Below are 72,089 nucleotides of genomic sequence, written 5' to 3'. Positions count from 1 at the left end.
AGGTCGTCAATCTGAATGAGACACAGGGAAACGAGGGGATTTGCACCGCACTGCGGTCATGTACCGATGAATTAATCCAGCGAGAAGAAACAATGACCCACCTTCGAAGGGATCAACAGAAACTCAAGACGTCGATTCAGAAAAGATTGAAAGACTTACAAGGTGGGGAAGATCAAGGAAGTGTTCTGACTAAGGTCAACAGAAAACTGAAAGCCCAGGGAGGGGAGTTTGACTACACTCCCAAGGAGGTGAAGAAATGGAGGACAGATCTTGGAAAAGGGAGGCGGATGCTTGAAAGGAACCTGAAGATGACAATCGCGAGTTTAAATGAAGTGGAAAAACTGCAAGTTGACCTGGAAGACGTCATCAGGAAGAAACAACCGGAGGCTGAACATTCTTTAACTGTTGCTTTTCAGGTCAGGATGGAAGAAGCTGGTGGGGTAACTGCGTCCCAGATTGAGATGGCCAGGAACCCTGAGTCAGAACTGTGGAGGCTGTGGCGAGAGTTGAAGGAGTCCCCGAAGAAGCTGACGTCTCGACTGCAGGAGGCTGAAGGGGTAGTCCCAGCTAAATGTTTCAGTTTGGAGAAACTTAACCAGGAGCTATCGATCGAGGGAATGAGGAAGGATATGGATTCGAAGGATGATGTGCTGCACATGTGGAACATGCTGCCTTTCGCTAACTTCCCCGTGATTGAGGAAGAGACCTTTGGCCCTTCTCCCACTGGGCCAGGTGTAGTGGGGAGGGCTAGCTGTGGGCAGTCTGAGTTACGGCAGGATCAGGAAGGAGGAGAGGCGGGGCCCCGGATACGGGACAGGGGGCTCCGAGCTGTAGTGGTGGCCTGAGTAAGTCAGGAGTTGGCAAGCAGGCCCGAGGTATCCCTAGTAGTGTCTGAGCCTTTTGGGTTTAGGTGAGGGGGTACGGAGGTCTCAGAGGGTTAAGAAGCTCCCAGATTAGTTGGCCTATGTAGCGCCCGTGGGATGGGAGTAGGGTCCACTGTTTGGGGAGCACTGTCACTGTGTGTGTCTGTGTATGTGTGTGTTGTGTGTCTGCAGGACTGGTTGGCGAGTTATTTAGAAGTCATGAGGACATGACTTTATTTGGTGGGGGGAGAGTGTAAGGGGGTTTCGACTTTTATATTACTGCGGAGGCTAATTAAAATGGCGTCTTTGTTATGTTAATCTGGGGAATGCGGCTTTGTTGTGTTAAACGCTGAGAAAGTTTGCGCGAGCAGCTTGTTTTGATTTAGAGTGTGATAAGAGAGTACTATTAGCCAATTGGGATAGTTGTTATGGTTTTGGTGTATTTGAAGATACTGTATGCCTGGGGTTTTGGGGCAGAAGGCGGGAGAGCGAGACAGAGGATGGACGATGTGCTGTAATGTCCGCTAACGGGGTCAGACCCTGAGGAGGGCGTTCGGCAAGGAGAGGGAGACGGACTCGTGTGGAGCGTCTGGTCGACCACCGTTGTTGGTCCCAGGCGGCCGGTCGAGGTGGTCCGAGGGGGTCGCAGGGTGATGACGAAGGTCCTTGAGCTCCAATGGGTTTTGTGCACTAAGAGATTGAACTTTGATAAGTGTGGCGTCTTTTATTTTCTTTTTATATTTTATTCTCTCTTAATTATATAGTTCCAGTAATATCTATAAACTGTAAATCATTTAATCGTATCTGGTGTATTGTCTGTTATTTGGGCAGGGTGGGGTACATCACACAGCATCCACACAAACGAATTACCCAGTTTGGCGGGGCCGAGTCTGTTTCCCTAGACGACAACGAGCCGAGCGACCCTGAGGGTGGCCGGGGGGGTGGGGCTACAGTAACCCGTGGTATGTGTAAAGAACACAACACCCACCACCCACCATGCAAGCAATTGAAAAGCCCCAGAGATCAGCCCATCAAAAACTACTGTACATCCCAATACTTCGACATGTCAGACAGATTCACTCCCTCACTAGCAAGGGAGAGAGTGAGTTTGCTCCTGCCACAATGAAAGGGCAGAGCAGCAGCTCGTTGTTTCAATGTTACAATCTGCCACTTCACTTATCTGATTTGCTTCTTGAGGACCAGCAGACTCTCACCATCGAGAGAGAGAGAGAGAGATTGATTGATTGATTGATTGATTGTTTGTTTGTTTGTTTGTTCGTTCGTTCCAGTGCAGGGGCCTTCTTTTGGCAGCAGTGTACCCCGCCTGCCTTGTGCCTCAATGTTTCAATCTCCTGAGATGCCTCAGTGGTGACATCGGCGAGGGATCAGTCATCCACAGGGCTGCATCCTGAAGGCGCAAATATTCCAGGCTGCACCTGGAGATATTGAGACGCCAAGCCTCTTGGCGAGTTCCGGGCGAGGATCCACTGCCTGTGAAGAACCGTAGTTTGAGCTGCAGCTGTAGATCACGGACTCCAACAGGACTCCAGCCACCTTGAAAAAGAAAAAAAAGAGACGTGAGAAGAGAAAGATTGTGCTGTTTGCAGACGAACTGGAAGAGGTCGCCCAGATCCGCAAAACGCTCTGGTGCCATCTGGAGAGGAATTTCTACAAAAAGAACAAACCGAGCCTTCGATTTCTGCATCACCTTCAACAAGTGCATCTGTCCCTCAGGAACGGAGTGGAGCATCAGGCTAGGCTTTTATAATCAACCTACTGACTTGGAATTCAAACCCATAACTTTGCAACTCAGAGGCAGGGCTGCTACCTCAATAAACACCAGGATATTTACAATCAAGTTTTTCTATTATAGCTATATACCTTTGTTGCTCTGGAGGAAGTAAGTAACAGTAAGTAAAGTGGAATCTGCAGCTATTTTGATTTTCCTTTTCCCCTTTGATTGATGTTTATTGAATAACAACAGTGGATTTCCTGGATAGTGGTTTGATTTCAGCCTATACTTTGTCAATTTACAGAACATTTTGAAAAACAATGTTATAAAAATACTGTTACATATGGAGGACGAGCAGTAGCATAAATAATCTGAGGCTCTTTGACACAACATGGCGAATGATCCCACTTCCAACCCTGCCAGGAGCACAAATGAGTTCCAGTCCGAGGTAAAATGCAATGAGGTATTACACTTACAAACCATTAAAGGCTAAACCTTATTTTCTGTTTTACTGAAAATGGGAGAAGGGAGAAGACTGTGGCTGAGAGGAAAATTGGATCAGCCATGATGAAATAGTGGAGCAGATTTGATGGGCTAAATGGCCTGATTCTGCTCCTTTATCTTGTGGTCTAACATACTGTACATTTTTCGTCACTAACTGTGGGTATTTGTGAGAAATTCCCAATATTTTAGATAATGCAGCAGTATCCTGATGATAGATAATAATTGACTACGTTCACATGGCCGTTACAGAGACTTGGATGTCTCAGGGGCAGGAATGGCTGCTGGGTGTGCCGGGCTTTAGATGTCTCAAAAAGGACAGCAAGGGAGGGAAAAGAGGTGGGAGAGTGGCACTGCTAATGAGGGATAATATCATGGCTGCAGAAAAGGAGGAAGTCATGGAGGGATTGTCTACTGACTCGGTGTGGGTGGAAGTCAGAAACAGGAAGGGGGCAATAACTCTACTGGGTGTTTTTTATAGACCCCCCCCCATTAGAAACAGAGACATCAAGAAGCAGGTAGGGAGGCAGATTCTGGAGCGGTGCAATAATAATAGGGTTGTTATTGGGTAATTTTAACTTTCCTAATATTCCTTAGAGTCAGGAGTTTAGATGGGATGGAGTTTGTTAGGTGTGTTCAGGAAGGTTTCCTGATGCAATATGTAGATAAGCCAACTAGAGGAGAGATCTGGTATTGGGAAATGAACCTGGTCAGGTGTCAGATCTCTCAGTAGGGGAGCATTTTGGAGGTAGTATTCACAACTCTATCTCCTTTCCCTGGATGCTGGAAAGGGATAGGAGCAGAAAATTTGGGAAAACATTTAGTTGGGGTAGGGGGAAATATGATGCCATTAGGCGGGAACTTGGGAACGTAAATTGGGAGCAGATGTTCTCAGGGAAATACACTGCAGAAATGTGGCAAATATTCAGGTAATATTTGCATGGTGATCTGGATAGGTATGTTCCATTGAGGCAGGGAAAAGATGGTAAATTAAAAGAACCATGGTGTACAAAGCATGTAGAAAATCTAGTTAAGAAGAAAAGATAAGCTTATGAAAGGTTCACGAAACTAGGTACTGTCAGAGTTTTAGAAAATTACAAGGATGCCAGGAAAGAACTCAAGAATGAAAGTAGGAGAGCTAGAAGGGGCCATGATAAGGCCTTAGTGAGGAGGATTAAGGAAAACTCCAAGGCATTCTGCAAGTTTGTGAAAAGCAAGAGGATGAGCCGTGTGAGAATAGGGTCCATCAGGAGCGAAAGTCAAAACATGTACATGGAGCCAGAGGAGGTACTTAATGGATACTTTGCTTCAGTACTCACCAGTGAAAAGGATCTTGGCAATTATGGGGATGACCTACAGTGGACTGAAACTCTTGAGTGTAAAGACATTAAGAAAGAGGATGTGCATAAGCTTTTGAAAGTTAGATAAGTCACCAGGACCAGACGAGATACACTCCAGGCTACTGTGGGAAGCGAGGGAGGAGATTGCTGGCGATGATCTTTGCAACATCTATAGTGTTAAGGATAAGCACCAGAGGACTGGAAGGTTGCAAACATTGTTCCCCTGTTCAACAAAGGGAGTGGCGATAACCTAGGAAATTATACACCAGTGAGTCTTACTTTAGTGGTGGGCAAGTTGTTGGAGAAGATCCTGAGAGATAGGATATAAGAGCATTTGCAGGGATGTAATTTGATTAAGGAAAGTCAGCATTGCTTTGTCAAGGGCTGGTCATATCTTATGAACCTGATTGAATTTTTGAGGATGTAACAAAACAGACTGATGAAGGTCAAGCAGTGGATCTAGTGCAGAAGGATTTCAGTGAGGCATTTGATAAGGTTCCCCATGCAAGGCTCATTCAGAAAGTAAGGAAGCATGGGATCCAAGGAGACTTTGCTTTGTGGATCCAGAACAGGCTTGCCCACAGAAAGTAAAGGGTGGTTGTAGATGTTTCCTATTCTGCATGGAGGACGGTGACCAATGGTATTTCGCAAAAATCAATTCTGGGACACCTCCTCTTTGTGATTTTTATATATGACTTGGATGAAGAAATAGAAGGGTGGGTTAGTAAGTTTGCTGATGACACAAAGGTTGGGGGTGTTGTAGATAGCTTGATGGATTGTCAGAGGTTGCAGTAGGACATTGATAGGATACAGAACTGGGCTGAGTAGTGGCAGATGGAGTTCAAGCCAGATAAGTGTGAAGTGGTTCATTTTGGTAGGTCAAATTTGAAGACAGAATATAACATTAATGGTAAGACTCTAGGCAGTGTGGAAGATCAGTGATATCTTGGGTCCATGTCCATAGGACACTCAAAGCTGTTGCACAGGTTGACAGTGTTGTTCAGAAGGCGTGTAGTGTGTTGGTATTCATCAACCATGGGACTGAGTTCAAGAGTCATGAGGTAATGTTACAGCTTTATAAGACCTTAGTTAGATCCCACTTGGAATACTGTGTTCAGTTCTGGTCACCTCACTACAGGAAGGATGTGGATACTATAGGGAGACTGCGGAGGAGGTTTACAAAGATGTAGTCTGGATTGAAGAGCACGTCTTATGGAATAGGTTGAGTGAACTTGGCCTTTTCTCCTTGAAGCGATGGAGGATGAGAGGTGACCTGATGCGGGTGTATAAGATGTTGAGAGGCATTGAACGTGTGGATAGCCAGAGGCTTTTTCCCAGGGCTGGAATGGCTAACATAAGGGGGCACAGTTTTAAGGTGCTTGGAAGTAGGTACAAGGTGGATGCCAGACGCAATTTGTTCACACACAGAGTGGTAGGTGTGTGGAATGCACTGCCAGTGATGGTGGTAGAGGCGGGTACAGTAGGGTCTTTTAAGTACATGGAGTTTAGAAAAATAGAAGGCTATGTGGTAGGGCAATTCTAGGAAGTTTCTAGAGTAGGTTACACGGTCGGCTCAACATTGTGGGCTGAAGGGCCTGTAATGTGCTGTAGATCTCTATGTTTCTATTTCAAACTTCAGGATTTCCCCATTTCTTTTACTGAAGATATAGTAGTCCAACTGCAGTCGACAAATTAAGAGGTGCTTACAACAGTTGTAATGCCTTCTCAAGACATCATAGCTGTCCACTTATTGACGAGACTGATTGAAGTGAATCGTACTGCAGAGGTTAAAGTGAAGGTGATGAGCAGGGCAGAAACCCTCCATCAGCACTAAAATAGCTTTCTCCCTTGGAAGGGTCTGCAGTAACTGTTCACTGTTTCAGTGTTGAAGTTTAGCAAAGAATTATAAAAATACCTAACATCGAGGCCAGTGAAATATTCAGCTGATGTGCTGTTACAGTTGCAAGTCATGTCTTGAAATTCTAATAGCATATTATCTGAAAAATAATCTGAGAGATAATTAAGACTTGGTTTATCATGAATGCTTTATCACATCCTTTCGATGGTTCTAACACTACAGGGTAATGTGTTATAACATCTCTGAAATTTAATACACTAAAGCCTTTGTAATGAAGTTCAGAGGCAGAATGCAAAGCACATATATTGCATTGTACTGCTGCAGCTAAGTTACCGAATTTCATAACATACGCCAATGGTATTAAACCTGATTCTGATAAAATAACTCACCATTAAGATAAACTCATATTCATGCTATATCATAAACATAATATGTCTCTTCAAAGGAGCGACTGTCTTGCAGAACATCTGCGTTCCATCTTTATTGTGATGTTGAGCATTCAGTCACTTGTTAGTTCCATTCTACACCCCACTCCCAGCCTGGCCCCAATATTTCTGGTTCGTACACTGTTCTAATAAAGTACAACGTAAGCTCATTGTTCAATACTATCTGCACATCATACCCTTCACCATTCAACATTAAATCCAACATATTCTGACAGCCAGCTTTCAGCTTTGTGTCAGAATTGACCTCTTCAGCTGGAAGGTAGTCAGCTTGCAACCTTAACTCAGTTTTATTCTCTCTCTCTACAGGTACTACCTGACTAGCTGGGCACCTCTGGGCATTTTCTTTTATTTTAGGTTTCTGGCCTTTGTATCCCACAGTCCCAGTCCCATTTCTTTTCTCTCTCCTTAGTTCTCATTCATCTCCTTCTACCTGCACCTCCAGACAGATCAGCTGTGAGTCACAAATCTCTATCACCCTTTCTCAGCTGACACCTCCACCACTTGTATCAGCTGTATTGCTGGTCTGCACCACATCCCAGTCATTGCCTGTATTCTCTTAACCTTTCCCGTTAGCACTTTAAACGTGTTTGATTTCTAACTTTTACCAGCTCTACTGAAAGGCCATCACCAGAAGCAAATGCTCCAGTATGTAAATGGATTCTCTCTTTACAGACACTGCCTGACCTACTGAGTATTTCCAATGGTTTCAGTTTTCCTTTTACTTTGCAGGAACATAATCCCATAACAATACGTGCAGCACAACAGGTATGCTGTTGATATCAGTTTCAAAGGCCCGGGTTCAGTCCTGGACTTGGGTGCTGTCTGTGTGGGGTTTGTATATTTTCCTTGTGACCTTGTGAGTTTCCTCCAGGTCAGGAATTCCCAACCGTTTGTTTTTAGCTGAGGACTGATGCCATTAAACAAGGGATCCATGGACCCCAGTTGGAAACCCCTGATCTTGGTACTCCAGTTTCTTCCCTCATCCCAAAGATACAGTATGTGGGTTTGTGATTTAATTGGCCACTGTGAATTCCTGCTGGAGTAGCTGGCTGGAAACTGATGAGCCTATAAGAGATAACAATTAAGGGGAAATAAGTGGGTGAATGGGAAAGATAGGATTAGTCTGAGAACCAGCTTATATTGATGGGCCAAATTTCCTCTTTCTATGTTAGAAGAAAAGAAAACAGGATAATTTGATAATGAGATCCCTGAGACATGAAACATGACAAGAGCAACACAAGTGAGGTCGACTTTCTGTCTTCAACTCTTAACTTAACACAACAGTGATCAAAGAGACAGTTTCTATGGAATGTCGTAACAGCAGCCACAGAGATAGAGTGGCACAGAAAACAGATTATAGATCATTTCAGTACAGTACAGGATTCTTGGCCCACAATGTTGTGCAGATAATACTCCACAATCAATCTACCTCTTCCCTTCTACATAACCCATAACTCTCCATTTTCTTTGCATCCATTTCTTAATTGAAGAGCCTCTTAAATGTCCCTATTGTATCAGCCTCTACCACCACCTTTGGCAGTGCATTTGACTCACCCATGCACTTTCTGTGTTAAAAAAACTACCTCTCACATTTCCCCTAAACTTTCCTCCACTATAAATGGATGCTCTCTGACATTGGCCATTGGCACAGTGGGAGAGTGGTGCTGGATGTCCATTCTATCTATCCCTCTTATAATCTTATACTCCTCTATCAAATCACCTCTCATCCTCCTTCGATGGCAAAGAAAAATTCCTTAGCTTAATCAATCTTTCTTCATAAGAAATGTTCTCTAATCCTGGCGTAGGGAGTAATTCTTTAGAAAGTTTTGGGGAGTAATTCTGGGGCTTAGTCCAGCAGAGGGAGGGTGGTATCCAGGAGACCAATGTGCTTATTAAAAGGACCCACTGAAGATGTTGTTGATTATTCTGGGTTGGGGTGGGTGGGAAAATAGGGTCACTTTCTTCTTAGTATTGTGCGTTATGTCACTTTACTTGATAATTCGATCATTCCTGTCTCCTGGGAAAGAATGAACGACTAAGCACTTCCTCAAGTAATGACATCGTAAAAATCCAAAATACAGCCTAGCCAACAAAACAGGAGGTTCAGGTCTGCCCCCTGCTGGTGTGCACTCAAAATGAAAGCTGGCATCACTCTGTATAATTAAGTTTAAAGAATGTGTACTTCTGCTCAAACTCTGCAACACAGAGACTCAGGAAGATTACTTGTGTTGACATTACTTTTTCGTTGGCTGAATGTTTTCACACAGTTCCTCCTTGTATCGGTGAGACTCAGGAGCTGAGAAAGAGGATGTAGATCTGTGCACTTTATTCCTCTTCTTGCCCAAGAAAGAATTTCTCAAACACAATGGCCTCAGATCATTGTTGTAGTAAGTTAAGAGTTCAAGACAGAAGGCTGATTTTGCTTGGGTTCTTTTGCTACCCATAATTTGGGACTTTGTGTGAAAGTCTGGATCCTCTTATTCAATGTTAATCCCTGGTTAATAGTTTCAGTGAGAAAGCTGGAATGTTAACCTTATTGAAATGTCTCATTTCCTAATGTTGGACAGACTTGGTATGATAGAGAGGATTACAAACCCCAAAGGACAGATTACTGATACTGGCCACCTCCCCTTCATCTTTCGGTCAGATCCTTTCATCTCAACCCAAAACATCAACTGTCCATTTCCCCCCACAGATACTGTTTGACCTACTGAGATTGTCCAGCAGTTTGTTTTATCACTCCAGCAGGACAGACTCTTCAATAATGGTAAACATTATTCAAGATCTTCTTGTATAAATTCACTAAAATAATGGTAGTTCTTTGAAGCCCAGCAAGTACAGTGTCTCCCCACCAACCCCCAGGGTTTGAACCTTCTTGTTCAGAATTTGGTTCTTGGCCAGTAATGTAATCATAACTTTAATTTACACTGATCAATATGTAAAGCCACATAAATTACTAGACTTTAATGGTTACAAATACAAATATGAGAGAAAGTGAGGAAAAAGCTTCAAGGTAATTTCTATTATTAATCAATCATGCTGATGTAATATGGGCAAAATTGATGTAGCCTGAAATAAATGTAATATCAGAGAAGCTAAAAAAGTTTCTGCAGAGTTTGTAGATCTGAAATTAAAGTAACTAATTTTCCCACCCTGTGGATTATGTGTGCTTTACCACTTCTCAACAGGACACACAACATCAGCGGGGAGAAAGTAGGCTAAATATTTTACTCATTCAGCAAACCCAGCATTCATTACCTGTCCTTCATTGCCCTTGCAACGGTGGTGGTGACCAGCCATGTTGGACCACTGCACTGTTTCTAGTGAAGAAACACCAGCAGTGCTCTGAGATGACTGAGCACCAACTGTATGTTTCCAAGTCAGTTTGGTGGAATTTTCAGATGGTGGTGTTTCCATTTGCCCAGCTCTTTTGGTGTTAGAGGTCTCAAGTTTGTGAGGTACTCTTGAAATAACAGAGTTGAATAATTGCAGCACAGTTTGTAAATGGAAAGTACTGCAACTATAGGACACTGGTAGTGGAGAGAATTAATGTTAGGATTAATTAGGATCCAGTGAATCAGAATCTAATTCAACAAAAGTAGTGAGGTAATGTCCATGGGTTCATTGTCCATACAGAAAAAGGATAGCAAAGGGGAAGAGGCTGTTCTTGAATAACCGAGTGTGTGCCTTCAGGCTGCTGTACTTCCTCCCTGATGGTAGCAACGAGAACAGAGCATGTCCTGGGTGATGGGGGTCCTTAATGATGGATGCCACCTTTTTGTGGCATTGTTCCTCAAAGATGTCCTGGATACTCTGGAGGCTAGTGCCCATGATGGAGTTGACTAAGTTTACAACTCTGTAGCTCATTTCAATCCTGTGCATTGCCCGTTCCCCCCATACCAGACGATGATGCAGCCAATTAGAATGCTTTCCATGATATAGTTGTAGAAATTTGCGGCTGTCTTTGATAACACACCAGATCTCCTCAAACTGCTGATGAAGTATAGCCACTGTCGTGGCTTCTTTGTAGCTGCATCGATATGTTGGGTCCAGGATAGATCCTCCGAGACGTTGACACCCAGGAACTTGGAACTGCTCACACTGTCCACTTCTGATCCCTCTGTGAGGACTGCACATGTTCCCTTGTTGTACCCTTTCTGAAGTCCACAATCAGTTCTTTGGTCTTACGGGTGTTGAGTGCAAGGTTGTTGCTGTAATACCATTCAACTAGCTGATATTTCTCGCTCCTGTGTCTTGCCTTGTCCTGAGTGGAGTCAAGCTTCTTCAGTGTTGTAGATGCTGCATCCACTCAGGCAAGTCAAGAAAATTCCATTACACTCCTAACTTTGCCTTGAGCTGATGGAAAGACTGGAGTGCCATTCACCACAGTCTCTATACTATGCAGCTGGATCAGTTGTGTTTTTGGTTAATGTGATGGCAGTACTAATGACTGTCAATGGTGGGGATTAGACTCCTTATTGGGGTTGGTCATTAGTTCTGATATACATGCATAGATGTTGCTTGTCACCTGTCAGTTTTTTTTTCTGAACATTGTCTAGGTATTGCAGACATGGGCTCCTTCAGTTTGTGAGGAGACGTGAATGGAATTATGTAATCATCACTGAGTGATCTTGCTGTGGAAGGATGGTTAATGAGGCAGCTAAAGAGATCTGGGTCTAGGACACAGGACACTGCTCTGTGGAGCTTCTACAGTGAGATTCTGGAGCTGGAACCCACTTTCTCTGGCAGCTCATTCTGGGTACTTACTGCCCTCTGTGCAAAGAAGTTACCGCACAGATTTCTTTTAAATCACTCCCATCTTTTCCAGTTTTGGGCTCACCAACCCTGGGAAAAGACTTATGACCATCCATCTTGTCCACACCTGTTATGATTTTCTAAAATGCTATGAGGTTGCCTCTCATTTTGTTGTGCCTCAGGAATAAAGATGCAGTGTAGCCAACCTCTCCCTATCCAGGCAGCTTCCTGTGAATCTCTTCTGAACCCTCTCCATCTTGACAATATCTCTCCTATACTGGTGAGACTGTACTTAGCACGCTGGCCTTCATCAACCAGGGCATCGAATTTAGGGCATTACGTTGCAGTTATCTGTGGCATTGGTGAGACCGCACTTGGAGGATTGTGTACACTTTACATGCATCAGTGTTTACACAACATCAAGAGTTTGATCACAAACATCACAGCTTTTGGCTTGCGCTGGTAAAGGCTGAGGAGTCGTCAGGGGAAGGTCAGTTCTTAAAATCAGGAAGAGTGATAACATTGATATTGTGTCCTGCCTTGACTCCTTTGCTTAACACATTGGTATGACTTTCAAGTGTCAGCTACAATCCTCACTTCTGCTTTAAAGTTTGAAGGTCTGAGGCCTACTCATGCCCATATATTGTAGCCTGGTATTTCAGTGCATTATGGAGGACTAACTGAACGATTAACAGACTTACCTGTTAGATGAAATACAAAATGCCTTCTCTCTCAGGGAGATAAATTCTATCCCATGACACCATTTCAAAGAGATTGGCAGAGTTCCCTAATGTCCTGACCAATATTACCCAATCATAAGAAGTTAAATCATGCTATTAGATTGTTCTACCAGTAATGGGATATGTTGAGGACTAACTGGCTAATTGTTCTTTCATGTTGCTGAGTGCATTCTGAGTGTAACTAGCTTTTAAAAGATTTTTAGCAAACCTGAGAATTCTCTAGGTTAACGTGAAGTTGTCTTTGATTTATAAATATGAACCAAGAATTGCGTAAGATTTAAATCACTCAAACACGTGGAAATCTGCAGATGCTGGAATTTCATGCAACACACATAAAAATGCTGGTGAACGCAGCAGGCCAGGCAGCATCTCTAGGAAGAGGTACAGTCGATGTTTTGGGTCTAGACTCTTCTTCAGGACTGATTTAAATCACTGGAGTTTTAGGCCTATGTGTAACCCGAGGTGTGACGTTCAGAGTATAAGGTTTATTGCTGTGAATGCACTTGGCCACAAAATGCTCCACTGGTGTCAATTGCCTTGTCTGGTGTAAAAACTCCGGGCTGTGCAGTTTTAAAAAAGATTTGTTGGAATAATCGGAAGTCACGTTCCACAGTAAATTACTGAAAGTCTATTTTTTTCAGTTTTTTAGTACTGATTAAATAGCAAAGAATCTGAAGATCTTAATCCTTAAGTAGAGTAATGAAATCTGTAAAGGTGGATACCAAACACAACAATTCTAAAAGCTAGGGGAAAGTAAAATGCTGGAAATCTGAAACAAAAACAGAAAATGCTGGAAACACCCAACCTTTCAGTCGGTAACTTCGAAAGGAGAATCAGTGTTAAATGTTTCAGGCCAGTGTGAAATTTTAGTTTTGCTTATCTCTCCACAGAAGCTGACTGACCTGCTGTGTGTTTCCAGTATTTCCTGTATCAGTTTCCCAAAGCAGGATGGTACTTTATCACCGGCACAAAGTCAAGGCTTCACCATGTTGGAGAGAAATATTGAACAAAACATAATGGTAGCTGTGAGCTGATGCAGTTTCAACATAAGATATACACTGACCAGTGAAGTGAATCACAGTTTTTGTTACTGAAATCTGGACCTCTAATAATAAGATGGTCACACAAGAGAGATCACAGATGCTGAAGTCTGATGAAGAGTCTCAGCCTGAAACATCAATTGTTCAGTTCCCTCCATAGATGCTGCCTAACTTGCTGAACTTCTCCAGCATTTTGTGTGTGCTTTTAATAAGATAGTTTGCATCTTTGGAGTGATATTTTCCTTCTGGGTTTTGTGCTTTGAACTAAGCCAGCAGTGATCCAGAGTGACAGTGAAAATCGGGTTCATAATCTAAAGTGTGTAAGAAAATGGGCTTATTATTCCTCTGCAAACTCACAACCTGTAGTTGTAAGCATTATTATTGTGAGTCATGAGTAACAGGAGCTATATCTAAAGCAGAACAGATTGTAACCTGTCTTAACTTCATCTTTCAGCAGCATCATTTTAAGACATTTAAAAAATCTATCGATACACACAATCAATGAACCTTGGATGGCAGAGTTGGGTCGCAAGTGCAGTTCCCTTTAAGAAATCATAAGCTGACTACAAGTTCAATTGAAACACAGAGCTTTAGATTTCCACTCCCAACTATCCTCCTGACAAATGTACAGAGTCTGGAAAATAAACTTGAAAACCTCAGAGCAATATAGTACCAGAGGGACATCAGGGACTGCTGTGTACTTTGCTTCAAGAAACGTGGCTCACGTCCATTGTTTTTGATGCAGCACTGCAGCTCAGTGGCTTCACCATTGTCCACAAACACATGACCCCTCAGTCTTCTAAAGGCAGAGGAAGTGGGTATGCTTTATAATTAACTCATCGTGGTGCATAAACATGGTAGTTCTGTCTCAGTCCTGCTCACCTGACCTGGAACATTTTATCTACCGAAGGAGTTTACTGCCATCATCCTGGAGGAAATGTATATTCCAGGCAGGCTCTGGCGGAGCTGAACAATGTAAACAGTAGGCACAAAACTATTACCTTCTCTATCACTGCAGGAGATCTCAGCCAGGCCAGCTCGAAAAAGTCTCTGAACAACTCCACCAGCGTATCACCTGTGGAACCAGAGGAGCCAACACACTTGACCACTGTTATACCACCGTGCCGTCCCAAACCAAACTTGGGAAAGTCTGATCACCTGGCTGTACTTCTACTCCCAATGTACAGGCAGAAAGTAAAGACTGCAGCATCAGTGGTGAGGACCAAGAAGGTCTTGGAGAAGCACTTACAGGACTGCTTTGAGTTGGTGGACTGGGCAACTTTCAGGGATTCATCTTTGCACCTTTGTGGCATTCAGGACTGGTCATACAAAACTATACAAGAAGTCCAGGTACAGCTTATTCTAAGCGTTTGCATCATCGTCTGGTATGAAGGGGCCACTGCACAGAATCAGTAAAAGCCGCAGAAAGTTGTAAACTCAGCCAGCTCCATCATGGGCACTAACCTCCCTAGCATTGAAGATACCTTCAGAAGGCGATGCCTCAAGAAAGCGCCATCCATTGTTAAGGATCCCCATCACCCAGGACATGCCCCCTTCTCATTACTACCATCAGGGAGGAGGTACAGGAGCCTGAAGCCACATGCTTATCGTTTTAGGAAGAGCTTCTTTCCCTCCACCATCAAATTTTTGAATGGACAATGAACCCATGAACACTTCCTCAGTACTGTTTCCCTCTCTTTTTGTACTACTTCTTTAACATATTCTTTTGTAATTTATTGTTTTTATTATTACGTATTGCAATGTTCTGCTGCAAAACAACAAATTTCAGGACATATGACTGTAATATTAAACCTGATTCTGATTCATGTCTGATTTTTTTTTTGTTTAATTGCTTTAGTGACTGCACAACATCCAAAGGCTGGCTTTTTTTTGGCATCCAATTTACCTCCCTGTAGTGTGTGCATAGCAACAATGACAAGGTAATGTGATAAGTCATTTGCTCTGCACATTTCTGGTCCATTACCATTGGGCACAAGTGGAGCCATTTTTATTAGGAAATAAAATGCTCAGCAAATACAATTAGGCATTGTAATATAATAAACTGCCAACTCAGATTTATTGAACATTATGTTGATATGTCCACATCTAGCATTCAACACTATTCTGTTTCTCAGGCTCTGTGGATTTATCTTTGGAATTTTGTTGAAAACTAGTGAATGTTGGGGAAAAACGGAAAAGATTTTGAAATTAAGTGCCTCCTTGGATGAGCCGAAGAATGGAATTATATCATTTACTGTCTTAAGGAAATTTTTATTTTTAAGAAAAAAATACTTAGAACATTTTCAGCATCTTAAAAATATTTTTCACATAAACATATAGTAATATTGTTTTGAGAAATTAAAATATTTGCAAGAATAACCTTACTATATTGTATCGGGGACAAATTCACTGGAAGTCATTTGCAGGACCTTTAAGGAAGCCAGGAAGTACCTTAAGTGGAAGCACTAGTTTTCCCTTTAATAAATACAAAGCATTACCCTTACTATGGTTTTCCATACTTTTATGGGTATTACTTTGATCTGAGAAAATGTGAATGATGTTACGCATGAGACAAAGTGTGAAATAATAATGTGAATTTAAAAACGTCAGTTAACGAGAAATAGTAAGGTATGTTAGAGTTGGTGTGGCTAATCCTAACCCTGGGTACATGAGTGCTGTATTCAGAAAACCATCTCAACCAGATAAGGAGGTGGAAGAAGGGGAACTTACTTTGAGTTCTTGTAGAGGTCTTTTGAATGCAGCGCACACTAACTGTGTACCCAGGAGTAGAAATGCCCTTCTTCCTTTGGTGAAGAAGAAACAAGGGGGGCATTTACCCTGGAGAAAATAAAACAATAGTACTCTAAGGTGCCTGGAAATAGGTACAGAGGAGATGTCAGGGGTAAGTTTTTTATGCAGAATGTGGTGAGTGTGTGGAATGGGCTGCCAGCGGTGGTGGTGGAGGCGGAAATGATAGGGTCTTTTAAGAGACTCCTGGATGGCTACATGGAGCTTAGAAAAATAGAGGGCTATGGGTAAAGCCTAGGTAGTTCTAAGGTAAAGACATGTTCGACACAGCTTTGTGGGCCGAAGGGCCTGTATTGTGCTGCAGGTTTTCTATGCTTCTATGTTTCTAATGAAGTGCAATTGATCAGAAAACGTTTCTCATTTGTTTGAAACATAAGTTTCCAGAATATGCACCTACTGGTCATTTTGTATATCCTACCGTAGTAAGATCCTCCAAAACGCTTCTCCTTTCAAACGATATGTCTTTGGGATGTGAAGGGAAACTGAATAAAACCCATGTGGTCACAGGGAAAACGTGGAAATCCATACGGTAAGTCTGGATTGAATGTGCGTCACTGAAGTTGTGAGGCAGTAGCTCTACTAGCAGTGTTACTGTGCTGCCAGGTTTTAGCCCTTGCATTCACCTCCACAGCACAGATGTTCGGCAGGTTGTTGGGACTGCACAGTGAAACACGTCTCAATTACCTTGGAGCACATTCAACCGACCAATACCCACTGAGCTGCCTTCACTAACTGCAATAGCCATACCGTCTGGCTGGAGATAAAAGGCAAACTCTGTCTGATAGGTACATAAGGTCATATAGATTTCTAAGGTTCCCAAGCTGATTCCATTCCATGGGCTCAGCCAACAAAATGTAGCAAGCAGTAAAAATAAGGGAAACCTATTTTCTCCAGTTCTGATCTGGACCGAAATCTTTCTCTTCCCCCCTCCCCCCATCTGTTTGTGCAGTCTGGGAACCACGTCAAAGGAACTTGATGCCTCAGTCGTCTGGTATGACGAAGGACAATTGATGTGACCTTGTCAGCAAGAGGAGAATCACTCCATTTCTAGTAGATTCATACTGTCACAAATTAACCGGTTTGCTCTGTAGCCAAATCTATCAAAGATTGTGTCTGGGAATGGACATGGCAATTTTATTAAAGTGATAAATGAACTCAGTGTTTAGCTTGATGCTGGTTTTCTTTGCTTGTTTGTTTTCAGTGAGAAAGTGAATTTACGAGGAAGATAATTCATGTGGACAGATTGTAATTAAATTCATTATGTAATCAATCATTATTGAATGGCTATTCTTTCATTTCTTGATACATGGAACATAGAACATAGAACAGCACAGAAACAGGCTCTACGGCCCACAGTGTTGTACTGAAGTAAGTCAAATGGCCAACTAAACTAGTCCCCTATACTTACACAATGTCCATATCCCTCCATTTTCCTCACATTCATGTAGCTATCTAAATGTCTCTGAGAACTCCCTTTTATCTGCCTCTATCACCAGCCCAGGCACCACATTTCAGGCACCTACCACTACTCTGACCTGGCTGGTGGCGTAGTGGCATCAGCATCGGACTCCAGGACGAAGGATCCCGGGTTCGAATCCAGCCAGCCGGCTCCCCTACACGCTTCCCGTCCGTGCTGGGTTACGAGCTGGTGATCTCTTTGGAAACTCACCCGGCAGAAGGCAATGGCTGTAATTTGCCTCGTACACGACTCCCCACTACGTCAGAGAGGCGTGGAGGGAAATTGTCCGCTAACCGGAGAAACTCCGGATGTGATGTACCCTTCCTTTCCTACCACTGCTCTATGTAAACTTGCCTCTCCCATCTCCTTTAAAATTATCCCCTCTCACATGTCTTCTGGTATTAGACATTTCAACCCTGGGAAAAATATGTTACAATCCCATCAGAGTGATTGAGATCTAACCGTATGGACACAGTGGACAAACCCTCCTTTATGTTCTCTCTGAGTGCAACTGTGATGTTGTCCCTGGTTAGTAGAGCAACATCCCCCACACTCACCCTCTTTTACCTCCCTCTCTATCTTCTCTAAAACATCAGGATCCTGGGACATTAAGCACCCATTTCTGCCCCTCTCTCAACCAAGTCTCTGTAATGGCCACAACATCATAGTTCCATGTACTAATCCATCCTTCAAGTTCATCACCCTTACCCATGACAATCCGTGCACTAGAATCACACACTTCAAGCTATCCATCCTATCATATCTATTACTTTGCTAATGTTTGTTTCTACTGACCCTTGCATCTACCTTCCCTTTTTATCCCTCTACATTCTAAACTGATGCTCTGGCTCTCAATCCCTTGCCAAACTATTTTAAACCCTCCCAAGTAGAACTAGCAAGTCACCCGGCCAGGATATTGGTTGTCCCCTGGTTTAGGTGTAAACCATCCCCTTTGTACAGGTCATCCCTGTCACAGAAAAGATTCCAATGGTCAAAGAACCTGAATCTGTGACCCTTGCAGCCATCACTCATTCATCGGTACCATCATCCTAATTCCTGCCCTGACGAGTACCGATGTCTGTGAGTAATGCGAAGATTGCTACCTCGGAGGTTCTGCTCTTCAACCTCTTTCCTAACTCCCTATACTCAATGCACAGGACCTCTTCCACCTTTTTACCTACGTCACTGGTGCCAATGTGCTCCACGACCTTTAGCTGCTCACCCTCCCTCTTGGGAATTTTCTGCAGCTGCTCCGAGACAGCCTCGATCCGAGCATCTTGGAGGCAATACATCATCCTGGTGTCACTTTCTCAGCCAGGGAATCTCCAGTCCATTCCCTAACTATCAAGTCTTCTATCAGTGTCACTATCTATGCCTTTCAATATTCAATAGGTTTCAATCAGAACCCTCCTCTATCTTCTAACCTCTAGCGAGTACAGGCCCAGAGCCATTAAACATTTCTCATATGTTAATTCTTTCATTCCTGAGATCATTCTTGTGAACCTCCTCTGGACCCTCTCCAATGCCAGCACATATTTTCTTAGATAAGGGACCTAAATCTGCTCACAGTGCTCCAAATGTGGTCTAATCAATGCCTTATAAAGCCTTAGCATTTCACCCGTGCTTTTGTATTCTAGTCCTCTTGAAATAAATACTAACCATGGATAACTCCCAAGTCCTTTTGCACCCCTGATTTTTGAATTTTCCTCCCATTTAGAAAACAGTCCATGTCTTTATTCCTTCCACCAAAGTGCATGACCATGTACTTCCCATCTGTGACATATTTACCCAACCTCCCAATCTGCCTAAGCCCTTCTGCAGGCACCCTGCTTCCTCAACACTACCTGCCTCTGCACCTATCTTCGTATCATCTGCATACTTGGCCACAAAGCCATCAATTCCATCACGCAGATCATTTGTAAGAAGCGATCTCAACACTGACTCCTGTGGTACACCACTGATCACCAGCAGCCAAGCAGAAAAAACCTCTTTATTCCCGCTCTTTGCCTCCTGCCAATCCTCCATCCATGCTGGTATCGCTCCTGCAACACCATGGTCGTTTATTAATCTAAATAACAAAAATCCACTGACTCTCCTTTGTCTATCTTGCCTGTTAATTTCTCAGACAGGATTTGTCAGACAGGATTTCCCCTGAAGTAAACCATGCTGATTTTGGCCTGTTTTATCAGGTGCCTCCAAGTACCCTGAATCCTAATTTCTAATAACCTATTCCAACTATTTTCCAACCACTGACTTACAATTTCCTTTCTTCTGCTTCCCCGCCCCCCACCATAAAGAGTCTTCCAAATGTTATGTGACTAAATTAAATGAAGGATAAATAGTTTAAAGGGTCAGTTGTCATGGTGATGCAGAGCAGAATCAGAGTCCAAATTTTGATCTCAGCTGTTGGCACTAAGGTTTAAAGGGGCAGCAAGTCCGTTCCCTGTGAACCCAGAAACAACTGATGGCGTTCCCATTCCTAATGGAGATTGTGGGATCAGTGATCAGGAGCTCATTTGCATGAGGTTGAAGAATATCCTGACTGCTATCGGGGAATCCAAATTTCCCACCGACCCTTTCAGCAGTCTCTCCTCTGAGTCCCTTTAACAAGAAGAATGATCTTCATTCCCATATCAAGATTGGATTAATATCCAGTATGAAATGACAGACAGGTGCAACACTGGAGACAATGGACACTAGTCTATGGATTTCAAGTTCACTTCACTGAGGTTCTTCATTTCTGGGTATTCCTGCATGAATTTTCAGATAGTGTTCGGGAGTGGAAACTGGGCTGATGTTTTCCTGAATCAGGACATGGTGGCCAATTTCATCAATTTAGTTGTTGCCTTCCTTAAGCAAAAACAAGTAAAGGAAATGGTTCAGAATTAGTTAATCTTTAAGTTCGTAGGGATAGTTTTGGGGGCAATGCGAGGCGTTAGTGGACAGATTAGGGTTTAGATTCAGGGATGAGGGCAGTAAATGAAGAGTCAGGAACAGAAACCGGCCGTCAGATTTCAGGTCGAAGTTCTCCATGGTTGAAGGCCAGCAATCCCCATGAACGCAAGTCAGGTCACCATGCGCTGAGGACCAAAACCAGCAATCCTCATGGTTAATAACCAAAGTCCGCAGCCCTGTAGCTGAGGGCCAGTGTTCCCCCCCAGACTGGTGAGACTCAGGGTTGGAGGTTCATGTGGGAGGGAGCATGAGGGCTGCTGAACCCCAGGATGATGAATTCCAGGATCGAGACCCATGCAAGGCGAGCGGGAGGTTGAGGTCCGGAGGTCAAGTTCCTATGATTGGCAAGTCCTGGGGTCAATACCCAGAGATTAGTTAAGTCTGGAGGTCAAACCCAGAAGTCAACGTCCAGGGATCTATGAGTTTGGATTCAAAGCCTGAAGGCTAAAGAACAAAGGCAGTGAGTATGGAGGTCAGGTCCTAGGCTCGGCATGTCCAGAGATCAGAGGGCTGCAGTTCTGGGCCAGGGACTGGATGTGGAGACAAGATGTCTACAAGTCTGAGAGTCTGGGGTAAAAGACAGGTGGTCAAAGGCCTGGAAGCGACCTTTCCTGGAGTTGTAGGCCTGTCTGTCTGTGTGAGTGAATGTGTGGGTGAGAAAGGGGGCTTGTTTTGCTGTTGTTATTTCTTTTTGTTGTTGCATTCTTGTTGTTGTTTGTGTTGGTCTGCTGAATAAGGTGGGGATGCTACATTAGAAACAGAATGTGTGGCAACTCCTGAGGGCTGCTCTCATCTCATCCCTAGGTTGGATTGGTAGTTAACACAACAGAGCATTTCACTATATGCTTCGATATAGGCATCCGTTAGTCTCGTGAGACCATGGATTTGTGCCTTGGAAGATTTCCAGGGCGCAAGCCCGGGCAAGGTTGTATGGAAGACCGGCAGTTGCCCATGCTGTAAGTCTCCCCTCTCCACGCCACCAATGTTGCCCAAGGGAAGGGCATTAGGACCCTTACAGCCTGGCACCGGTGTCGTCGCAGAGCAATGTGTGGTTAAGTGCCTTGCTCAAGAACACAACACGCTGCCTCAGCCAAGGCTCGAACTAGCTACCTTCAAATCACTCGACGAACGCCTTAACCACTTGGCCACGTGCCCACACAATGCTTCGATATAATTATGATAAATAAGTGAATTAATGAAATGCAATGAGGAAGTGAGTTCAGCAAATGAATGGAAATGAAGCAAGGACCTATAGCTTTGTGTGGCCAAGTCTCGCCCTGAAAATGTTAGTCTACAAAGTTAGTGAAGATTCCCAGTTTGCACATAAGTACAACAATGAAACTCTCCTAATCTTCAAAATCAATCTAATAGACAATAAAAATATATATAAATTATTCAAACAGATGAAAAGTAATTTCAAAGGTTCAAAGATTCATTTATTATCAAAGTATGTATCCATATACAACTCTGAAATTTGTCTTCTCCAGATAGCCACGAAACAAAGAAAGAACATGAATGTCATTCAGAGAGAAACATCAAACCCCCTCTCCTGTACAAAAAAGGACAGCATCCCAATAATCAATCCCCCAAACCCTCCCCCGGACAAAACAGAACAGGAACATTGACCCCCCCAAAAACAACCCCTCCCCCACACTAACAAAATACTAACAGAACATCAACCCCCCCAAACATTCTCCCCTTGCAAAACAAAATGGAAAAGGAATGGGCGATATAAAAAGACAATATAAAAACCAGAAGTCTGAGAAAGTCCACAGTCTATAAACGCAATAGTTCAATCTATAAATGCAGAGCCACGATACCATCCTATGGTACCATCAACATTCATTAAAAGAGAGGGATGCCACACAAGGCCTACCCATTTGCCATAGTGAACTACACAGCGACAGACCGCTCATAGACTCCTTCTCCAACAGCGATTAAAAGGTAGGCGCTCAACGCTGAAACTCTCGCTCGCCTTCTGCATTCACCTCAATGTCTCAGTCTTCCTTGGCGATTAATAGATGCTTTAAATGGTGAAACAGAGTCCAACATTGGCTCACGCATGCTGTCTCGAAGTTTCTTTGCATCAAGGCCATCCCAGTATGGGCTCTCTTCCTGGAATGTTCTCAGAGCCAGCAAAGCGCTGGATCACTCAAATGATCTCCAAGTTATAAATCGCAGGCTCTAACAGTACCAGAAACACATTTAAGGTGAGAAACAGACATAAGACAAATAAAAAAGCAGTTTTCATTTGTTATCTGGAAGCTGTTGACCGAGGGAGCATCTTGACTGGATGTTCCTCCTTAAGAAGAATAATAGTTTAATAATTTAAACTATTTATCTTTAAATCAATAAAATTTCATGCCTTTGAATGCACAAAAAAATGAGACTGAATATGAAGATTGGCAACAATATCACAGCCTGACTTTAGTTCCCCCTGCTATGTTGGTGAATTGGGAAGGTGGAGAAGCCATGTCCAAGGCTGCTTTTTATTTTGTATTTTGCAATCTTCCTCGGACTGCTCTGCCTATTAATTAGTTAATGGATCACTAAGTTTGGGAAACTGTTAAAAACTGGAGTAAGCTGGAGGGGAGAGATTTAATGCATTAAAAAGGTTCCATCTCTGTTATATAACCAAGGGAGAATCTGGGCAGTGAGATCATCTTGACCTTGCATCAACTGTACATAATAAAACAAACCTGGACTAATGGGCCCTCAGGAGTGTGTACAAAGCAGCAAACTATCCAAGGCATACAACGACAGTGGAAACCTCAATAGCATAGCAAAACTAGTTTATAGTAATAATCTGAAATCAGAGCCTTGAATATTGTCTTAAAGCACTCCCTGGGGTACGTTATTCATGTTTTGTTTAAGTATTTAAATTTCATGTGTGGTTTTACTTTAGTCTTGATGATTGTAATACTGTTAGCAGCTGTCAGCGCAGATGTTGTTGGCACCATACTATTTTTCAATATGGTTTTGGCTTTCAACTTGGGATTATTATTGCGACGAACCTACCACAGGTTTGCTCAGTTATGACAGCCGATTCTATTGAAGGCATCAAAATTAGTGGTGCAGCCTCTGGCAAGAACACAGAAATAGTGGTGAGCAGTCTCTGGAGATGGAACAGAACTAGTGGTGGGCACTCTACAGCTAGGGAGTCAGAATTAGTGGCGGTGAGTCTCCAGCTAGGGAAACAGTATTAGAGGTGGGCAGTCACTGGCTAGGGAACAGAATTTGTGCTGGGGAGTCTCAGCAGAGGGAACAGAGTTAGTGATGGGCTCTCTCCACCTTGGGAATGGACCCAGTGGTGGGCACTCTCTGGCTAGAGAACAGAATTAGTGATGAGTAGTCTCTGACTAGGAACAGAAATAGTGGTGGACAGTCTCTGGGTAGGGAACAGAATTAGTAGAGGGCAATCTCTGGCTAGGGAACAGAACAAGTCGTGAGCAGTCTTGGACTAGGAAGCAGAATTAGTGGAGGGCTCTCTCTGCCCAGCATACAGAACTAGTGGTGGTCAGTAACCAGTTAGGGAACAAAACTAGGGATGAACGGTCTCCGGATAAGGAACAGAACTAGTGTTGAACTGTCTCCACATAAGGAAAAGAAGATATTGCGGACAGTCTCCAACTAGGAATCAAATTAATGGTGGGCAGTCTCCGGCAAGTGAACAGAACTATTGTGGGCTGTATCTGGATCAGAAGTAGAATCGTAGTAGCCTGTTTCAGGCTGGGAACCAGAACTTGTGGTGATCAGTCTCCTGCTAGAGAACAGAACTAGTGGTGGGCAGTCTCAGGCTGGGAAACAGAACTCGTGGTGGGTGGTCTCCTGCCAGAGAACAGAACTAGTGGCAGTAAGTCTCCAGCTAGGGAAACAGTACTAGTGGGGAGGGGGGGCGGTCCGTGTCTAGGAAACAGAGTTATTGGTAGGCTTTTGCTGGCTAGAGAACAGAAAAGTGTTGGGCAGGGTGCACCTAGGAAACAGAATTAGTGGTGGACAGATTCTGGATGGGAAACAGAATTACAGATAGGCAATCTCCAGCTGGTGAACTAAATTAATGGTGGGCAAAACCTGACTAGGAAATGATTACTGGTGAACGCTCTCCAGCTGGGGAACAGAATTGGTGGTGGTATAGGGTAACATAGTTGGGAGAAATGTACATAATTCACAACACCGATATTGAGTTGCGGTTTCACTTTAAGACTGACGTGATGATGTTTTTACATAAAATTTTTAGCGCACTTTTATGGTGTAGGTTTTGGAATTCTGTAAAATGTTATTAAACATAAAACGCCTCACTTTTATTTGCGAAAACATACATTGTGACCCCAGTGCTCTAGAACGATTCCAGAGTTGTTGAACATGTTGCTTTGACACTGCTGGAGTTTCAGGACCAAAATGCCATTGCTTGGTTCGTACAAGTCGAGGCCAAGTTCACTCTTTGAGAAAGCTCCACCGATACTACTACGTGGTAGTGTTGCTCAGCAATTCTATGGCTGTGAGAGTGGTGAGTCCGCTTGAACACGTTAAATACCGAAACGTTGACTATACCTCTTCCTAGAGTTGCTGCTTGGCCTGCTGCGTTCACCAGCAACTTTTATGCATGTTACTCATCTTTTACAGATTTTTGGACAAACGGAGTCTGAGTGCACCAAACAGCTACCCTCCTTACCCTGTCTAATGGACCACATGCTGTCTCTCCTAGGAAGTCACCATCCCTGTTTTATTTTTAAAGAACTGTTCATGCAGCAAATGCCTGATTCAGTTCATGTAGCCTTCACTAACACACCTGTGATGGACTATAGGGAGCTTCCTAAAATAGCTGATAATCTACATCAGTGTTTCCCAACCGTTTTTAGCTCAACTCCCCCCTAAAGCAGTTTCGTACTTGCCAAATGCCCCCTAAAGCACCATCACACTTCCCAATGCCCCTCTTAGGCGCAGTTTAATTTGCAGTGCCCCCAAGTCAACCATATGGTAACATGAGAAAAATGGTTCAGTTTTAAATTTTTATTGGTTTTTAAACCAAGTTTACAGAGTACCTGTGCACTGTACAACATCTTTGATGTCAATGTGATCCTTGAGCTGGATGGTTTTTAGCAAGAGTTGAAATACTTGGTTCAAGTTGTGACAGCAAAAGCCTTAAGTCCTTATGCATAGCAATGTCCAAGTGATTTCAGTTTTTAGTGAGTATATGGTTCACTGCACTGAAGCCTCTTTCAACAAGGCAGGATGATGGAAATACAATGAAGAGCATTTTGGCTCTTCTCAAAAAACCAGGAAACTTCATATAGAACATAGAACATAGAATAGAACAGGCCTTTTGGCCCACAATGTTGTACAGACCCTTAAACCCTGCCTCCCATATAACACCCCACCTTAAATTCCTCCATATACCTGCCTAGTAGTCTCTTAAATTTCACCAGTGTATCTGCCTCCACCACTGACTCGGGCAGTGCATTCCACGTACCAACCACTCTCTGAGTAAAAAACCTTCCTCTAATAGCCCCCTTGAACTTCCCTCCCCTTACATTAAAGCCATGTCCTCTTGTATTGAGCAGTGGTGTCCTGGGGAAGAGGCGCTGGCTGTCCACTCTATTCTTCTTAATATCTTGTGTACCTCTATCATGTCTCCTCTCATCTTCCTTCTCTCCAAAGAGTAAAGCCCTAGCTCCTTTAATCTCTGATCATAATGCATACTCTCTAAACTAGGCAGCATCCTGGTAAATCTCCTCTGTACCCTTTTCAATGCTTCCACATCCTTCCTATTGTAAGGCAACCAGAACTGAACACAATACTCCAAGTGTGGCCTAACCAGAGCTTTATAGAGCTGCATCATTACCTTGCGACTCTTAAACTCTTATCCCTCAACTTACGAAAGCTAATACCCCATAAGCTTTCTTAACTACCCTATCTACCTGTGAGGCAGCTTTCAGGGATCTGTGGACATGTACCCTCAGGTCCCTCTGCTCCTTCACACTACCAAGTATCCTGCCTTTTACTTTGCACTCTGCCTTGGAGTTTGTCCTTCCAAAGTGTACCACCTCACACTTCTCTGGGTTGAACTCCATCTGCTACTTCTCAGCCCACTCCTGCATCCTATCAATGTCTCTCTGCAATCTTTGACAATCCTCTACACTATCTACAACACCACCAACCTTTGTGTCGGCTGCAAGCTTGCCAACCCACCCTTCTACCCCCACATCCAGTATATTAATTAAAATCACAAAAAGTAGAGGTCCCAGAACTGATCCTCATGTGACTCCACTAGTCACAATCCTCCAATCTGAATATACTTCCTCCACCATGACCCTCTGCCTTCTGCAGGCAAGCCAATTCTGAATCCACCTGGCCAAACTTCCCTGGATCCCATGCCTTCTGACTTTCTGAACAAGCGTGTTGTGTGGAACCTTGTCAAATGCCTTACTAAAATCCATGTAGATCACATACACAGCACTACCCTCATCTATATGCCTGGTCACCTCCTCAAAGAACTCTATCAGGCTTGTTAGACACGATCTGCCCTTCACAAAGCCATGTTGACAGTCCTGATCAGACCATGATTCTCTAAATGCCCATATATCCTATCTCTAAGAATATTTTCCAATAGCTTTCCCACCACAGACGTAAGGCTCACTGCTCTATAATTACCTGGACTATCCCTGCTACCTTTTTTGAACAAGGGGACAACATTTGCCTCCCTCCAATCCTCCAGTACCATTCCTGTGGACAACGAGGGCATAAAGATCCTAGCCAGAGGCTCAGCAATCTCCTCCCCCACCTCATGGAGCAGCCTGGGGAATATTCCGTCAGGCCCCAGGGACTTATCCATCCTAATGTATTTTAACAACTCCAACACCACCTCTCCCTTAATATCAACATGCTTCAGAACATCAACCTCACTCATATTGTCCTCACTGTCATCAAGTTCCCTTTCATTGGTGAATACCGAAGAGAAGTATTCATTGAGGACCTCGCTCACTTCCACAGCCTCCAGGCACATCTTCCCACCTTTGTCTCTCATCAGTCCTACCTCCACTCCTGTCATCCTTTTGTTCTTCACATAATTGAAGAATGCCTTGGGGTTTTCCTTTACCCTACTCGTCAAGGCCTTCTCATGCCCCCTTCTTGCTCTCCTCAGCCCCTTCTTAAGCTCCTTTCTTGCTTCCCTATATTCCTCAATAGATCCATCTGATCCTTGCTTCCTAAACCTCATGTATGCTGCCTTCTTCCACCTGACTAGATTTTCCACATCACTCGTCACCCATGGTTCCTTCACCCTACCATTCTTTATCTTCTTCACCAGGACAAATTTATCCCTAACATCCTGCAAGAGATCCCTAAACATTGACCACATGTCCATAGTACCTTTCCCTGCAAAAATATCATCCCAATTCACACCCGCAAGTTCTAGCCTTATAGCCTCATAATTTGCCTTTCCCCAATTAAAAATTTTCCTGTCCTGTCTGATTTTATCCTTTTCCAGGATAACGCTAAAGGCCAGGGAGCGGTGGTCACTGACCCCAGATGCTCACCCACTGAGAGATCTGTGACCTGACCCGGTTCGTTACCTAATACTAGATCTAGTATGGCATTCCCCCAGTCGGCCTGTCAACATACTGTGACAGGAATCCATCCTGGACACACTTAACAAATTCTGCCCTGTCTAAACCATTGGAACTAGTCAGGTGCTAATCAATATTAGGGAAGTTAAAGTCACCCATGATAACAACCCTGTTATTTTTGCACCTTTCCAAAATCTGCCTCCCAATCCGCTCCTCGGTATCTCTGCTGCTACCAGGGGGCCTATAGTGTACTCCCAATAGAGTAACTGCTCCCTTCCTGTCCTGACTTCCACCCATACTGACTCAAAAGTGGATCCTGCTACATTACCCACCCTTTCTGTAGCTGTAATAGTATCCCTGACCAGTAATGCCACCCCTCCTCCCCTTTACCACCGCCCCCATCCCTGTTAAAGCACTGAAATCCAGGAATATTGAGAATCCATTCCTGCACTGATGCCAGCCAAGTCTCTGTAGTGGCCACTACATCAGAATTCCATGTATGTATCCAAGCTCTCAGTTCATCACCTTTGTTCCTGTTGCTTCTTGCATTGAAGTACATGCACTTTAGCCCTTCTACCTTTACACCCTTTATTCTGCTTCTCTTTCCTCAAAGCCTCTCTGTATGTTAGATCTGGGTTTACTCCATGCACTTCTTTCACTGCTCTATCGCTCTGGGTCCCATCCCCCTTGCAAATTAGTTTAAACCCTCCCGAAACATACTAGCAAACCTACCCGCAACGATATTGCTTTCCCTCAAGTTCAGGTGCAACCCATCCAATCTGTACAGGTCTCACCTTCACCAGAAGAGATCCCAACGATCCAAAAATCTAAAACCCTGTCCCCTGCACCAACTCCTCAGCCACACATTCAACTGCCATCTCCTCCAATTCTTACCATCACTATCACGTAGCACTGGCAGCAATCCTGAGAACGCCACTCTTGAGGCCCTGTTCTTCAGCCTGCTGCCTAGTTCCCAAAACCCACACTTCAGGACCTCATCCCCCTTCCTGCCTATGTCGTTGGTCCCAACATGTATCATGACTTCTGGTTGCTTTCCCTCTTGTACTAGGATGTCGTGCACCCGGTCAGAGACATCCCAGACCCTAGCACCCAGGAGACAACAAACCATGCGGGTGTCCTTCTCACGTCCACAAAATCTCCTGTCTGCTCCCCTGACTTTAGAGTCTCTAATGACGACAGCTCTCCTCTTCTCTGTCCCACCCTTCTGCACCACAGGGTCAGACTCAGTGCCAGAGGCCCTGCCACCGTGGCTCACACCTGGTCGGTCATCCCCGCCAACAGTATCCAGGACAGTATACTTATTATTTAGGGGAATGGCTACAGGGGTGCTCTGCACTACCTGTCTGCTCACCTTTGCTTTCCCCCCTCTGACAGTCACCCAATGACCTGCTTCCGACAGCCTAGGTGTGACTACCTCCCTGTAGCTCTCATCTATGACTGCCTCATTCTCCCTTATGAGTTGAAGGTCATCCAGCTGCTGCTCCAGATTCCTTACACGGTCTTCCAGATCGCCCAGCCGCATGCACTTCTGGCTGATGTGACTGCGGGAGAGGGGTGTTCCCCCAAGACTGCCACATCTCACATGAGAGGCACATCACCATCTCAGGAGGCATTGTAAAGCCTAACCTGGAGTAAGCTCGTCTTCTGCCTCTTCTCATCGAAGCCTCTCGAGTCAAAGCCTCAAAGCTCCACTCCTTCACTGGCCCACTCACTCACATATGACAGTGTAGCCACATACCACAAAAACATTTTTGTGAAGCATTTTTGCTTCTTCATCTTTCTGAATTTTGATAATTTCTTCTTGCATGCTCTCTTCCTGTTCTTCTACCTTGCAAAGAAATGGGTTAAATACTCACTCCAGAATTCAGATCTTGGAATTGATTCTGAAAATCCTTCTTCAGTGACTGCAAGTGCAAGCAGTACTCTTGCAAATCACCATCTGTGAAAGAGAGTGCCATATTTTCCATGCAGGGAAACATTCTTCTCCCAATGTTTTGCTTATATACTTCCAATTGTCCGATAAAAGTGGACACTGCACTTTTTGTCTGGATTAAAATGAAATTCTCACCCTGCAGTTCCATATTTAGAATGTTTATTTCATCATACAGATTGACTAGATATGCCACATCTCCATGTAGAAGTTCAATCTTGTTTCCCAAGCTCATGTTGACTTTGACCAAAAATTCAACCAATGTCAAAAAGATCAAAGAAACATTTTTAGGCAGTGGCCTTTTGACAGCCATTGCACTTCAATGTGAAGAAGCAAGTGTTCAAACTCTTCATCGTTATCTTGGCCTAACTTGCAAAATATTTTGCTATTTAATGGATGAAGTTTAATTTTGTTGATAGCAGATATTACAAGAGTCATGCTTGAAGGAAGTCACTGGCTGAAGTCTTTGGCTGCAAGGTGTTGATGATGAATTACACAATGAATTGCAAAACTTGGAATTGCTTTTTTCATAAATGCCACTAAACTAGCATGGTGAACTGCCATGTATGGTGCTCTATCTGTTGCCAAAGAAGTCATGTCCCTAATTGGAATACTTTTATCCTCAGTATATATTTTAAGCTTGTCATATATTGATTCTCCATTGATATTTGTTTTTAACTTTTTACACAAGAGAATCTCTTCATAAACGTTTCCATTTTTGATAAGCCATCTGCAATGCTTCTTGTCTCGCACAGTTGACTCATCCAGTTGTATCCCAAATTCTGTGTTTTGTAATGTTGTGCATAATTGATACTCGACGTCTTCATTCATTTCATCAATACGTTGAGCTACAGAGTTATTACTCAGAGGAAAAGATTTTAAAACACTGGTATCCATTTTGAGAACAGTGGTGAGCACGTCTGATACGGCAGGCATTATTAATCTATGACCAATTGTATGAGATTTTCCACACTTTACTATCATTTTGGAAATGTTATAAGAAGCAATGAGACCACGATCAAGGTTATTTTTTGCGTTCTTGGCAAATGACTTGAGTGTGCAACACTTTTCAAACGCAAACAACAGGAATTCTGCAGATGCTGGAAATTCAAGCAACACACATCAAAGTTGCTGGTGAACGCAGCAGGCCAAGCAGCATCTATAGGAAGAGGCGCAGTCGACGTTTCAGGCCGAGACCCTTCGTCAGGACTAACTGAAGGAAGAGTGAGTAAGGGATTTGAAAGCTGGAGGGGGAGGGGGAGATGCAAAATGATAGGAGAAGACAGGAGGGGGAGGGATAGAGCCGAGAGCTGGACAGGTGATAGGCAAAAGGGGATACGAGAGGATCATGGGACAGGAGGTCCGGGAAGAAAGACGGGGGGGGGGTGACCCAGAGGATGGGCAAGAGGTATATTCAGAGGGACAGAGGGAGAAAAAGGAGAGTGAGAGAAAGAATGTGTGCATAAAAATGAGTAACAGATGGGGTACGAGGGGGAGGTGGGGCCTAGCGGAAGTTAGAGAAGTCAATGTTCATGCCATCAGGTTGGAGGCTACCCAGACGGAATATAAGGTGTTGTTCCTCCAACCTGAGTGTGGCTTCATCTTTACAGTAGAGGAGGCCGTGGATAGACATGTCAGAATGGGAATGGGATGTGGAATTAAAATGTGTGGCCATGGGAGATCCTGCTTTCTCACAGCTATCTGGACTATTCCTCTTCTCACCCTGTCTCTTGCAAAAATGCCATCCCCTTCTCGCAATTCCTCCGTCTCCGCCGCATCTGCTCTCAGGATGAGGCTTTTCATTCTAGGACGAGGGAGATGTCTTCATTTTTTAAAGAAAGGGGCTTCCCTTCCTCCACTATCAACTCTGCTCTTAAACGCATCTCCCCCATTTCACGTACATCTGCTCTCACTCCATCCTCCCACCACCCCACTAGGAATAGGGTTCCCCTGGTCCTCACCTACCACCCCACCAGCCTCCGGGTCCAACATATTATTCTCCGTAACTTCCGCCACCTCCAACGGGATCCCACCACTAAGCGCATCTTTCCCTCCCCCCCTCTCTCTGCATTCCGCAGGGATCGCTCCCTACACAACTCCCTTGTCCATTCGTCCCCCCCATCCCTCCCCACTGGTCTCCCTCCTGGCACTTATCCGTGTAAGCGGAACAAGTGCTACACATGCCCTTACACTTCCTCCCTTACCACCATTCAGGGCCCCAAACAGTCCTTCCAGGTGAGGCATCACTTCACCTGTGAGTCGACTGGGGTGATATACTGTGTCCGGTGCTCCCGATGTGGCCTTTTATATATTGGTGAGACCCGACGCAGACTGGGAGACCGCTTTGCTGAACATCTACGCTCTGTCCGCCAGAGAAAGCAGGATCTCCCAGTGGCCGCACATTTTAATTCCACATCCCATTCCCATTCTGACATGTCTATCCACGGCCTCCTCTACTGTAAAGATGAAGCTACACTCAGGTTGGAGGAACAACACCTTATATTCCGTCTGGGTAGCCTCCAACCTGATGGCATGAACATTGACTTCTCTAACTTCCGCTAGGCCCCACCTCCCCCTCGTACCCCATCTGTTACTCATTTTTATGCACACATTCTTTCTCTCACTCTCCTTTTTCTCCCTCTGTCCCTCTGAATATACCTCTTGCCCATCCTCTGGGTTCCCCCCCGCCGTCTTTCTTCCCGGACCTCCTGTCCCATGATCCTCTCGTATCCCCTTTTGCCTATCACCCGTCCAGCTCTCGGCTCTATCCCTCCCCCTCCTGTCTTCTCCTATCATTTTGCATCTCCCCCTCCCCCTCCAGCTTTCAAATCCCTTACTCACTCTTCCTTCAGTTAGTCCTGACGAAGGGTCTCGGCCTGAAACGTCGACTGCGCCTCTTCCTATAGATGCTGCTTGCCCTGCTGCGTTCACCAGCAACTTTGATGTGTGTTGCAACACTTTTCAAATGCTTCTTTCATTTTCTGGAACTGAGTAATACCATAAGAGACTTTATCAGGGTGTCATTTACAATAGACAATAGACAATAGGCAATAGAGAATAGGAGCAGAAGTAGACCACTCAGCCCTTCGAGCCTGCACCGCCATTCTGAGATCATGGCTGATCATCTATTATCAATACCCGGTTCCTGCCTTGTCCTCATAACCCTTGATTCCCCTATCCATAAGATACCTATCTAGAAAGCATCCAGAGAATTGGCCTCCACTGCCTTCTGAGGCAGCACGTTCCACACCTCCACAACTCTCTTGGAGAAGAAGTTCCTCCTCAACTCTGTCCTAAATGACCTACCCCTTATTCTTAAACCATGCCCTCTGGTACTGGACTCTCCCAGCATCTGGAACATATTTCCTGCCTCTATCTTGTCCAATCCCTTAATAATCTTATATGTCTCAATCAGATCCCCCCTCAATCTCCTTAATTCCAACGTGTACAAGCCCAGTCTCTCTAACCTCTCTGCGTAAGACAGTCCAGACATCCCAGGAATTAACCTAGTGAACCTACGCTGCACCTCCTCCACAGCCAGGATGTCCTTCCTTAACCCTGGAAACCAAAACTGCACATAATACTCCAGGTGTGGTCTCACCAGGGCCCTGTACAAATGCAAAAGGATTTCCTTGCTCTTCGTGTCTAACAAGCCTGATAGAGTTCTTTGAGGAGGTGACCAGGCATATAGATGAGGGTAGTGCAGTGGATGTGATCTAAATGGATTTTAGTAAGGCATTTGACAAGGTTCCACATGATAGGCTTATTCAGAAAGTTAGAAGGCATGGGATCCAGGGAAGTTTGGCCAGGTGGATTCAGAATTGGCTTGCCTGCAGAAGGCAGAGGGTGGTGGTGGAGGGAGTACATTCAGATTGGAGGATTGTGACTAGTGGTGTCCCACAAGGATCTGTTCTGGGACCTCTACTTTTCGTGATTTTTATTAATGACCTGGATGTGGGGGTAGAAGGGTGGGTTGGCAAGTTTGCAGACGACACAAAGGTTGGTAGTGTTGTAGATAGTGTAGAGGATTTTCAAAGATTGCAGAGAGACATTGATAGGATACAGAAGTGGGCTGAGAAGTGGCAGATGGAGTTCAACCCGGAGAAGTGTGAGGTGGTACACTTTGGAAGGACAAACTCCAAGGCAGAGTACAAAGTAAATGGCAGGATACTTGGTAGTGTGGAGGAGCAGAGGGATCTCGGGGTACATGTCCACAGATCCCTGAAAGTTGCCTCACAGGTGGATAGGGTAGTTAAGAAAGCTTATGGGGTGTTAGCTTTCATAAGTCAAAGGATAGAGTTTAAGAGTCGCGATGTAATGATGCAGCTCTATAAAACTCTGGTTAGGCCACACTTGGATTATTGTGTCCAGTTCTGGTCACCTCACTATAGGAAGGATGTGGAAGCATTAGAAAGGGTACAGAGGAGATTTACCAGGATGCTGCCTGGTTTAGAAAGTATGCATTATGATCAGAGATTAAGGGAGCGAGGGCGTTACTCTTTGGAGAGAAGGAGGATGAGAGGAGACATGATAGAGGTGTACAAGATAATAAGAGGAATAGATAGAGTGGATAGCCAGCGCCTCTTCCCCAGGGCACCACTGCTCAATACAAGAGGACATGGCTTTAAGGTAAGGGGTGGGAAGTTCAAGGGGGATATTAGAGGAAGGTTTTTTACTCAGAGAGTGGTTGGTGCGTGGAATGCACTGCCTGAGTCAGTGGTGGAGGCAGATACACTAGTGAAGTTTGAGAGACTACTAGACAGGTATATGGAGGAATCTAAGGTGGGGGGTTATATGGGAGGCAGGGTTTGAGGGTCGGCACAACATTGTGGGCCGAAGGGCCTGTACTGTGCTGTACTATTCTATGTTCTATGTTCTATGTACTCAATTCCCTTTGTAATAAAGGCCAACATTCCATTAGCCTTCTTCACTGCCTGCTGCACTTGCTCATTCACCTTCAGAGACTGATGAACAAGTACTCCTAGATCTCTTTGTATTTCTCCCTTACCTAACTCCACACCGTTCAGATAATAATCTGCCTTACTGTTCTTGCTCCCAAAGTGAATAACCTCACACTTATTCACATTAAACGCCATCTGCCAAGTTTCTGCCCACTCACCCAGCCTATCCAAATCACCTTGAATTCTCCTAACATCCTCATCACATGTCACACTGCCACCCAGCTTAGTATCATCAGCAAACTTGCTGATGTTATTCACAATGCCTTCCTCTAAATCATTGATGTAAATCGTAAACAGCTGAGTCCCAATATCGAGCCCTGTGGCACCCCACTAGTCACCACCCGCCATTCCGAGAAACACCCATTCACTGCTACCCTTTGCTTTCTATCTGCCAACCAGTTTTCTATCCGTGTCAATATCCTCCCCCCAATGCTATGAGCTCTGATTTTACCCACCAATCTCCTATGTGGTACCTTATCAAATGCCTTCTGAAAGTCAAGGTACACCACATCCACTGGATCTCCCACGTCTATCTTCCTGGTTACATCCTCAAAAAACTCCAATAGATTAGTCAAGCATGATTTGCCCTTGATTTACAGAAGTGTTCCTGCAATGTTGATGGTTTCACGGCTTCATTAGACAGCACAATATTACAAATAAGACACATGGGGTGTAGCTGATCTGACGGGAACGGAATAAAACCATACTGCAGGTATGTAACATTGTATTGACACATCTCTGGAGATTCTGTTTCTTAGCCGGATGAGAATTCAAAGCTTCACCGACTTTAGACTCATAGAGATTGTGCCATACTTATTTATCCACCATTAAAGAGGCTAAGTTAAAATAAAAAATTAACACAAACTGGGAATGCTTATTGGATGTTGACACGGTCAGTCAGGTCTTGTGCCTCAAGTTAGGGTGCCGCTTACTGTTCCCACCCCCACCGCCAAGAATCTTGAATGCCCCCCCACCCCCTGACGACTTCTATTTCCTCTACCACCCCCTGAGAACACATAGCCACCTCTGTTGGGAATCACTGGTTGACACTCAGCCAGGCAGCAATGCATCACTCCTCCTCCTTTCTCTACGTCAATAAGGCCCGTCAGCAAGGTCCACAACATAAGGATCCCTGCGAATGTGAAACAGATGAACACAGGCCTGTGCTTTACCACGCTCACCTTGGTAAAAACACTAGGAAGTACTGAGCACCTTGCAGTTTCAACAGTGCCAGCGCATCAGGGCATCAGAGGTGTGTGAACTCCGTGGGTTCCAGCTGCCAGGGTCGTCTACTGTTCATTATGGACACCCTTTCAGGGTGACGCTTCCTGTGTGACACGGGTGCTCGAGTGCGTGTGCTACCGGAAGCACCTACTGATGAGAAGGCAAAGAGTGACAAAACCTTGCTGGAGGCTGCCAGTAGAAGCAGGATCTGTCTTATGGGACATGATGAGTAGTGCTCTGCTTCAGTGGGCAATGTTACACATGGAACTTTGTCCTGGCTAAAGTGGCTAGGCCTCTGTTTGGTGCAAATTTCCTGTGGGCCCAGGACTATTTGTTGATCTTAAGAACTGCCAGCTTGTGGATGTCAAGAACTTTGGGTTGTTATCCTGCTCCCCCAGTAAGTTCCCCACAGCGACTCTGTCAAGAGCATGCACCACTGCATGTGAGTTTACTCGACTGCTGGGCAAATTCCCAAACCTCACCAAGTCCACATTCTCCCCCACAGTCACAAAACATGGGCTCGAACACCACATTCTCACAACTGGCCCAACAGTCCATGCCCGCACACGGATACTGCACCCAGGAAAGCTGACAACCTCAAAGGCTGAGTCTGCCAACGTGGAAAGACTCAGAACTGTTTGCTGGTCAAATAGCCCCTGTGCTTCACCCCTCCATATGGTCGCTAAGTCTGATGGTGCTTGCTGCCCATGTGGTGATTACCGATGTCTTAACAAAGCCACCACCCCCAATTGTTATCCAGTCGCACACGTTCAAGACTTTTCGGTACATTTTGCCGGAAAGTTAATTTTTTCCAAAGTCAATCCAGTAGAGGCTACCATCAGGTGCCCCCGTGCTCAGAAGACATTCCCAAAATACAAGGGGTGATTGATACTTTTGTGGCCTAAGGTAGAAGGAGACAAATTTAGAAAACCTAGCACATTTTTTTCCAATATAATCCCCTCCCACATTTACACACTTAGTCCAGTGGTCGTGGAACATATGGATCCCTTCTTTGTAGAAGTCGGCGTCTTGGACCTCCAGAAAGTGGTCCACAGCAGGGGTGATTGATAAGTTTGTGGCCTAAGGTAGAAGGGGATAAGTTATACAGCTCTCGTTACATGCCCGTGCAGTTCAACTCTTTAAGTGTTTATGCAGAAAATTTAAAGTTAATAACTCATCTCTTTCTACTTTAGGCCACAAACTTATCAATCACCCCTGCTGTGGACCACTTTCTGGAGGTCCAAGACGCCGACTTCTACAAAGAAGGGATCCATATGCTCTAGGACTGCTGGACTAAGTGTGTAAATGTAGGAGGGGACTTTGCTGAAAAATAAATGTGCTAGGTTTTCTAAAATTGACTCCTTCTACCTTAGGCCACAAACTTATCAATTACCCCTCGTAGCTGTGATATCCCCGGTTTGGCCTTTTTGAGTTTCTGTGCATGCCGTTTGGACTAAAAAATGTAGCACAGAACTTTCCAATGGCTGATGGACTCTGTATTAAAAGACTCAGATTTTCTTTTTGTTTACCCGGATGACATACAAACATACTTGTCATCAGTGCGATCAAATCTGAACACATATCCCATCTTCGCAGACTTTTGGCTTAAGCCAACACTGGTTGATTATTAACCCTGCTAAATGACAGTTTGGGTTGTCAACCATTGACTTTTTCAGCCATCGCATCTCCACAGAAGGTTTGAAACCCTTCCCATCAAATGTAGCCGCACTACTAAAAAACTACAGGAGTTTTTAGACATGGTGAATTTCTATCACTGCTTCATCCCATTGAACACATGCGCCCACCCCACCTGCTCCCCAACGCACTTGTAGCCATTGCTACTGACACTTCAGATTGTGCCGTGGGTGCTGAGCACGAACAGTTGTTTGGAAGCTTGTGGCAGCCGCTCACCTTCTTCAGCTGGCAGTTCCGTCCCTCCAAAAGGAAGTACAGCACACTTAACCGTGAGCTTCTCAGTCTCTATCTGACTCTCCGCCATTTTTGTTTTCTTCTAGAGGATCGCCATTTCACAGCGTTCGTTGCCCGCACGCCAAAATGATGGCCAAAATATCAGACCCTTAGCCTGCACGGCAGCAATACCAGCTGCCTACATATCCGAGTTCACCACAAGTGATATACGACATATTAAGAGGGAAAATAATGCCGTGGCTGAATGCCTCTCACGGCCAGCTGTTGAGGCTATACACAATGGAGTTGACAATACAGGCATGGCAGCCGGCCAAGCTACTGACCCAGAGGTTCAGGCTTACCGAACAGCAGTCATGGGCCTGACGTTAAGTTCGGGGAAAGTGGCGTTTCTCTCCTGTGCGATGTCTCAACCTGTCACCTTTGCCCCACTGTGCCCGCAAACTGGAGATGGACTGCTTTTGACTCCATACATGGTCTCTTGCATCTGGGCCGGAATGATTGTGTGGCATGCCCTTAGTAAGGATGTGTGTGATTGGACTGCAGCCTATGTGGAGTGCCAGCAGGCAAAAATTAACCGTCATGTCCAGGTACCATTGGTACCTCTTGAGTCCCTGAGGATGGTTTGACCATGTCAATGTGGACCTTGTTGGTCCTCTTCCCCCCTCATGCAGTTTCAGGCACTTTCTTACCATGGTGGACTGTACCACCAGGTGGCCAGAAGTCGTTCCTCTAGCATCGATGACAGCTGTAGATGTGGCTTGGGCATTTATCAGCACCTGGGTTACTCAGTTTGGCCCCTCATCTGATACTTGCTCTGACCACTGTCCCCAATTCATTTCAGAACTCTGGGCTGTGATGAGCCAGATCATCAGCGTTAGGCTACATCACACCACAGTGTATCATCCACAGTCCAATGGCCTACGCGAGTGGTATTACTGCTCCTTAAAGGATAATCTGAGGGCTTCCCTGACCGATGCGTGTTGGCATGATCTTCTCCCATGGGTCCTGCTGGGGCTCAGAACAGCTCCAAAAGAGGGCCTGCTGTCATCTGCGGCTGAGTTGGTAGACAGGCAGCCGTTACGAGTGCCAGGTGATTTTACTCCTGACACCACGATCGCTTGGTCAGCCTCTCAACAGTGTTCAAACCTCCTCAATAAAATTCGATTCCTTTTCACCTGTCTCCGCTCCCATCATGGTGTACGGCACTGTTGGGTTCCTGACCTAAATTCCACTTCGTTTTCTTTTGTCTGCCACGATGCACACCAACATCCCCCTAGATTCCCTTACGATGGCCTGTTCTGCATTTTGGAAGAGGGAGAAAAGATTTTTGTCATAGGTAAACCTGAATGTATTTCAGTAGATCATCTTAAGTCATCCCACCAAGATTTGGAGGATTCTACTACCACGCCCCTGGCATCACAACATGACCATGAGCATGTCAACGCACATCTGGATGAGCCAGAGGTGCCTGTGGTTCCTCCACCCATGGAGAACAGGAGCCGAGCTGGGCGGCTCACCCGAGCTCCAGACAGGCTCACAATGCCAGTTTTAGTGAACTCTGGGCGGAAAGGTGCGGGGTAACATAATTGGAAGGAATGTACGTCATTCACAACCACCGACTTTGAGTTGTGGTTTCACTTTAAGAGGCTGGTCTGACATGATGACATTATTATGCAAAAGGTTTTTAGTGTACTTTTGTGTTTAGGTTTCGGAGTTCAATAAAATGTGTTACGGGTTTCGTTAAATATAAAATGCCTCACCTTGTTTTATTTGCGAAAATCTACAGTGGCAATCTCTGTCAAGGAAACAGAATTAGTGATGGGCAGTTTCTGGCTAGGAAACAGAGTTAGTGGTGGGCTGACCCCAGCTGGGGAACAGAATTGATGGTGTGTTGTCTTTGTCTAGGCAACAGATCTATTTGGTGGGTTGTGTCCGCCAAGAGAAACAGAATTAGTGGTGGTCGGTCTCCGGTTATGGGAACATAATTAGTGTGGCTGTCTCTGGTTAAGGAAACAGAGCTCGTGGTGGGCAAACTCTGTCTAGGTGACAGAATTAGTGGTGGGCAGTCTCTGACTAGCTATCAGAACTAGTGTGGGCTGTCTTTGGTTAGGGAGCAGAGTAGTGGTGGGCTATCTCTGTCTAGGGAACTGAATTAGTAGTGGGCAGTCTCCAGCTAAGGAACAGCTGTAGCGGTATGCAGTCTACTGTTCAGAAACAGAACTAGTGATGATCCGTCTCTGGTTAGGGAACTGAATAGTGGTGTGCTGTATCTGGCTAGGAAACAAAACTAGTGGGAAGATTCTGGCAAGCAATCAGAATTACTGGTTAGCCATCTATGACCTGGAAATAGAACTAGTGGGATGCAGTCTGCAGCTGGCAAATATACAGTGCTGTGCCAAGGTTTTAGGCACAAAATCTGTGTATCGGTAGGGTGCCTGAGACTTTTGCACAGTACTATATATTGGTTATAATTGGAAGGTTGTTGGAAAGAGTACTTAGTTTTGTATTAGCTAAGGAACAGAACTGGTGGTGGTCTCCTGTTTGAAAACAGAAGTAGTGGTGGTCAGTCTCTGACTCAGATACAGAACTTCCAGTATGCAGTCTCAGGCTAGGAAACAGAAGTAGTGATGGGCAGTCTCCGGCTTGGGAACAGAATTAGTGCTGGCCAATTTCCGGCAGGGAACAGAACTAGTGGTAGGCAGTCTCCGGCTAGGAATAGAACCAGTTGTAGGAGGCTGTCTCTGGATAGGAAACAGAACTGGTGGTGGGCAACCTCTGGCTAGGGAACAGAAGGAGTGGTGGGCAGTCTCTGGCTAGCTGACAGAACTAGTGTGGGCTGGGAACAGTGACCGACTAGGTTAGGTGCCTGCACAGGAAGGATTTCTCAAATTACTGTATGTAAATCTATAAATGTGGGGCAGTAAAGGGTGGAAACACCAAGATTTTTCTGATTTTTTTTTCACAAAGCAAACTATGGGAATAAATTGATTGCTTTCAAAAGGATAACTTCGGAGTAACAGACAGAAAAATGCTTTTGTGTTAATTTCATCAACAGCTATTTTATTATGTAGGTCACTGGTATGAAGGAAACAAAATAATCAAAGAACAGGGAAAATATAGAATCAATTAGAAAGCCTAATTAACGGAGCAGTAACATTAAGTTTTATTCTGTTCTCAGTCGAATTACAGTTACTGTGAACAATACTGCATGATTAATCGTGCAGTCACTTAAAGAAAAACTGTGAAAAGGTACAGAGCGTTGGTAATTAAATTGTATAATGAGGAAGAATATGGGAACTGATGTAGCATCAGAAAATCTTTTGCATTTTCAACTAAGATGCCTTGAAATTATTCCATGGCCCTAAAGATTGATACCTTAATTTGGCCTTGGATGGAGGTTGGGGCTATGCGTGGGAGAGGGGTAGCAAATGCAGCATTTTGATTCATATAGATACCAACAGAATCAACAAACTCATTCATAAGGCCAGTGATGTTGTGGGGATGGAACTGGACTCTCTGACGGTGGTGTCTGAAAAGAGGATGCTGTCTAAGTTGCATGCCATCTTGGACAATGTCTCCCATCCACTACATAATGTACTGGGTGGGCACAGGAGTACATTCAGCCAGAGACTCATTCCACGGAGATGCAACACAGAGCGTCATAGGAAGTCATTCCTGCCTGTGGCCGTCAAACTTTACAACTCCTCCCTTGGAGGGTCAGACACCCCAAGCCAATAGGCTGGTCCTGGACTTATTTCATAATTTACTGGCATAATTTACATATTACTATTTAACTATTTATGGTTTTATCACTATTTATCATTTATGGTGCAACTGTAACGAAAACCAATTTCCCCCGGGATCAATAAAGTATGACTATGACTATGACTATAAAGCCCAAAGTAGCTATGTAATATGTATTAGTCTTACGGGATGATGCACCAGGGTGAGAGGTGTTGGGCTCCTTCTGCACTGACAGAGGGTGTGTGTAAAAAGAGTTCTTCACAGAGAAGGCACTGTAAGTTCCAGAACCCTGTGCCCCCACTGGCTGGTGGAAGCTGGACCATTGGAAGTATTTAAAGAGGAGGCAGATGTGGAATAGAGGTGTGTGGAGAAATGACACAGAGGAGGAGTTAAAGCCTACATAGATCAACCATGATTAAAGTAAATGCCGGGACAGGCCTGTTAGTTACTTGTGTTTCTGTGACAAAGAGTGCTATTCTGAATATTCCTTCTTGATTCTGATTGTTCATGGGCCTGTGATTCTCATGAGCCAGTAAGTATGTTACACTCACCATGAATCTTCTTGGATAAACTGATTCTAGTGTCAGGGATATGTATTTTCTGTCAGACTGCCAATCAAGTTACCGAAACCCATTATTTGGAAATTAACGAGTCTTGAGTACAGGTTCAGCATCATGTCATGCCTTTCGTCATTAACTGGTTTGCACAACAGATGTACTGAAAGTGCTTCCTTTGATTTAAACTTACACTACTAATTAAGGAGGGATTTTGAAAGTTCAGTTTCAGCAATGATCTTGCTGCTTTCTGTTACAGAATAAGATTTGACACTTGGGTCAAGTTACTGTTACGTTGAATGGGGTGGGTGTGGGTGATGCATTAGAAGAATTTGTACCCCTCATGCAGAACTTTGTCTGCTGACTAGTGGATGTTGAGATTTGGAAATATTCAGCCCATGTTGAGTGGCAATGTAGACCTTCGAGCAACGCACATAAAAATTGCTGGTGAACGCAGCAGGCCAGGCAGCATCTCTAGGAAGAGGTGCAGTCGACGTTTTGGGCCGAGACCCTTCATCAGGACTAACTGAAAGAAGAGATAGCAAGAGATTTGAAAGTGGGAGGCGGAGGGGGAGATCCGAAATGATAGGAGAAGACAAGAGGGGGAGGGATAGAGCTAGGAGCTGGAAATTTGATTGGCAAAAGGGATACAAGGCTGGAGAAGGGAGAGGATCATGGGACAGGAGGGCTAGGGAGAAAGAAAGCGGAAGGCGAGCTCAGAGGATGGACAGCAGGCAAGGAGTTATAGTGAGAGGGACAGAGGGAGAAAAAAGAGAGAGAGTAAAAAAGGAAAAAAAATAAAAAATAAGAAATAAATAAATAAGGGATGGGGTATGAAGGGGAGGAGGGGCATTAACCGAAGTTAGAGAAGTCAATGTTCATGCCATCAGGTTGGAGGCTACCCAGACGGAATATAAGGTGTTGTTCCTCCAACCTGAGTGTGGCTTCATCTTTACAGTAGAGGAGGCTGTGGATAGATATATCAGAATGGGAATGGGATGTGGAATTAAAATGTGTGGCCACTGGGAGATCCTGCTTTCTCTGGCGGACAGAATGTAGGTGTTCAGCAAAATGGTCTCCCAGTCTGTGTTGGGTCTCACCAATATATAGAGGGCCCCACCGGGAGCACTGGACGCAGTATATCACCCCAGCCGACTCACAGGTGAAGTGTCGCCTCACCTGGAAGGACTGTCTGGGGCCCTGAATGGTGGTAAGGGAGGAAGTGCAAGGGCATGTGTAGCACTTGTTCTGCTTACAAGGATAAGTGCCAGGAGGGAGATCAGTGGGAAGGGATGGGGGTCACAAATGGACAAGGGAGTTGTGTAGGAAGCAATCCCTGCTGAAAGCAGGGGGGATGGAGGGAAAGATGTGCTTAGTGGTGGGATCCCATTGGCGGTGACGGAGAATTTTATGTTGCACCCGGAGGCTGGTGGGGTGGCAGGTGAGGACAAGGGGAACCCTATCCCTAGTGGGGTGGTGGGAGGATGGGGTGAGAGCAGATGTGCGTGAAGACCTGTATTATTAATTTGTAAGCTCTCTTAGAATCACTGATGCAATATTCCCATCGTCTTGATGCTGGATGGAAGTATACGCTCCACGCTGATATTTGTTCTGGTGAAGTTGCTGGTGGAAGATAAAAGATTTGCTGCTCTACACCACTTCACACAGCGGCCAGGTACCCAAAGTGCTTCCCTGTCGGTGGATTAGAGTGCAAGTTGTTATTTTTCATGTAGTTTAACTTTCTTTCTGCTTGCTTATGTGTTTATATAATTACACATAATTTGTAGTATAGCTGGTTCTGTACTTCTTTGTTTGTAACAATTTGTTATGGGGGTTTAGTGACCTGTGGGTCAAAAGCCGCTTCCGTCATGCCAGCCATTGATTGGCCTGTTTAAAGTATATAGCAGCTCTTTCCCATTGGTTATCTTATGCGCCATGGTACCGATGTCCAGTTTCAGGCACGTCAGACGTACAAGAATAGCATGTGCAGGAGGCTCTCTCTCTCTCTCTCTTCCCTTTTGTCTCCTGTGGCTCTTCACACTGAGGTCATGGCCAGTGCTGAAGAACCATTGGGAAAGTATACTCCAGACTTAGAGGACCTGCGTGCACTCTTAGCTAAATATCTGTTTGTTGAACATTTAGTTTCGTAGCCTCTGTAACTTGGAGGGACCTCGATGTTTAGTTGAATGTTTTGTTGTCTGTAAATAAATGGTTAATACCCTTATTTGTAATCAGTGTCTTCTGCCTCACTCACCAAACCCGTGAAGCTACTTCCATGTTACATTTGGCGCTGCTTTGGCTGATTGAGGAAAGTTATTTAAGAAAGGACTCCCCCCACCCCTCTCGGATGAGTAATGTTGAGTCCCGGGGTAGAGCAATAACAATCCGGGATTTGGGGCTCTCGCCAACCTACCGATGGGTTAGGGAGCCTGTAAGTTGGTCAGACCAGTTAGGTTTCCCTGGGGTTGAAACTGGACACCACATTCTGCCCATTCTTAACATGCTAGGATTCCCCAGGAGGAAGGATAGCTGAGGGGTGCTCTCTGGCTGTTTGCAGCCATCATGAGGCATCAGCACCAGGCAATCGCAGGCCCGAGGAATGAGGAGGAGGAGAAGCTGTTCCACTATGAGGGCTGCTCTGTGGGTTGGCCCAGACCCAGGCCATAGAGTTAGAAGACAAGAAAATGGAGATAACCTGTCGGCTAATGACTGTACAGCAATTAGAGGTGGGCTGGCGGATTAATCGGCAACTGGATCCCATTAAGGCCTGAGCCTTTGATACGGCAGGGCAATGGTCCTACTGTGTGGATGGGGTTTGGGGGTGGGGGTTTCCAGTTGGACGGTGAAAATGGGGAAGAGAGGTTAGAGTGGTCTCCCAGGATTCTCTTTCGAAATGATCATCCTTTCCCCTGTGTACCCAAAACAGTATGGGCCAGGCCAGTTGTCACGTGGTTACCTACCCACCATGCTGTGGGGCAATGGCCCACAGGTTTTTCCTCCCAGAAGAGAGGGGAGGAGGAATTTAGGGAATGTGTTGGTGGGTGGTACAAAGGGCCCTTTAAAGACAACAGATCAGGTTCTCTGCTAAGGAGTTGCCAAGACTGGCAGATAAGTATAGACAGAAGCCTGGAGAGTCTCTGGCTGCACGATTGTTGAGCATATGGGATGAGCGGGGAGTGGGGCTACCGGAGTGAGCCTATCCAACAGAGAGATGGGTGATTTAGGGAGCCTCTTGCCCCAACACGCAATCAATAATGCCCTGAGGATACTGCTCACTTCCCCTGAGCATAATGCATTTTATGGGATTGAGTGGTAGTGGTAGTTCAGGTTCAAGGACCCTTCTCTCTTTGAATAGGATTTAAAACCCCGAGTGGAATGGAGAACAGTAGAGGGAGGCACTAAAGCCCTTCACCAGTGGGCTCTTATTACAGAATTATACAGTGATAGTGATAATCTACCAGAGGATGTTGAACTGGGTATCTGGTTATGGCAGCAGCTCCCCACTTGAAAGGAGCAGCCCTGTCTGTCGGTCATGCCGCAAATGCAGCCATTCAGGGTTTGGAGTATGTAGAAGATGGTGCAAGCAGCCAGGTACAGAACTCTGATCAGCATACAGTGAGTGGGGGATCCCACATCACCAGTAAGGAAACAGTTTTGGCTTCCAGAAGGAGCAGGTAAATGGGGGTTCCCACTCCTGCCCTCCATGCAATATGGAGGGGAGTACTGCCAGAAGGAGAGAGGTCAAGAGGCCATTAAGGGAGGATCATTCTTCAAGCCCTCTCCCGACAAGAGCTCCTTTTGTCCTCTGCTGGATCTCATATTTCATCCAGGATATCCCATATCTCTTGCCAGAGGTTCTGCAAAAGGCAGTGGTCAGCCTTCAGCGGCAACAAGTGTCAGGAGATGGTTAGTGCCTTCACGCCTCATCACCCCCGCCTCCCGTAGGAGGGGGTGATTCAGCCTGCATCCCTCTTCCCCATAAATAGAGTATGAATAATTTGAGTGCGGCAGAATTGTTGGGTGCAGTGTGACCACACATCAGTTCGCTTGAGTGTTTGTGTGTCTGAGTGGTTTGTCTTTAAGAGGCTGTGTGAATATATCAGCCCCGCCCAGTTATTCTTTCCCTTTTCCTTTGTTCTTTAGAAAGTGTGTTAATTTTTCCCCTGTGGGATGTAACTGTTTACAGTCACATCCGAGGGTACTAAAAGAAGAGAAACTTTGAACCTCAAGATTCGTGTCTCATTCTTAACTTCCGAAGAACCTTCTGGACAATATAATCTCAGGATGTAACACTGCCAAAGGAATAATTTTGAGGTACAGCTGAGTCACTATGGTCATGTGGGAGAGTCTGGCTTCCATTTTGTACATTAGTAATTTCTTCTCCAGCCACTGGGAGGAGGAGCTTGAGGACGATGCTAGTGATAACTTTCCTTCTGGTGAAGGGCAGAAGGCCTCTCTGTAGTTACCACAGTCGAACTTGTTGCCTTTCTTGTAGGCAGTCACAATTATGCTTACTTACAGGTTCTGTGCCATATCCATTTTTTCAGTGATACAACATGGAATAGGCCCTTCCAGTGCTTCAAGCTGTGCCACCAACTGTTGTATATTTAATATTTCAGTAATATTTGAGTAAGCTTCTAAATATATTGTTTGATTAAGCATTCTTTGTTACTTATGTAATTCATTTTCATTATATGTAAAAATACGTGAACTGCATAGGTCACGACAAAACCAAATGATATGTGCATGCTGCGCTTAAAATAAAAGATGATGTTAGACCTGCATCTCTTACCTCCTTTTTCTTCCAATTAGTTAATGCTTTGGAGTTACAAAACATAACAGGGGCGGTAAGGTATTTTTAAAATGAACTCAATACAGTTACTTATCTGTGGAAGCCACTGAGACATTTGAGTTTTAAAAAAGAACACAGCACATGTTCTTCAGAAGGTAAGACACGATTGAGTTTAAAAAAAGGCAAAAAGCAAAAGAATTCAGGGTTCCAAAACAGTGAGTACTGGGTAATAATAATCATAGAAAAAGTGCAGAAATGGCTGTCTACATCGGAAAGATAGAAGGACTTGATTGATCAATGGGTAACTGGCTCATGCAGACTGAGCTAATTGAACAGTATTTTCAAGCAAATTAATTAGCCAATGCGAAACAAGTAACAACTTTTCTGAGTGCATTGAGTTTAAAAGCATATATCTTGCTTTGAAGTTTGACTGCTCCAACCAAACTAGCAGAAATGAGCTTTGCTGATATTGTGAAAGTAATGCAGAAACATTTAGAACCAAAGCCATTGTTGATTTCAAAATGCTTTCAGTTTCATAAATGGAATCAAAAGGAAGGAGAGTCTATTTCAATGTGCATGGCTGCAATGAAGAAATTGTCAGTTTAGTACTGGGTTTAATGAAGCACTGAGAAATTGTTTAGTTTGTGGAATCCTGCAAGAAAGCATTCAAAAATGGCTTCTAACTGAAACAAAACTTGCATTTTAAAAAACAGTTGAAATAGCTGTATCAACGGAAACCACAGGGAACCCCCTGAGATGCAATTGCATTGCAGTCAGAAAAGAAAGTGAGCGTGAAGAAAATTGCAATGTCAACACAGAAACCTGCCTTGTCAAACAAATTGTGTTACCTTTGTGGTGGGGGCTCAATGCAAATTGCAGATTTGCAACAATACACCAGATCAATGCAGATTTAAAGGTGAAACTTGTAGAAAATGCAACAAAATAGGACACATATAAAGAACACGACAGGCAGACAAAAATAAATGGACTGCACAGAAAAGAGAATAAGATAAAAAGTCAAGTTGCAGTTTCTAAAAGCACTATTCTGTGTGTTGATGAAAAAAATCTGATAATGCCAAGATTTACACAGGACTGTGTAGCCCTAAGATTTACAATGTGAAAACTAACATTGGACGAGAAATATGACATAAACCAGAAGTGAAAGGCAAATTAATTTAAATGGAATTGGACACTGGCTCACCTGTTTCAGTTATTCCAACAAAGTGAGTTTGAATGGCATTTCAAAGATACTGATACTGGCAACACCAGTGGTCCCAGTAGGCAAGAAGAATAGGTCTGTCAGGATCTGTGGTGATTTTTAAGGTCATCATAAACACAATACTGAAAGGAGATCAATATCTTCTGCCCATGGTAGAGGATATTTTTGCAGCCTTTCTGGAGATGTAGATAGAGATGGAAGAAGATTCCAAGCGTTTCTCACCGTAAACACTAACAAACGGCTTTATCAATATAAAAGGCTTATTTTTGGAGTAGTATCTGCACCTGAACTCTGGCAGAAAACTATGGCCTGGGTGCTGCAAGGCTGCCCAGGCACTCTGTGTTACGTGGATGGCATCATTGTTACTGGTAAGGATGACAAGGAACATTTCCAAAACCTCAGAACAGTGTTAAAAAGATTAGAAGATTATGGGCTCCGAACAAGATGTGACAAGTATGAATCCTTTAAAGCAAGCATCACTAACCATGGGCACAGCATTGACACACAAGGATTACACAAGTGTGCTGAGAAAATTCAAGCAGTGGTGGATTCCCAAAGACCAAAGGACGTGTCTCAGTTGCAGTCTTTTTTTTTCGGATTTTTCAACTACTAAGACAAGTTCATGTCTATCCTGGCTACTGTGCTCCAACTCTTGAACATTACTACAGATCAGGAAGAAATGGCAATGGACAAAGCAGTGTGAAGTGGCTTTCAAAACAGTAAAAGAAATGGTGATGTCAGACATCGTCCAGTGAAGGTTGCCTCTGTCCTATGGAATAGGTGCAGTCATATCAAATGTTATGAGTGATGGAACATTAGCCTTTGCATCATGTTCTCTTACTAGTTTGATGAAGAGGACTTGAGCCTGGTTTGGGGTGTAAAGTGTTTTAACTAGTTCTTGTATGGGAGAGAGTTTACCCTCATTACTGATCATCAACCACTAGCGTCCATTTTCAATCCACAGAAGGATGTTCCACTAAAAGTAGCAGCACAATTCCAGATAAAAACGGTGGAGGCTTTTATGTTTAAGAAAAATCGTAACAACTTATTTATTGTACTCCAAACACTGAACACAAAGTGCGGTAAAAGTACTTAACGATACTACGTCATCACATCAGCAGTTATAATGGGTGACTTCAACCTACATGTAGATTGGGTGAACCAAATTGATAAAGGTGCTGAGGAAGAGGATTTCTTGGAATGTATGTGGGATGGTTTTTTGAACCAACATGATGATGAACCAACTAGAGAGCAGGCTATTCTAGACTGGGTTTTGAGCAATGAGGAAGGGTTAATTAGCAATCTTGTCGTGAGAGGCCCCTTGGGTAAGAGTGACCATAATATGGTGGAATTCTTCATTAAGATGGAGACTGACATAGTTAATTCAGAAACAAAGGTTCTGAACTTAAAGGAGGGTAACTTTGAAGGTATGAGACGTGAATTAGCTAAGATAGACCGGCAAATGACACTTAAAGGATTGACGGTGGATATGCAATGGCAAGCATTTAAAGATTGCATGGATGAACTACAACAATTGTTCATCCCAGTTTGGCAAAAGAATAAATCAAGGAAGGTAGTGCACCTGTGGCTGACAAGAGAAATTAGGGATAGTATCAATTCCAAAGAAGAAGCGTACAAATTAGCCAGAAAAAGTGGCTCACCTGAGGACTGGGAGAAATTCAGAGTTCAGCAGAAGAGGACAAAGGGCTTAATTAGGAAGGGGAAAAAAGATTATGAGAGAAAACTGGCAGGGAACATAAAAACTGACTGTAAAAGCTTTTATAGATATGTAAAAAGGAAAAGACTGGTAAAGACAAATGTAGGTCCCCTACAGACAGAAACAGGTGAATTGATTATGGGGAGCAAGGACATGGCAGACCAATTGAATAATTACTTTGGTTCTGTCTTCACTAAGGAGGACATAAATAATCTTCCAGAAATAGTAGGGGACAGAGAGTCCAGTGAGATGGAGGAACTGAGCGAAATACATGTTAGTAGGGAAGTGGTGTTAGGTAAATTGAAGGGATTAAAGGCAGATAAATCCCCAGGGCCAGATGGTCTGCATCCCAGAGTGCTTAAGGAAGTAGCCCAAGAAATAGTGGACGCATTAGTGATAATTTTTCAAAACTCGTTAGATTCTGGACTAGTTCCTGAGGATTGGAGGGTGGCTAAAATAGGAAAACAGATTATTATCTGAATGGTGGCCGATTAGGAAAAGGGGAGGTGCAACGAGACCTGGGTGTCATTATACACCAGTTATTGAAAGTGGGCATACAGGTACAGCAGGCGGTGAAAAAGGCGAATGGTATGCTGGCATTTATAGCAAGAGGATTCGAGTACTGGAGCAGGGAGATACTACTGCAGTTGTACAAGGTCTTGGTGAGACCACACCTGGAGTATTGTGTGCAGTTTTGGTCCCCTAATCTGAGGAAAGACATCCTTTCCATAGAGGGAGTACAAAGAAGGTTCACCAGATTGATTCCTGGGATGGCAGGACTTTCATATGAAGAAAGACTGGATGAACTAGGCTTGTACTCGTTGGAATTTAGAAGATTGAAATGTATAAAATCCTAAAGGGGTTGGACAGGCTAGATGCAGGAAGATTGTTCCCGATGTTGGGGAAGTGCAGAACGAGGGGTCACAGTTTGAGGATAAAGGGGAAGCCTTTTAGGACTGAGATTAGGAAAAACTTCTTCACACAGAGAGTGGTGAATCTGTGGAATTCTCTGCCACAGGAAACAGTTGAGGCCGGTTCATTGGCTATATTTAAGAGGGAGTTAGATATGGCCCTTGTGGCTACAGGGATCAGGGGGTATGGAGGGAAGGCTGGTGCAGGGTTCTGAGTTGGATGATCGGCCATGATCATAATAAATGGCGGTGCAGGCTCGAAGGGCCGAATGGCCTACTCCTGCACCTATTTTCTATGTTTCTATGTTTCTATGTTTCTATCACATCAGACCAGCCTCTCACAGTGAAACCCAACTCAGTGTCTGGCTGTGAATTCTGTATGTTTCCACCAATGATATTACCCTACACAGGCTCCCCCAGAGTTCACTGGAATCAGCAGTGAGAGCCTGGCCGGGGATCAGACAAATTGCCCAGCTCGGGTTCTATGTTCCATGGGCGGAGGAACAGCAGGTGCATCTGGCTTGTCCTGAGGTGTGTTAACACACTCATGGACGTGTCGTAATGGCAGAGGCATAGTCGCAGAATCCTGCAAAATGTGGTGGGTCAGTTCAAGGCGATCTACCGAAATACGTTTAGGTTAACCACTCACATCTATGGTAAAAATCTTTTCTCTCCATTTCAAAATGCAGAACAGTCCCTCATAAGGGGGCCTAAGGGGATGCTGGTGTGCCTCGTAGTGGACAAAAACAAACGAGGTGGAATGTAGGTCAACAGGAACCCAAGAGCGCTGTACACCATGGTGGGAGGTAGGAACAGGTGCAAATGAATTGAATTTACTGCGGCGGGGGGGGGGGGGTGGCACGCCTTTGAGAGGCCGTCCAGGCAGGCATGGCATCAGAAAAAAAATCACCCGGCACTTGTAATAGCTGCCTATATGCCAACTCAGCGATGGACAACTGCAGGTCCCCTTTTGGAGTTGTTCTGAGCCACAGCAGGACCCAAGGCAGATGATCAGGCTAACGCTCTATGTTAGGGTAGCCCTCAGAGCAGCTTTTAAGGAGAGGTCAAACTGCTTTCATAGGCCATTGGACTGCAGGAGATATGCTGTGGTGTGATATAGCCTAATGCCAATGTTCTGGGCTATTGCAGCCCAGAGGTCTGATATGAAATGGGGGCCACATTCAAAGGAATTATCAGATAGGGTGCTAAATGAAGCAACCCTGATGCCAATGAATGCCCAGGCCATGTCTGCAGCCATCACTGATGTTAGACGGACTACCTCTGACCACCTGGTGGTATAGTCCACCATGTAAGGAGGTACGTGAAACTGTGGGAGGGGGAGAGGACCAACAAGATTCACATTGACATGGTCAAACTGTTGGTCAGAGACCTCAAAAGGTGCCAATGGTGCCTGAATATGATGGTTAATTTTTTGCCTGCTGGCACTCCACGCCGCTTGCCATCTAATCATGCATGCCCTAAAGCTGTGCCACACAAACCTTAGTGCAACCAGTTTCTATGAGGCCTTCTGGCCCGGATGTGAAAGGCCATATATGGAGTGAAAAACTGTCCGCTTCCAGTTCGCGAGGGCGACCAGTTGAGACATCACACAGGAGAGAAACCCTTGCTTCCCTGAATTTAATGTCAGCCAAATGCAGGCCTGTGACTGCTGTTCAGTAAGCTTGGGCCTCTGGGTCAGGAGCTTGGTCAGCTGCCCTGCCTGCATAGTCAACCCCTATGTGTATAGCCATGAGGGGCAATCACCATGGCATTAATTTCCCCCTTGGTATCAGTTGTGAACTCTGATATGTAGCTCAGTTGGCGTTGCTGCTGTGCAGATCAAGGGTCTGGTACTTTGGCCATCCAAGAGGTTTGTGGTTAATGAACGGTGTGAAATGGTGACCCTCTAGAAGAAAATGAAAATGGTGGACAGCCAAATAGGGAGCGAGAAGCTCAGAGTCAAATGTGCTGTATTTCCTTTCGGTGGGATGGAGCTGCCAGCTGAAGAAGGCAAGTGGCTGCCTCACGACTCTGAATAACTGTTCTTGCACACCACCCACAGCATAGTCTGAAGCGTGGCATTCCCTTTTACACAAAATGTTATGCACACATAATGACAAATACTTCATGGTGAACTGTTGACAGATGCTTCTACTAATTACAGATGGTATTATTATGGACTGTTTTATATGCAATACAAATAAGTCCTTAACATTACAACCAGGGAAGGGTAATAAATTTAAAGCCGTTTATAAGCTCCAATATGAAATATATGATTTAATTAGAGCCACATAATCCTTCTATTCTTTCAGTAAAACTCATTAAAGTTCCAAGATCTGGAAAATGCATTGAAATAATTGGAAGAGCTTTAAAGACTATGGAATTTTAACGTGAGGAAATTAAAGTTAGATTTAACAGAGCATTCAGTTGATTGTAGTTGTATCAGCCTTTCCTTAGAAAGCCTAGAATTACATCAGTAATGATAAGCTTGAACTACAGATACAGATGCGTAGCAATTTTCAGACACTGTTGTGTGGAGACCAGCTGGGCACATGCTTTATGCACAGTCCTGAGTCTTCCTCCTTTAGTACCAGTCCATTCCTCACTGATTCTCACACATCCCCATTTTAAATTGACAAGAGACTGCACATCCTGGTATCTGGAGTCACACACAATCTGCTGAAGGAACTCAGTGGGTTCAGCAGGAAAGAAATTACCGAAACTCTGCATCAGGACTGAGGGTAGAGAGATGAGATGGGCAACAGGGGGAAGGGAAGAGAAATGGCAAGAAAGGTCTTCAAGGTGATTGGTGGACCGTGGAATAATGTAAGATGATAGGCAGGTAGTGCCATGAACACGCCCTCCTTCATCACCATCCAGGGACCAAATTAGTCCTTCTGGGTGAGGCAGAGGCTCACATATATCTCCTCCAAACATGTCTACCACATCTGGTTTTCCTCGTGTGGTCTCCTCTGCATTGGCAAGACCAAGTGCAGATTCAGTAACTGTATCACAGGTCCATGCTCTGCCACAGTGGTCATCCTGAGCACCCAGTTGCTGACCATTTCAACTCCCATTCCCACTCCCACACTGGCCTTTTCTACTGCTGGATGACACCTAACAAACTGGAGGAGCAACATCTTATATTTCTCCTGTGTAGTCTGCAAGCTAATGGCATGAAAATTGAACACAAGAGATTCTGCAGATGCTGGAAATCCTGAGCAACACACACAAAATGCTGGAGGAACTCAGCAGGTCAGGCAGCATCTATGGAAATGAATAAAGTCAATGGATGAAGGATCTTGGCCAGAAACATTGACTGTTTATTAATCCACAGAACCCGCTGAATCCCTACAGCATTTTGTGTGTGATAAATACTATATGAAATATTCATTTGGTACAAATACAGAGTTTTCCAATTGTAGGTAACCCCCATTTTTCTTTTCTTCCCCCTCTCTGAAACCGTCCCATCTCCTTTTCATCCTCTGATCCTCCTATTTTTGTGCCTTTTCCCACCTCCAGCCCTGCCTTCACCTACCTTTGTCCCTTTCACTCCTCTATCTACCCACTTCACACACAGGTTTACCACACTATCATACCTCCTATAAGGTTTCAACTGTTATTCACCTTTTCTTTCTCCTTTGTTGGTTCCCATTCTCACCTCCATTATTTATCCAAATCCAGCACTGCTATTCCTACTTAACTCCTTCCAGCAACTTTTTTTCCATCTCCACACTCCCCTCCCCACACCTTACTCCATCTGTTGTCTTTTTTCTTTTCTCCTTGTCTGCCCCCATCTATCATTCACCTGCCATAGTCTTTCGGCTCCACACTGATCATCCCTGACCTGCCTGTCATCATATACCCTTCCTCACTCCATCAATCCCCTTGGATTTCTTTCTTGCCACTTCCCCTCGCTCTATGTCGGCCATCTTGCCTCTGCTCTCTCAGTCCTGACGCGGGGTCTCAGCCTGAAACTTTGACAACTTCTTTCCTCCCACTAATGCTAATTTACCCTTGGGTTTGTCCAGCAGATTGTTAGCGTGTCTCCTGCATTTTTCAAATGGATGCTTCACTGCTGATGGAGTCCTGAGGAATACCTTCTGTCCTCTTCATCCACACCCCTCCCTAATTATCGCTGCTCTGGCCTTTCTGTGCACAGGAACATAGCTAAACCTCCTCACACAATTTCAACAAGCCACTTCCATGTTTCTTGTTTAAGATGATTTATGAAGAGCAGAAGGTCTTGTCTCAGTACACATGCCAGAGGAGGATCAATGACAACTATGACCAAGGTGGAGATAGGGAACACTCACCCAAAAGATAACTATGCTGTATCTGATGAGATAACCCAAATGATTAGCCTCTCTGACACCCTCAGATAGCTCAGTAATCTCTATAAGAAAGGGGACACTTGATCCAGAGAATAACTTTTCAGTAAATTCCCTGGAGATGAGAAAGAATTGTTGTTTGCCTGGAGGTATAAATTGGCAGAGAACTTGGATTTCATCTTCATGTAAGGAATATTCCTACCACTTGCTTAGCTATGTGGTTCTGAAAATCTGAGATCTGATTAGGTCATTTAATATGCCTGTTTTTTGGGTGCTCATTTAGTATGGCAATAGCAAAATAGCTTTACCACAAGTGACACCGGGGACAGTTTCTGCCATGTAATCACGCACATGCTGGAGGAACTCAACAGGTCAGGCAGCATCTATGGAGAGGAATGAACAGTCGAAGTTTTGGGCCAAGATGGTAGGTGGAGGGGAAGGAGTACAAGCTGGAAGGGGGAGAGTGGATGAGGAAACTGGGGGAGGGGTTCTGATAGGTGGAAGAGGAGAAGGGATGAAGAAGAAGAAATCTGATAAGAGAGAAGAGTGGACCATGGAAGAAAGGGAAGGAGGAAGGGAACTGGAGGGAGGTAATGGGCAGGTGAGGTGAGAGGGGAACCAGAATGGGGAATGAAAAATGAGAGAAGGAGGGGAGGGTAAAACTCCACTCCCAGTTTTGCTCTGCCATGTATGAAAAATCTGTGCAATTTACCACCTTAAATCAGCAAACTCCTCCTTTCATGGTAAGTACTGATGGTCAGAGGCAATTATTCACAGATGTTGGTGGAGGGTGTGATGAGATGTGGAGTGTTCACAATATTGAGATATGTATAGTTTGCAACTTAGATTAAGGGAGTTTTGAGGAAATGGAGACATAGCATGATAGTCAAGATCATGGAGTATGGTCCAGTAATTGTTTTATAGTGGGAATGCTATCCCAGAGCTTGAGAAAGAACATGGTTGAAGTCTTTCCAGACATTACAGTTGCAATAAAGATTACTAATCAAGGTATACTCACTCTAGGGTTCTTCTTATACAGATCTACACTGAGATTCAAAACTGGAACCAACAGATGACCTTACACGGTGCCATTTCGGCTTGAAACTCATCATCACAGAGGCAATCACTCAGAGAAGTATCATTTAGGATGGGACAAAAGGTGAGGCATGGTGCAAGGATAACCGAGGTCAGAGGCCATTAGTAGTTAGAAACGAAATGCCGTATGTTTCCAAATTCTGATTTGTTCAACTCTGAAAAGGAGGACTGGCAGCTGGGTGTCCAACCAGGGCAGAGATGGATTCATGGCATTAGACACCTCAGCTTAAATAAAACTAGTGGGTCCAGTCCTACCAATTAGAGGAATAGACTGAGGATGATGGCCAAAATCAATATGTAGTCAAGAGAGCTCTCCCACAGTATCACATCCGTGTCAGACTCTGTGCTCCAGACATCCATGGGGTTCTTTGCGAAATCCCAAGACATATCTCTGCTCCATACAATGAGAACCATCTGCACAAAAAATGTTTCAGATGAACTTTTCTTTTGAAAGGATCATAGAAACATAGAAACATAGAAAATAGGTGCAGGAGTAGGCCATTTGGCTCTTCGAACCTGTACTGCCATTCAGTATGATCATGGTTGATCATCCAACTCAGAACCCTGTACCTGCCTTCTCTCCATACCCCCTGATCCCTTTAGCCACAAGGGCTATATCTAACTCCCTCTGATCATTTAGAACAGACTTGAAGCTGTCTGTTCAGTCACTTTGGACAACAAAGGAAGATTGGATTGACTCAAAATGACAATATTATGCATTGTATCAGTGATATGGGACACAGCAGGATTCCATTTACATTGCTCCAACTGCCTTTTGATTGCCAGTGGGATCACTCTGCTGCCAGAGACGGGAGACTGATTTTTGGTCACTGATGGGATCCCTTTGCTGCTGAAGAGGGGAGACTGCCTTTTGATCACTAGTGGGATCACTCTGCTGCCGGAGAGGGGAGAGCCTGCCACTGTGTCTGGAGAAAGTTACCCAGGTTTTCTGTGTTTTGGAGATGAACTGGACTATGGAAGTTTTTTTCAGTCTTATAGTTTTTTTATATTCTGTGCTTTTCGACTGATCTTTCTCATTTATTTGTGTAAGGGGGATTTGGGGGGGGGGGAGTCAATGTGCCTATTCCATTTTTGTTCAGTTTTTTATGCGAGGAGGCTGGATTTGGGGGTAGATGATTGTGCAACCGTTCTTCTCTTTCTTGGTTTCATAGCTATCTGGAGAAGAAGAATTTCAGATTTACAGCATATACTTTGATAATAAATGAACCTTTGAACATTTAAACCCTTAGGCATTTAATGTTCTCTAAGATTGAACTATCAATTTTTATGATACTGAAGTAGTTAAAAAGAAAATAACTTTTAACATAAACTGAAACCAGTATGAGTGTGGAAGTGTTGAAATTCTAAAATTAAAAGTTGTGAGTGTATTCCCTTCTCTCCTGTAGGAAATGCATTGCTGGCAATTCTCCTGTACTTTCCCAAAGTGGCAAGTATTGGCCGTGACAAAGAATGTCAACGTGCTATTTGACTGGCAAAGATTAGTAACTGATGTTATCTGTCTAGACTTCTCGCTGCTGCTATAAAGCAGCCAGCATAATCAAAGACTTCACCCACCCTTGACAGTTTCTTCTCCCCCCATTGGGCGGAAGACACAAAAGCCTGAAAACACATACCACCAGGCTGAAGGACAGCTCCCATTCCACTGTTATAAGGCTGCTGAACAGTTCCGTACAACAATAAGAAGGACACAATGACTTCACAATTTAACCCTTTATTAGCTTGCACCTTATTGTCTGCCAGCACTGCACTTTCTCTGTAACCGTAAAACTTCATTCTGCACTCTGTTGTTTTCCCTTGTTCCACCTCAATACATTGATATAATGAATTGATCAGTATAAACAGTATGCAAGTTTTTCACTGCACCTTGGTACATGTGACAATAATAAGTTGGTTTACCAATTTACTAATTTACCCTCTAGCAGGAGTTATTGGGCAGATATCAGATATGAGTTTGGGATTGTGGGAACAGCAATGTGTGGAGTCTTGCGTCAGATTTAAAAAGCGGGCAGGGTTTGTTGGGACTTTCTGCTGTGCTTGAGGTACTTTGAATTATTAGGCAACTGGCAAAGGCAAAAAACGAAGTTAGATTTAAGCGAAGTGGCCATTGTTGCAGCAAAATAGATTTAGAGTGGGGAATTGGGGCTTTAGTTCAAGAGCCTTTGGTGAGAAGAGGCAGAGTCTAGGTTGGGGTTTCTCTTTTTTAATTAATGCCTAGTGAGAGTAGTGACAGTGGATTTCAGGTTAGGGATGGGCTTCTCATGCAAGGTGTTGGAGATCTGGGAGACCTCCAGTCTCTCTGATTGCTACATCTGTGAGAAGTGCATTTGGGTCAAGCTCATTACAGACCTTGTAAAGGAACTGGAGCTGGAGCTGGAGCTGGATGACTTCCAGCTCATTTGAGAGAATGAAGTGTTCATATATAGGAGTTGCAGAGAGGTAGTCACCTCTAAGTTGCAGGAGGCAGGAAGCTGGGTGACTGTCAGGAGAGGGAAAGTGAATAGGCTAACTGTGCAGAATATGACTTTGACTGCTCCCCTTAATAACAAGGGCATTGCTTTGGAAAGTGTTGGGGGGTGGGGTGAAGACCTACTGGGGATAACCGCAACAATAAGGTCTGGCACTAAGTCAGTCTCTGAAGCTCAAAGGGAAGGAGGAGAAGAGGAGAGAGGTGCTCATAGGAAAACAAACAAGACTGATGAAGGGTCTTGGTCCGAAACATTGACTGTTTATTCATTTCCATAGACGCTTTCTGACCTGCTGAGTTCCTGCCGCATTTCGTGTGTGTGTTGCATTCCAGTTTCTGGTACGTTTTTATTGCTATTAGCTGCTAATTACAATGAAGATCCCCAGTGTATGGTGCAGAGCTGCTGGCATAAAACAAGTCCGGGGTTATTAGTGGGCCCTATATGGAAATTTACATACAACTCGTCAATTGTGTGACATGCAGTAGCAATTTGGTGGCTAATTGTCAACTTGTACGTTATTTCCTCTTCTACCTTTGAGTCAGGAAGAACTGAGCCAAGTGCTCTTGTGCTCAATAACACTGAGGCAATGGGGCTTCTAATCAGAATTTCCTCAGGAGAAAGAGAGGAGTAGTGAGGGAGCCAAGAGTTACACAATGCTTAGAAGAGGGTATCAGACATTTATTTTTTAAAATTTCATTGTTTTTTAATTGACATACAGCCTTTCGGCCCTTCGAGCTGCACCATTCAGCAACCCCCAATTTAACCCTGTCCTAATCATAGGACAATTTAAAATGACCAGTTAGCCTACCAATTGGTACGCCTTTGGACTGTGGAAGGAAACTGGAGCACCCAGGGGAAACTCATGCAGTCACGGGGAGAGCGTACAAACACTTTACAGGTAGCAGCGGGAAATGAGCCCGGGCCGCTGGTACTGTAAAAGCGTCGCGCTAACTACTACGCTACCGTGCTGCCCTGAAACACATTCATATCAGGCAATGACCATGTAAGAATTAGCATGTGTGCTAAACTGGTAAACATCAAGATGGAAAGGTGCTGCAGGAATACCTTTAGTGAAAAGAATGCATACGATATGCTTGTTAAATGCTGCCTCAGTCTTCCTCCCAGGTCCTTATGTGGCAGGATTACAGGATGTCATGGGAGGGACAAAGACGCAGATTGGCATTGGAGCAACACACATCAAAGTTGCTGGTGAACGCAGCAGGCCAGGCAGCATCTCTAGGAAGAGGTACAGTTGACGTTTCAGGCTGAGACCCTTCGTCAGTCCAAGGGTCTCGGCCTGAAACGTCGACTGTACCTCTTCCTAGAGATGCTGCCTGGCCTGCTGCATTCACCAGCAACTTTGATGTGTGTTGCTTGAATTTCCAGCATCTGCAGAATTCCTGTTGTTTGCGAGATTGGCATTGGAATTGGAACTGGGATTGGGTTATTATTGACATGATCTGAAATACAGTGAAAAGCTTGTCTTGCTTACTCTTCATAAAGATCAATTTATTACGCAGTACAAGTTTAAACAATAACAGAATTGCAAAATAAAGTGCAATAGCTACAGAGGAAACGCAGTGGAGGAAGTCAATAAGGTACATTCATTAAAAGGTAGATTGTGAGGTCAAGGGCCCATCTTTTTGTCCTAGGGACCTTTTTAGTAGCAGTATTACAGCAGGGTAAAATCTATCCTTGAACCTGGTGCTTTCATGCTTGTAGCTTTCACCCACTGGGAGAGGGGAGAAGAGTAAATGTTTGAGGTAGGTGGGGTCCTAGCTGTTTTACTGCAGCAACGGGAAACATAGACACGGTGGATGGAGCGGAGGCTGGTTCTGATGATGCTGTGAGCTGTGACCACAACTCTGCAGTTTCTTGTGGTCTCAGGCAGAGCAGTTGCCGTACCAAGCTGTGTTGCTTTCAGATAGGAGGCTTTCTACATGTATCAATAAAGATTGGTAAGGGTTGATGGAAACATGCCAAATTTCTTTTGCCTCTTGATGGAAGTAGAGACATTGGTGAGTTTTCTTGGTTATGGTCTACATGGTTGGACCAGGACATGATGTGTCTGCATGGTTGGGCCAGGACATGATGTGTCTACGTGGTTGGCCCAGGACATGATGTGTCTACATGGTTGGACCAGGATATGATGTGTCTGCATGGTTGGACCAGGACATGATATGTTTGCGTGGTTGGACCAGGACACGACATGTCTACATGGTTGGACCAGGACATGATATGTCTGCATGGTTGGACAGGACATGATGTGTCTACATATTTGGACCAGGACATGATATGTCTGCATGGTTGGACCAGGACATGATTTGTCTGCATGGTTGGACCAGGACATGATGTGTCTACATGGTTGGACTAGGACATGATGTGTCTGCATGGTTGGACCAGGACATGATGTGTCTGCATGGTTGACCAGGACATGATATGTCTGCATGGTTGGACCAGGACATGATGTGTCTCCATGGTTGGACCAGGACATGATATTGGTGATATTCATTCCTAGGAACTTGAAGCTTTCAACCCCTTCAACCTCGGTACCATTGATGAATACAGAAGCATGTTCTCTACTCCTTTTCTGAAGTCATCGACCAGCCTTTTTGTTTTGCTGACGTTGAGGGAAAGACTGTTGCCATAACACCATGGTACTTAGCTCCTTTTCTCCTTCCTGTACTCTGACTCATCATTATCTGAGATACATCCCACTATGGTGGAATCATCTACAAACTTGTAGTTAGAGTTAGAGCAGAATCTGGCCACACAGTCATGAGTGTACAGGGTGTAGAGCAGGAGGCTGTGGGCACAGCCTTGCAGAGCACCAGTGCTGAGAATAATTGCAGTGGAAGTGTTGCTGCCCATCCTTACCAATTGTGATCTGTTGGTCAAGAAGTCATTTGATTTTATGCATTTAGTAGAAATCAGAGCTGGAAATACTCAGACAGTTAAGTGAAGAAAGGAACAGAGTTAATATTTTGAGTCACTTTATTCATTTAGATTTATCACCTTTAAGAGTTAGATCCAGTGTCAGGACAATTATGAGCTGGAAGTTTGTCCACATTACATAAGTGAGGCCTGGGGAAGGCCAACTGACAACCACCTGGATGGAAAATACAAATACAGAATCCTGTCCTAGCTGTAGTTTGATTTTCTGACTCTCTGAAGCTTGAAGCTCAGCATTCCTGCACTATCAGCTGAACAGTTATATTTCTAACTTCCTCCTTCCATGCAGACGTTCTAACCTAGGTCAGCAGATTCGAACACTCACTCAGAAATGTGATGAGGTATCATACATATTGGTGAATTTTGATTATTACTTTTGTGTCTGTTTGTGAAACCTATTGGACATAGTAGGGTTTTACTTCCTACTAATAAGATGATCTGAAGTGTACAGACCAGTAATCTCAACTATTGTGTTTGGCTTACAGTTTGTCTAGATCTAGTCTAAAGGACTGATGTGAAAGTTAGTCTTTTTGACTGACTCATAAATTGCACATTATTTCTGGAGATGTGAGGTGGGCAATCAGAGGATTTGGGGAGTTATGTGGGATTAGAACATTCTATAGATGGCCTCTGCAATCCATCTCTCATTAAACCTGCACAAGTTGATGCACTAAGTCAATCTTACCATCCATAAAGTCTCGGCAAGTTCCACTGGCTGCCAGGCCCCAAGACCAGGTTCCACAGCCTCATTTTCAAACCACTCTACTGCCCAATTAATGAAGGGAGCTGCTAGGATTATACCCCTTTTCTAAATTAATGAAAGCCGCACAGAAGCACATCACGATTTGTGCTTTATGTGTTGGTACCATGGCATCCACACACTCTTATATTGCATAGTGTTAAAACAATTTTAGCCCGTTTCCCTCATTATTTTGTTTATTTACACTTGTTACTATTTACCTGAAGAGAAGGTTCCTGATCACAGCCCTAAAGTTAATTTCAACTTTTTAATTAGTCTTATGTAACTAATCCCAACGAGAAAGTTCTGAATTCTCCTCCACACTTAGCAGTCTCAAATTATTTGCCCATCACTTGCTGGAAAAGTACAATTAGCCATTGACACTCTCAACTCAGTGCTCTGTGAACCTTTTCTCTAGCCTCCCTCAACACTCTCAAATAAATGCAATCTATCCCATGGTTTTGACTTGTTTTGAAACCAATTTTGCAGTTTAGGATTCTCATCTGATTAATGATTAAGTCATTGTTTTTATGAGTGACAGGACATGATACTCACATGTATCATGTGAATCCTCTGATGCAGAAAAAATTCCAGCATCTGCAGATTCACTTGTGTTTACTTCTCCACTGAGAGGTCCTTTCTTGTTCCGATGAAGGATCTCGGCCCAAAACGGCAACTGTTTATTGTCCTCCACAGATGCTGCCTGACTTGAGGAGTTCCTTCAGCATTTTGTGTGTGTTGCTCTGGATTTCCAGCATCTGTAGAATCTCTTCTGTTTATGATTTCAAACGTCAAAGTAACTTTATCATCAAAGTATATATATGTTACCATATATAACCTTGAGATTCATTTTCTTGTGTGCATACAATAAATCTATAATAGAATAATAACTGTCAATGGAAGACCACATTGACTTGGGCGTTCAACCTGTGTGCAAAAGACACCAAACTATGCAAATAAATAAACAAGCAAACATACAAATAAATAAATAAATATTGAGAATATGAGATGAAGAATCCTTGGAATTGAGTCCATGAGTTGAGAGAACTTTTCAACAACGGGGCAAGTGCTTTCCTGTGACAATGTTCATGTAGATGTGCTCAACGGTGGGAGGGCTTTACTCAAGATGGACTGGACTTTATCCATTACCTTTTGTAGTATTTTTCATTCAAGGGCATTGGTGCTTCCATACCAGGCTGTGATGCAGCCAGTCAATATATTCTCCACTACACCTCTGTAGAAGTTTGTCAAAGTTTTAGATGTCATGCTGAATCTTCGTAAACTCCTAACGAAGTAGAAACGTTGCTGTGCTTTCTTCATAATTGCCCTTATGTGCTGGGCCCAGGACAGGTCCTCTGAAATGATAAGACTGAGGAATTTAAAGTTGCTGACTCTCTCCACCTGTGATCCACTGACGAGGACTGGTTCATGGACCTCCGGTTTCCTCCTCCTAAATTTAATAGTCAACTCAAACACAAGGAAATCTGCAGATGCTGGAATTTTAAGCAACACACATAGAAGTTGCTGGTGAACACAGCAGACCAGACAGCATCTATAGGAAGAGTCGACGTTTCGGGCCAAGATCCTTTGTCATAACTAACTGAAAGAAGAGCTAGTAAGAGTTGCCAATCAACTGTCCAGCTCTTGGCTCCATCCCTCCCCCTCCTGTCTTCTCCTATCATTTCAGATCTCCCCCTCCCCCTCCCACTCTCAAATCTCTTACTAGCTCTTCTTTCAGTTAGTCCCGACGAAGGGTCTCGGCCTGAAACGTCGACTGTACCTCTTCCTATAGATGCTGTCTGGCCTGCTGCGTTCACCAGCAACTTTTATGTGTGTTGCTTAATAGTCAGCTCCTTGGTCTTGCTGACATTAAATGAGAGGTTGTTATTGTGGCACCATTCAGCCAGATTTTCAATCTCCCTCCTATATGCTGATTCATCACCATCTTAGATTTGGCCAGTGGCGGTGGTGTCATCAACAAACTTGAATGTGGCATTGGAGCTGTGCTTAGTCACACAGCCGTAAGTGTACAGTGAGTAGAGCAGGGGACTAAGCACACAGCCTTGTGGTGCACCTGTGCTGATGGGGATTGTGGAGGAGATGTTGTCGCCAATCTGAACTGAATGGAGTCTGCAAGTGAGGAAATTGAGGATCCACTTGCACAAGCAGGTATTGAGGCCAAGGTCTTGAACCTTATTGATTAGTTCTGAGGGAATGATGACATCGAATGGTGAGCTGTAGTTGATAAAGAGCATCCTGAGTATATACCTTTGCTGTCCAGATGTTCCGCGGTTGACTGAGGAGCTGACGAGATGGGATCTGCTCTGGGCCTGTTGCCGCAGGAGGCAAATTGCAGCAGATCCAAGTTGCTTCTCAGGGAGGAGCTGATATGTTTCATCAGCATCCTCTCAAGGCGCTTCATCACAGTGGATGTAAGTGCTACTGGACAATAGTCATTGAGGCAGGTCACCATGTTCTTCTTTAAATTTGTTCTACATTTCATCCCATTAATCCCTTTTATTAATAATACAATAAAACAGGTAAATGTCCTGGGTTAGGTCATTTCTATTCTCAGAATATGTTAAGTACTTCCATTCTCCAGATGAGAAAATCTGTAGTAATGTAAGTTGCTTACATGAGCTGGCAATGGTCAAGTTGTCAGCATATGTATCTGGCAAGGAGTTATGATTATCTGAAAAAGTGTAATATTTCACACACCATTTCTCTTTTTTGTACTCATTTTAATATAGGGGGTGGTCATACAGCTCCAAAGATGTCCCACATAATTTCTGATAGCTTTTATTCAATTTTACAACAATTAACATACAACATATAACAAAAGCATTTACAAACTATGAGAGTAAGAGATTTCTAACTAGCAGCTGCAAACTTCATTAAGTAGACACCAATCAGGACCTCATTACCAACTGGTTGTTGAATAAAACATGTTCTTTGACCCTCTGCCACTTTTATAATCAACAATACAATTTTGGCAGATGTGGTATGATAATAAGATGTTTCAGTTTCCTGTGCTGAATAATATAACCCAGAATTACAATATGAGGAGCCATGGAAACTAATTCCTAACTCTCTGTTTTCTGGCTAGTCTAAAATTTATGACTCTTTTCCTTGTAATGAATTCCCTCAAACCTATGCTTCCATATGCTTTTCTGAAATACTTTTCCCTTGTGTATTGTCACTGCATCACTGGTGCTGTATTTTGTGTAGCAGGCAATAATTTTCTCTTTAAGGATATTAGCAGAAGTAGAACAATGGGTTGGCAACTGTACTTATGTTAAGTATTTACATTTCCACAAGCAGTAAATGGTTCTATTGCTGAAATGTCAGGGTTTTAATTTTGAAGCAATCTGAATATTTTAATCAGAAGTGTAAAAGTAGAGGAAATCAGGCGGTTAAGTAGAAGAATTTAGTCAGACAGTTAAATAGGGTAGGAATTGAAGGATATAGCCCTAAAGCGGGAAAATGAGATTAGTGTACTGTAGATGGTGCCCATACTGTAGATGGTGCCCATGGATAGCATAGATACAATGGGCCAAAAGGCCTATTTCTCTGTTGTACAGCTCAACTCTGATTAGGGGTATAGAATCTCTAAAGTCTATAAAAGGGTGGACAAGGAGGCCTCTGCTGCTTTTATTGGGAGAACATTATTCTAACTCAAGTAACATACAGATAAGAACCCTTGTACAAAATTGAAGCAATGAATCATTAGCTCTGGGCAAAGTATCATCTTGCTTCTGTGATCACACTTCCTGGTGCGAGCTCTCCAAATCTCACTTCTGATCAGGTTTGGTCCTGGGCCAGGTTGGTAATGATCACATGCACTACGTGTCTCTGATAGTTGATAGAATTTGGCACTGATAGGGGTAGGCAACTGATATTGCGGTGGCCGGCAGGAGAAAGGAGAGGCACTTAATTTTAAGAATGAAGACATTATGACCACTCTGGACGAACGGAATGGAACATTCACTGCCAGATTTCTGCAGGATGGGTAGAAAGAGCATTTTAAGTGACGCTGAAGCTGGCTTTCCTCTTAGATCAAGGCCTACTCCTGGAGGGGAAGCCAAGGGCATTCATGAACTATGTAATCCATTTGGAAATTAGAAAGTGACATCAAAAATACTCAAATATGCCCAGCCATCTCTGTGTGTCAGTGAGTCATGTGCCTGGAAGACTAAACTGCCATTTCCAGCTGCACCAGTGACATTCAGATTGCACTTAGCAATTGGATTTTAGAATAAATTTCACTCAAGGTAGAATTTATAGGTCTCCGTCGTCACACAAAGAAGATACCGTATTAGCTACCGGTTATAGAAATGCAGAATATGTAGTGTGTACATGTGTACATGGCACTTTCAAAACTGGTTTGTATCACATGATATGACTCCAGATTCATTACACCCTTACATTGCTATTTAGTTGAGAATCACTGACTTTATTAAAGGATGTTATGTTTTAACTCTTCATATGCTTATTTGCTAACATAGCGTGCAATTGATATTTACTTTTCACCTACAGTGGGGGGAGCTGACTACTAAGAGGTGTGGTTGAAAAGTGAAGTGACTTGGAGAGTTTGTCTCTGCGTTAACCAAATGCAGTGCCATAGGAGCAAGTCACTCAGTACATCAAGCATGGTTACAAGTTGGATGTTTGTGTACTCAAAGCCTCAGTTGTCATGACATTTATTCTAGGTGTCAGGGATCTCTGTCTCTGGATGCTTTTAAAACCATCTTAAAGTTACTTTGTCCCAGTTAAAGAATCTGGAAAACGTCACATGCAAAATCACTATAAGCCGGTGAGTGGAGTAGTGGCAACAGCACAGGACTTCGAAGCGAGTGGTCCTGAGTTCGAATCCCAGCGGACTCCTTGCACGCTTCACATCTGTGCTGGGTTGAGCATCGAGCTAGCAACTCAGCCTCGTAAAAAACAAGCGGGTGCTATGGAAATGGGAAAAAATATCATCTAATGTGCCACATGGGAGAAAATGGAACAACACCAACAACAAAATCACTATAAATATTAGAACTTATTGGGGATTAGGAAATAACAGAATGATGGAGTGACAGAATGAAGAAAGAGAATAAATTGCTCAAATTTTAGTTTCTGCAACGGATGATTGGTTTGTCTGCAACCTATTGGTGTGTTCTTCTAGTTTGGAAGAATTGGAGCTATGTTTGGAAATCCTTGTAGTTTGGAAATCTTTTATATATCAGAAATCTGTGAGTGTCAAGTGTATGTTAAGAGGTATTTGTCTAAACTTAAACACATGTCATTAAAAAGAAGCTAACTGTGTTTAAATTATTTCATTAGTTGGAAGCATCTCCTGCTTGGTGAAGTCGAGCACAACTCAAGCAGTGGGCATAGTCAGCTATCCTTTGGCACAGAGACTAGACAAGGAAGTAAGCTAGCCCTTGAAGAGTAAGTGGATACAGCATAACCTCCCTATAGTGAGGGTACCCCATACATATCTGTATTCTCTATAGTGGGGGTACACATAGATACCTGTATTCCGTATAGTGAGGGTACCCATAGATATCTGTATTCCCCATAGGGACCGTACCCATAGATATCTGTATTCCCTATAGTGAGGGTACCCATAGATATCTGTATTCCCTATAGTGAGGGTACCTCATAGATATCTGTATTCCCTATAGTGAAGGTACCCCATAGATATCTGTATTCCCTATAGTGTACGTACCCATAGATATTTGTATTCCCTACAGTGAGGGTACCCATAGATATCTGTATTCCCTATTGTGAGGGTACTCATAGATATCTGTATTCTCTATAGTGAGAGTACCCATAGATAGCTGTATTCTCTATAATGAGGGTACCCATAGGTATCTGTATTCCCCATAGGGAGGGTACCCACAGATATCTATATTCTCTATAGTGACCGTACCCATAGATATCTGTATTCCTTATAGTGAGGGTACACATAGATATCTGTATTCCCTATAGTGAGGGTACCCATAGATATCTGTATTCCCTATAGTGACCATACCCATAGATATCTGTATTCCCTATAGTGAGGGTACCCCATAGATATCTGTATTCCCTATAGTGAGGGTACCCCATAGATATCTGTATTTTCTATAGTGAGGGTATCCCATAGATATCTGTATTCCCTATAGTGAGGGTACTATAGTGAGGGTACCCATAGATATCTGTATTCCCTATTGTGAGGGTACTCATAGATATCTGTATTCCCTATAGTGACCGTACCCATAGATATCTGTATTCCCTATAGTGAGGGTACCCATAGATATCTGTATTCCCTATAGTGAGGGTACCCATAGATATCTGTATTCCCTATAGTGAGGGTACCCATAGATATCTGTATTCCCTATTGTGAGGGTACTCATTGATATCTGTATTCCCCATAGTGAGGGTACCCATAGATACCTGTATTCTCTATAGTAAGGGTAGCCATAGATATCTGTATTCCCTATAATGAGGGTACACATAGATAGCTGTATTCCCTATATGAGGGTACCCATAGATATCTGTATTCCCTATAGTGAGGGTACCCCATAGATATCTGTATTCTCTATAGTGACCGTACCCATAGATATCTGTATTCCCCATAGTGAGGGTACCCATAGATATCTGTATTCTCTATAGTGAGGGTAGCCATAGATATCTGTATTCCCTATAGTGAGGGTACCCATAGATATCTGTATTCCCTATAGTGAGGGTACCCATAGATATCTGTATCCCCTATAGTGAGGGTACCCATAGATATCTGTATTCCCTATAGTGACCGTACCCATAGATATCTGTATTCCCTGTAGTGAGGGTAGCCATAGATATCTGTATTCCCTATAGTGAGGGTACCCCATAGATATCTGTATTCTCTATAGTGAGGGTACCCATAGATATCTGTATTCCCTATAGTGAGGGTATTCATAGATATCTGTATTCCCTATAGTGAGGGTACCCATAGGTATCTTTATTGGATGGGGCTTCAAGTATTCTTCGGAGTTTAGGGTTTTGTGGACAGGCAATCCGAAGCCATCAGAAGCAGCAAACCCATTTCGATGCTATTGAACTTGAGATGTTGCTGGTTGAAGGAGTGATATGTGAAAGTTCTGGGGTTGGAATTCTGTGTGGACAGGATGAACAAGGTCCGAAGACCCCGGGGTTCATGATTTGGTGAGAGCACGAGGCCTGGTGTTTGGTGATTCTCAGTCCTGCCGAGGATTGAGGCCCATGGGTTGAATCAGAGGTGCGAAGTTGAGGTCTGTTAGCCAGAGTCCCTGGCCTGCGAACCTCCGTGAGTCAACTGAGATACTCAAAGACCCAATATCTTCCTGGCCAAGTCTAATTCAAGTCTGAACCCGAGTCCACTGGAGGCTGAAGATGATGGATCGTCTTGGTTAGTCTATGAAGATTGTGTTTGAGAATGGGAGGCAAGAAAATGGCCTGTTTTGCCTTTGTTTTGTTGCTTGTGCTCTGTGTTGATTATGTTAGAGCAATTCAGAAAGGGAAAGTTATAGGAGATGATTTTGTTACTTCAAAACTAACAGCTATAAAAGGTAAAGATATGATGTCAGTGAGAGAGTCGAGATACAAGGTTATGTGAAAGCTGACGCATGAAGATGAAAAGATTTAGAAAGTACCCAAAATAGAGATTATATTTACAGTATCCAGTAATGTATACAAATATAGTGTGTAATTGTAGCTTATATAATGAGTGGAATCTGTATTAAGCTTTTGTGAATAGATTATTGGATACCTAGAACATGAAAATAAATATCCAGAATGCACAATAAAATGTTTGACAATTATTTTGAGGCCACAAACTTGGAAGGAAACTTGTTGTGAATGAAGCTCACCACACCTAGGAAGTGAAAGACTGATGCTTGGTGTTGATACTTAAATACAGTTGGAAATGAAGAGTTTTATGCATAGTAAACAAGAAATCCCTTAAATGCATATTCTTGAAATTTACAAGTTTGTTTTAATATGAATAGTTATCTGATTGTCTAAGTTTGTAATGTATATATCCAATTGATTGTATGTGTTTAATTCCATGTTACACAGATATCAATATAATATGTATTGAATAGAGTAATTTTAAGAGCTGGCTTGTGTCACAATAGATATGGGCATTTAGTTGGGAGTTTCTACTTTCAATAAAAAATATAGTTATAGATGCCTCGTTTTCAGCTCTATGTTTACTGTCGTATGCAAAGCACCAACACAAAGGACTCATGGAAAGTCGACCTAAGAAGTATCAATACACATCAAATCCTGGAGGCCAAAGCTCTTCATCATCAACTATGAAGGGTCTCGACCGGAAATGTCGACTGCTTATTCCTCTTCATAGGATGTTGCCTGACCTGCTGAGCTCCTCCAGCACATCCAACATCCATAGAATCTCTTGTATGTATCCAAGAAGCATACCATTGAAGCAAGAATGTATAATTCAGAACAATATCAGAATCAGTCATAAGTCGTCTCTTTACCACACACCTGCTCCCTTCTGAATTTTCCAATATTGGTTTTGGTGTTATTTTTTTTTAAATTTGGAAAACATTGATTTACCAGTAGGTTTCACTTTGCTTCCACGTAGCCATGTAAGATGATGTCACCGCATGGGCCTCCTTGCAAGTGGTAATTAGAGTTCTCATGGAGTCTTTTTCCTGATAGATTGCTTTGAAGTATTAAAATGTCACTGCTCAGTCCAAACTCCGGTGGAGGTCTTTATTATGACAATAAGAATGAAATGCTAGATGTCTTGGCATTTATTCAAGCTTATTAATTTATATTCTATTACAAACGATGAGTCAAAGGCAATAACATTTTGAATATACACACTTGTGAAATTTAATGGGCCTTATTGCTTAACACTTGTCCGTATATTCTTTGAAAAACTGATTGCATTATTGTCTGATGAATAAAATGTAGCAATTATCTTTAACTTTTGGACTTAAGGCAACTAATTACCTTTTTTTTTCCCAAATGACTGGTTTCAGCTGGCAGTGTCGTGGGTATAGGAATTCTCAATGAGGAAATGATCAATTCATGCTGCCTTTGACGTCTTTATCTGCCTGAGAGTAGTGCATCTTGGTATTACTCAACCATGTTGCCTTGATCTCAAGTCAATAAAGAAAGAGATCTGCCTATGAGCAACTATCAGAAGTTAGCTATCATGCGCATGCTCCTGTGTGTATGTGTAGGTTGGCAAGGTGGAGGGGGCGAGGTTAAAGAGCTGTGAGCCTGCTTAAGGAATAATTAAGAAATATTGTGTTGCTGATTGAGGCAATCAGTGGCAATTCTGAGTCTTTGCGATAAAATCATGAAAGGAGCAATTTAAAGCATAGAAATTCACCCCAGGTTGGTAACAGTGAAGTGCTGGATGATAGCGGCAACATTTTGCACTTTGCTTCCGAAGCAGA

Source organism: Mobula hypostoma, chromosome 9 (assembly GCF_963921235.1).
Source record: "Mobula hypostoma chromosome 9, sMobHyp1.1, whole genome shotgun sequence".
Taxonomy (NCBI): domain Eukaryota; kingdom Metazoa; phylum Chordata; class Chondrichthyes; order Myliobatiformes; family Myliobatidae; genus Mobula; species Mobula hypostoma.
Note: the sequence above shows the minus strand (reverse complement) of the source record.